Source organism: Anabrus simplex, chromosome 3 (genome assembly GCF_040414725.1).
Source record: "Anabrus simplex isolate iqAnaSimp1 chromosome 3, ASM4041472v1, whole genome shotgun sequence".
NCBI lineage: Eukaryota > Metazoa > Arthropoda > Insecta > Orthoptera > Tettigoniidae > Anabrus > Anabrus simplex.
The window spans coordinates 152,341,425-152,413,513 of record NC_090267.1 but is presented as its reverse complement, the minus strand read 5'-3'; the positions used below and the strand labels follow the sequence as shown (position 1 = coordinate 152,413,513).

General features: G+C 39.2%; 1 protein-coding gene across 1 annotated transcript; it reads right to left on the bottom strand.

The window, feature by feature from the left end:
• Positions 1-36,942: 36,942 nt before the first annotated feature.
• LOC136866706 (mucin-2-like) lies at positions 36,943-71,187 on the bottom strand (the record flags this gene model as incomplete). Its single annotated transcript, XM_067143818.2, has 11 exons — positions 36,943-39,902; positions 46,914-47,090; positions 56,393-56,645; positions 62,272-62,519; positions 62,817-63,584; positions 63,642-64,195; positions 66,919-66,929; positions 70,078-70,560; positions 70,783-70,918; positions 71,017-71,027; positions 71,131-71,187. Coding segments are annotated over 11 exons (2,859 nt in total), but the record flags the coding sequence as incomplete, so codon positions are not given.
• Between the last annotated feature and the right edge of the window lie 902 nt (positions 71,188-72,089).

Sequence of the window (72,089 nt, the reverse complement as noted above, 5' to 3'; positions counted from 1 at the left end):
CCTAAATAAGGGGTAAATTCGAGAATCGATCTTGGGCCTGGCCTGTTTAGCCTGAGAACATACACGCTCCACTATTTCAGTAGTGGTTCGCAGTCTGCGGATACGTTTGAAATTGCAGTTCTGTTACAAAAGATCTTTAGCCAAGTTACAGGCAGGTGCTGAACTAGATTCTGTCGTTAATTGGAAGAACAGAGAAATGAAGGGGAAGGAGGATGAAGGATTCAAATCGTAGAGACCGGCGTTCTGCTAGGCTGGTCGAGCTTGGCGGTTAGCCCCGGTAGCGCACGCCATCACATAGTTCACAGTACAGTACCGCCGGAAGTTCACCGGGCCGTGACTTCAACCGACAACCGGCGCATCTCCAACCGAAGTTCCCAAGAGCGCATCCCTTGTAACGCACTCTCCGTAACGAAGAGGCCAGCCATACAAGTATAAATTACATTAACAATCGAAAAATTGATAATGGAGAATTATTTAGCTTGGTTCTCAGGCATTTAACCGTCTTGTCTCTCTTTCTGATCGTCTAAAATTGTTGGCCTTCTTTCTCTCATTGATATCTCCTCATAGTTATTCGGAAATCAAACCGATCTCAAATCTTACTACACACATTCTTATTAACACAGCAATGACATCTTCACTTTAAGATAATTGGCATGAGTTTCAAAGGAATCTGTCGTTTGAGAAGCCTAATATGCCATAAGAAAAATTGATTTAATAGTGGGTTTACGTCATACTAACGGATAGAACAGGGCTATTCACTTCGAGCAACTTGCAACGGCTGAGAACAAAGACATTGATTACATGCAGTAGACCTTGGTTATTACGATATCCAAGGGATACGATAAACTGTGTCGTTATATAATCGAGGTTTACGCTATCAGTCGAGTGATGTGGAAAATAGTAGGGGACACATTTAATTGCACTTACTTTAGATATTCCGGCCCCGTGGTGTAGGGGTAGCATGCCTGCCTCTTACCCCGAGGGCGCGCGTTCGATTCCCGGCCAGGACAGGGATTTTTGCCTGGATCAGAAGGCTGGTTCAAGGTCCACTCAGCCTACGTGATTAGAATTGAGGAGCTATCTGACGGTGAGATAGAGGCCACGGTCTAGAAAACCAAGAATATCGGCCGAGAGGATTCGTCGTGCTGACCACATGACAACTTGTAATCTGCAGGCAGTCGGGCTGTCAGCGGTCGCTTGGTAGTCCAAGGCCCTTCAGGGCTATAGTGCCATGGGGTTAGTTATTTTAGATGTATAGTTGCTCAAAAATATAATGAGCACATGCTATTGTATGTTCATCGCATTTAATATTATATAAAATCGAGGTCGATAGCTGCAGTCGCTTAAGTGCGGCCAGTATCCAGTATTCGGGAGATAGTGGGTTCGAACCCCACTGTCGGCAGCCCTGAAGATGGTTTTCCTTGGTTTCCCATTTTCACACCAGGAAAATGTTGGGGCTATCCCATCGTTGTGTCAGCGCGACGTAAAGCAACTTGTAAAATAATATAAAAATAACTTATAATTCGCCTCCTGCTTAGACACAAACCATTTCGATGTCCGCAAAGAACATTGTTGCTGAGAAAAGTGCACCTGCGGAGAACTTATGCAGTACCATGCACTCATTTTATTTTGAATGTCTCTAAATATATATTCTCAAATCTGACATTAAAGTGCAAGAGTTTTTTTTTGCTAGTTGATTTACGTCGCCCCGACACAGATAGGTCTTATGGCGACGATGGGACAGGAAAGGTCTAGGAGTGGGAAGGAAGCGGCCGTGGCCTTAATTAAGGTACAGCCCCAGCATTTGCCTGGTGTGAAAATGGGAAACCACGGAAAACCATTTTCAGGGCTGCTGACAGTGGGGTTCGAACCTACTATCTCCCGAATACTGGATACTGGCCACACTTAAGCGACTGCAGCTATCGAGCTCGGTAAAGTGCAAGCGTGAAGTATGTTCAACATAATATAGACTCAGACGGTAGAACGCTGGCCTTCTGACCCCAACTTGGCAGATTCGATCCTAGTTCAGTCCAGTGGTATTTGATGGTGCTCAACTACGTCAGCCTCGTGTCAGTAGATTCACTGGCACGCAAAATAACTCTTGCTGGACTAAATTCCGGCACCGCAGCGTCTTCAAAAACCGTAAGAGTAGTTAAGGGAGACGTAAAGCCAATGGCATTATTATTAGACTTATTATTTCTTCAACATAAAATACACTCACGTGAACTGGACTGCGTGGCAACAACCAATTTCACTTTAGTGTTTAGTTTATGTTCTTATTCCGACTTTGACTTCCTGCCAGTATTTTCTGAGCTCATCAAAAAGCATCTTTTTGCGCTCTTTTAGGCATTTTCAGGAGTTTGATGCCATCTTAAAACCGTGGTAGCTTTTAACATGTCATCTAAATCTGTCCCCGTCATACGTCTTCTACCACTTTTATCACAACCTGGTGGAGTAGAAGGTAGCGAACTGTGGCCCTGTTTTACGGGGATGCCCTTCTTGACACAAACCCTATGAGGAGGGGTGTAATCACTATTGCGTGTTGGTACTGTGATGTGCTGTCGTATGAAGTGAGGAATGTTGGACATACACAAACACCAAGTTCCCGAGCCAGAAGAATTCATCATTGCAATTAGAATTCCAGACCCTACCGGGAATCGAAACCTGCGACCTTCTGAACTGAGGTCTTCATCGCTGACAATTCAGACGAGGAGGTGGAAATCTGCCTCTGCCGTTAAAATCATAAAAGATTTTCAGTTCGTACAGTCAAACGTACAACTAAAGCAAAGTGTGTACAGTAGTAAGCAAGCTTCCCATATAATGAGTCGTGTTTGTCTGCCTTCTCCTACTTGCCGAATACACACTTTTCTGAATTACGTTCTGTATTCATAATTTGGGTCACAATTTCACTGCACCCTCCCTTAGCTTTTCGCTTCTCATCATCACTCACTGTTGGAATAGACTTTTCTTCTTTCTCTTCTTCCCCCCGTTCACGGTCGCTGTTGCCCTTTTTTCTACCCTTCACTTATAATACAAACTTCCATTCTCTTCCTCGTGAACAGTCGAGATTTTCTTCTGAAGACGAGGAGCAAATTTCTCCGCTAAACGTAAATAATTTCACCTTATTTTCTTGACACGGCATAAGCCCAAAAATTCTATATCATGTCCGTAGTTATGGGCCGTGAAAGCATCAATAGTAACATAAAATAGAGTTGTCCGTTTGTGCCTCCGTTTAAACCAGGCCATCGTCTATTGTTTAATATGTTTCAAAGACACATTGATTCATAATATCACACTCTATTTTGAGCATTAATGAACGAAATGAAAATCCACAGCCGTTTCCAGTCATTTGACCGGGTCAGGAATGGAATGAATGAAGCCCCCATCTAGCGACGAGGATAGGAAATGTGCCGCTTGCCGAAGCCTGTCGCACTCCTCTGGGGCAATGATAAATGACTGACAGATGAAATGCAATGTTAATGGAGAGTGTTGCTGGAATGAAAGATGACAGGGAAAACCGGAGTACCCGGAGAAAAACCTGTCCCGCCTCCGCTTTGTCCAGCACAAGTCTCACATGGAGTGACCGGGATTTGAACCACGGCGTCCAGCGGCGAGAGGCCGACGCACTACTGCCTGAGCCACGGAGGATACAGCATTAATGAATGAATCTGTAAATTATCATCACTGTCATCATCATATTCAGCGGCATTTATTTATTTATTTATTTATTTATTTATTTATTTATTTAGTTGATAAATTCATCCCACGGTGGGAATTCAAGCTGAGTTTAAAATAACGTTATATGCGAGATACGTGTTTGTTGCAATTAAGCAAAGCTAAACAAATACTTTTCATATAAGGAATATGTTGGTAGTACAGGAACCCTGACTCTATTGACGAGGTGTTGCTGAAATGACGTCGGTATAACGAAGTTCTAACAGACCTCTTTTTTTTTACGTTATGTCTAAAGGATGTCTAAAGGATCTCGCGGGCTATTTGTGACCCGACGGCTCTCAATTGAACAGGCATAACACAGAAGGTCTCCAACGACGCACAATGGGGTAGGCTATATAATTCCAAAAACTGGTCAGAATTACTTTTTTGCATTTATTGAACGTGTAATATGGTAATACGCAAATTATATCCGCAAATAGATATATAGGAAGAGTTTTTCGCCGGTATCAGAACGTTATCACCTTTCATACACTAATTCACGCAATGAGTTAGCATCCCGTACATCCCACAGTAGATTTTCTATGACAACTAAGAAAATTCATGTCTGAAGTCTGGTAAATACAACTCATGACTCATGAGGTGTTTTCACATAATAAGTACAATTTAAAAAATAAAAATAAAACTTTTTTTCTCGCTGGCATGATCTTCATAAGAAGAGCTTCCCAATTTACGAATAATTTATTCTCCCCCCCCCCCAACACTGGAGAAAGGTTGAGCTTGGTAGTAACATTTCGATAGTTTCCTTCAGAAAGGGATTTGTGGTTTTTCTAGGCACATGTCTCGTCTCGGTTCCAAGTTTACCTGGAATTTCACCTTGTATACATTTGGATATAAACGCTAAGTACCTGTTTCTGGCTTCAGCTGCCTCTTCTGATGATTGTCCTATCGGAAGATGAGAACCCGCTGTTATTCTGGGACCATTAAATAGAATTTTATGCCTAGTAGGTGTCATTGGCTACCACGGATATAGACAGTTCGGTGCACAGTTTCCCGTATCGAAGACACTTCTGTATTCATTTTATGGCCACTTCTTGTCCTTGACTACCATGATTTCAGTGTCAGTTAATAGGACAGACGATCAGTCTCTCGTTATTCGTATTCTGGCGTGCAATGGTAGGCCAGATTTTAATGTACCCTTGTTACTTTCCTTCAACTTTGACGTGTGATCAAAGTTCTTTGGACAGAAATATCTTCTTTTCCTACCGCTTTTCCCACACCTGTGGGATCGCGGGTGCGAACTGCGTCGCACATGTGGATTTGGCCCTTTTAATGGCCGGATGCCCTTCCTGACACCAACCCTATATGGAGGGATGTAATCACTATTGCGTGTTTCTGTGGTGGATGGTAGTGTAGTGTGTTGTCTGAATATGATGAGGAGAGTGTTGGGATGAACACATACACCCAGTCCCCGAGCCAGAAGAATTAATCAAAGACGATTAAAATCCCCGACCTGGCGGGGAATCGAACCCGGGACTGTCTGAATCGAAGGTCAGTACGCTGACCATTCAGCCAACGAGTCGGACTCCTTTGGACGCAAATATACCACTTTATTTTTGAAGCTGTGTGAGTGATGGTGTTACACATCTATGGATCCACCATTGTAAAAATCATCACGTGTTTTACATTGAGCACCGGGCGAGTTGGCCGTGCGCGTAGAGGCGCGCGGCTGTGAGCTTGCATCCGGGAGATAGTAGGTTCGAATCCCACTATCGGCAGCCCTGAAGATGGTTTTCCGTGGTTTCCCATTTTCACACCAGGCAAATGCTGGGGCTGTACCTTAATTAAGGCCACGGCCGCTTCCTTCCATTTCCTAGGCCTTTCCCATCCCATCGTCGCCATAAGACCTATCTGTGTCCGTGCGACGTAAAGCCCCTAGCAAAAAAAAAAAAAATTACATTGAGCTGCTCTCCGTCTTCGTTCCTTGTAAGCAATATATTGTACTTTGTATGTGATTAACCTTTTCGGTGTTGATGGTTGAACTTTCCTGTGAATCTTATTCTTATCAGGCGGCATTTCCTATTGCTGTCTGTTTCACGTCGCATCGGCGTAGACAGGTGGTATGGCGACGATGGTATAGGACAGGTCTCGGGATGGGAAGGAAGTGACCGTAGCTTTAATTAAGGTACAGCCTGGTGTGGAAATGGGAAGTAACGGTAAACCATTTTCAGGGCTGACCACAGTGGGATTCAAACCCACTATCTCCCGAATGTAAGCTCACAGCCGTGTGACCCAAACCGTGTAGCTAACTCTCTCGGTCAGGCGACAGAAAATTGCCAATGAAGGTGTAGGCTTTGATGACGATACTTCAGTTGCTATTGCCATCATCGTAATTAACGAAGACAGCTTTAGCGAGATCAACATTTGAAAGATAAATGCATCAGAATCAGCGTCAATTTTGAATTTTTGTTTAATCTGTGCTTGTTGGGCGACCAATTGCAAACAATTTCCTAGCCAGTGTCAGTGTCTTCTTCATCTACAGTCTTTGTCATTTCATTTAAATAGGTCAATGGTATCGAGGCAGTGATCTGACAGATGTTGCAGATTCATTTCAGAATAGGTAGGCCTCACTCAGTATGCATCTGGAGTTGGAAAACATTCCTGTTTTTGGACTGTTGTAAAATTGAGCAGCATGGATATGGTTTCGCATCCGTATCCCCAGCTGTTGTATTATGCTTCTACAAACGGACAATGGTGTAAGATGTGATCTCTTAATGTCAAGTGTTTTGAAGGCATTCTTGTATATAGTGGAACTATGATATGTTTTATTATCTTGGATGGATCTGTTTTACCTTCGGCTTTCAGCATTATTTGAGTAACAAATGGTAATTTTTGTGCATCATCACTACTTGGGAAATCCTCTGTTTTTCTCCTTTCACTTCGATCGCTTAATTCACGAAACATTTTTCTTGGCTATTCCGACCACGATCGAGCTGTTGTTAACGGTATTTGGAACGCACACTGAAATCAACTTTCGTTGATTTTAAGAAATACATCCTTTCTCTTGTGTGCAGCTGCCAATCTGAATCTAAAGCCGTATTTAATCCAAGAAGTATTGTATTTGAACTCCTCTTCTTCATCCTTTGAGTAATGTTATTGGCAATGAGACATAGAGACATGAGACATAGCTCTCATAGTGCATTGGCACTGCTGGTGGCTTCAAATAGCCTATGCAGTGGCCTCCACGGTATGCACTAGCCTTGCGTCTTGGGTGGTGTGCTAAGTTCCAACTGACGAGCCTAACTTAGCACACGAAGGCGAAACGCAGGCAACCAAGAATGAGTTAGCTGGAAAATATATAATGACCAATAACGGACCATTATATTGGTATTATAAAGTTACTCATTCAGGACAAATATTTTAGGTTCCCTGTGGGAATCAACATCTACATCATAATGTTATTGGCTTAACAAAAAATCTAAATAATCCACCTATTCATTTATTTCGTCATGTGTACGTCACTGCATGATATCATACAGCTGTTTCCTTGTCATTAATTGGACTCGCGATGGAAGGCAGAAATTAATAAAATTTAACAAATGCTTAAAACGGAAATTAGTCAGTAATACAACTTTCTTTTGATTTTGAAGAGTATCTGCGTTATTCCACGGAAAATGTCTCTTGTGATCAGAAGTTAATAATCCATTCTTTGTTTGAATGTGGAAAGATGTTCCCGGACGCACCCTGGAGAAGTAGCAAAATTCTCCGAGAGTCATAAAAATACTGATTTCGAAACCGGAGATATTCACGCTTAATTTCAACATGATATATGCAAATAACAACCATTTTAATAAGTGTACAATTCGTTGCAAGTAACAGGGACACCATAAATATAGGTAACGAAAACGAAGGCGCTGAGAACTGTCATGGACTATGCTGTGGAGACGATTAAACGGGGTTTACAATAGTTCCTTATCTATTCAATTGTCGCAAGCAAAACTTCGTTTTACGGCTAGGGGAACTTTTGAGAAATCAACTTTTGTAAAAAAATAAATAAAAAATATATATAAAAAAGCAAATACCCCACAATGCAACGCAGGGATGGAAATAGGTCAGAAGTGAGAAGGTAGCAACCATGGCCTTAATTAAGGTACAGAACCAGAATTTGTATGGTGCAAAAGTGGGAAAAATGAGCGAGTTTGCTACGCTGTTTCAGTCACGTAGCTGTGGCTTTCCAGTCACGAGAAAGTGGGTTCGAACCTCTCTGTCGGCAGCCCCGAAGATGGTTGATGGTTTTTCGTTGTTTTTCATTTTTGCACCAGGCGTTTCCTTCCTATTTATAACGCTGTCATTTTCCATCGCCGCAATAAGCCCTCTTTATGTCGGTGCGACGTAAGACACATAAGAAATGTTTCCTTGCTAATCCTAGCTCTGTCCCACCATCGCCACAAAAGCGGTATGTTAAGGTACGACAGCGGAAGACCATTTTCCGGGCTACCGACGATGGGATTCGAACCCACCATCTCCCGAATGAAAATTACATGCGACCCACGCAACCAACTCAAGCGGTGTTCTAAGAAGTAATTTCTGAGAAAACTCTGAGAATGCAATACTACCTACTCACCATAAGATAAGAAAGTGAATTAAACCAATATGTATAATCTATAGTCAGCGATGTACGTATATAAGACATTTCTTTGCATTCTGGTCAGTCTTACCTCATGTTATACATTTATTCAATTATCACCAAAACCCAAATGACCTATTCAAAGGACGGTTAGTGTTTGACGTGTGACACTAGTTATCAATACTGTTAATTCTATCATCAGTCAAAGCGAAGACAACGCATTCCTGGATAAGCCATCGTGCTACTTGGAAAAGCGGAATGTAATATCCTCCAGTCTTCATAACCACAGTTCTAAGCAGACAGAGTAGTCACATTTTCTGTCAGGAATTAAATCAAAGTAAAGCAGGCTGAGTAGCTCAGATAGTAGAGCGCTGACATTCTAAGATCAAGTTGGCGGGTTCAATCCCGACTAACTCCAATGGTATTTGAAGGAGTTAAAATACACCGATCTCGTGTTGGTAGATTTACTGACAATTAAAGGAAACCCTGAGGGACAATATTCCGACACCTTGGCGTCTCCGAAAACCGTGAAAGTAGTCAGGTGGTTGTGAAACGCTATTTTGCACGAAACGATGAGTAGTAAGATATACTGCACCCTTGCAGAGCTCCTTCGGTGTTGATTGGATGACAATGTTGCCTCGGCTGCCCTAAAAAAAATACTTACCGAAGGTGGTGAGATCCTCTTCTCAGGCGCGATCAGTCCCTGTCGTCGAGTCAGGATGCATAGGGATAGTGCATTCGGTAAACTATTCACTACAATGATTTATGACTCAGACTGATTTGAGTTTAAATATGTATATACAATTTTATTGATAAAATCAAAAAAAGAAAAAGTAAATAAATATTATAAAATGTAAAATAAGATTTGTTAATGTTACATTATTACCTTATGAGACTGTACAACTAGAATTCTCATAATGACACACATGACCACCTCGTTAATCCATAAAGAAAAATATTTATAATTTATCATAAAATTTTGTATCAAATGATATTTTCCATATTTGTTCATCCAATTATATAATGTCTGTGTAACTGTACACATTTACTAGGATAATGTTGCTTATAGACCAGGTGGATCAATTGAATAACAATATAATCACGAGAACATTTAGTGATAATAATAATAATAATAATAATAATAATAATAATAATAATAATATTGATGTGAATAAATTTTTATATGGCCAATTCAAGTTATTCATCGAAATACTACTTGCCATCAGTCAAATAATTATAATAGATAATTTTTCTTTTTAGATATTAAAAATAAATAAAATATCGATATTAATTAATTAATAAAATTATTTTTGATATCACTGAATTGCATTGTAAACTAATTAAAAGAATACAGGAAAGTCTCCACAATGTATCCCAAATGCGTATATGAAGTTTGGAAAACCAACCTGAAAATGTAATACAATAATAGTAATAATAATAATAATAATAATAATAATAATAATAATAATAATTGAAATAATACGACGATTTTGCGCAGATCAAAATCTAGAAATGTCATTAATAATCTCTCAAATATGTGAAACAAGTTTACAAATAAACATACCAGAAGTTACCATAATATAATAATTAATTAATTTTACCAATTTAATTTGCACTCAAATTTATTAATTACATAATTAATTGCCTAACTGACCACTGGAAACCATTATCTTGTGACTCAAATCCTCCAATATAGTGATATCATTGAATTTGCAATGCATCGAGATGATAATAATAATATTGTAATAATAATAATAATAATAATAATAATAATAATAATAATAATAATAATAATAATAATAATTGAAACGATAATAATAATATCACTTAATGAATATTATTTCTATGTTGGATATCATAAAAAAAATCCTGAAGAATTAACATTCGCCTACCAAAATCCAATACTGTTGTTAACCAAATCGTAGACAAATTGAATTTAAAAAAAATATAAAATGTTAATATTTAATTAATTAATAAATCCACAATTGACTGACACAAGTGATCAATATTGTATTCATCAGGACTCCCTAATTGTCTGTGAATTGCATTGGTAAAATGTTAAATAATAAGATCCAATATTAATAATAATAATAATAATTATGAATAATAATAATAATAATAATATCTTAACCTGACCTGTAATTACGGTACTCTTGATCCACCATCCTGATAAACTATAATGTGTTTATATCAGTTATCTTAGAACATTCATTTACCATGAATAACACCATTGGAATAGAATCTTTCTTAACAGTGCTTATCGGGTTTTCTTTATCTATAGAACCATATTTGCCATAATTTGATGAAATACCTGATCCACTGTGTAAAAGCGTAACCATGAAATTCACATAATAGAGTTCACCCATATTAATAATAATAATAATATTTCTCTGATCAAAACTGTTACTGAGTTCCCATAATTTCAACATTCTCCTTCCAGGTGCAATAAACAATAATTTCTTTTAACCTGGGAATTCAGTAACTTTAACTCACATAATGAACCTTGGTTGTTGTTGCACACAAATCTAAAGCTTTGCTTTCATGTATATATATATATACGAGTGACCCTTACTTAGATATCGTAAATTAATCTGGAAAAGACAACTCTCCTACTTTATATAAAACATACAATAACTTATGCTAATATGTACATCAAGCGAGATAACGCAGCCAGAAATCCTAACCTTATACCTAAATTTTCACTAATATATATACATAGATGAACCTTGTCATATGCTCATACCACACTTTTGGCTTATATCAGCGTCTCAACATATTATAATTCGCTGAAACATAGCCATGAACCATTGCAAATGTTACTGTGGTTTCCTCACAATAAAATACATAGACAATGCACAGACAATAAAAGAATGTACCTAAATGATGCCTAATACGAGGCAAATAAAAATAACAAATATACATAATATTAATAATAATAATAATCATCTGTTAAAACCAATAAAAGTAGTTCCTACTGGCAAGCATCCACACCAGCCCAGTTGGGTGATCCATGTTACCAACCTAACTTTAAAATATCATTCAAATATCATTCTCTGAATAAAACGATATTGAGTCACGGCTAAACCATTTATACGTATCATTTGGTCCTTCTAACTCGTATACCCTCTTTAACTGGCTTATTTATTTCCTTACATTTATTTATTTACGACGTCATTATCATTTCTTATTCTGCACGAATTCTATTACATCTCAGCTATCACGCTGATACTTACATTTCCAGTCTTTATTGAGAATATGTTCACCATACTCTTTGTTCTACATACTTATCTTCAGGTAAATAACCTCATGTATTACCATATACTCTCAACTATGGACCTTCAAACATCTCAAATAAATTACCGTTGCTCAATATCGCTCTTATTGTTCGACAACACTTTGATTTATCTGAGCAAAAAAAATAAATCCTTTTATTTAGCATTGTTCACCCAACTGTCTAACCGCGTTACTTGCCATAGCAACCAATATATGGATGTATCAGTGTTACTGTCGTCCAAACAGAATTCTCGACAGTAACTATTGAATGTATATATGTTTATTATCATTAATTGACTTCATCACTCCTCCACACGGTGTATATACTTACGTGAAACAAATAAAATTCCGCCTAAATACAATACTGACAATGCTACTAATAATAATAATAATAGTGCGGGTATCTGCGAACTGCTCATTATAATTGCCTCAAAATATAACTTGTTCAATACTAACAGATCAAATTAGTACACACACGACTAATAATAATAATAATAATAATAATAATAATAATATTTACACTACTCATAAACAGAATTATCCTAATTTTCTGGCTGTGTACTCGGGTTTAATAGTTACATCATCGTCACTCGCACACCTATTTACATAAAGATACCATTATCAAAGGAAAGCTTTAGATTCTAATTCAAACATGAGGTTGTGTACTCACATTGATCGCATTTCGGGATCACCAGGACTAAAGGCAGCCATGTTGTCTTACAGATTCATGACCAACATGTTAATATCATTGACCATTCTTGCTGTATCCGGCATTGGCTTATATTATTACTTTCCACTCTTGCTTGACACTTTGCACACGTTTATTTCCTGCTCATAATATTAAACATGACAATTTGTTTTAACACTTAACATTACACTGTAATACATATATATACACATACGCAGTACTCAGATACTTTGGAACTTAGGCCGGATTTTACGTACTATGCTCTAACACACTGCTGCTTCTAACGTAGCGAAGTCTTTCGTGGGCTCAACGGTTCGCTTTGTGTAGACCCAGCTGCGGGAGAAAGTGTCTACCCTCACTTGACATAAATATTTATAGAGAGTAAGAGTATTTTCTCCGCTCAACGTTTCAAACATACTAACAGCTCCGCTGTAGCAGGCTAATATTCTCCACTATTTGCGGCTTACACATACATTTTAAACTGTCTGGGTTGCTCTGCGGGCTACATACTCAAACTGCGTCACCTAAGATGCAACTACTGCATAATTCAAAGTTTCGTCTTCACCCTGCATAGACTGGACACTTGTAAAATCTGTCGATCTATTAATCCACTCACTTGGGTGGTTTCAAACACCTTAACAACTCAACTTCTATTTATAAAACGTATTTCCATCTCCACTGTAGTAATAAATACACACAATTCTGTACATTTGTACTTGAATACGGAGCAAAGTTAAGACACGTCTGACCGCCACAAGACTCTTGATGATGACTGACTCGTGAGAAGCCACTGCTCGGGGATGTTGGCGCACTAATCGGCGTAGGAACACTAATTCTTGCCACCAAAAATCCCAATTAAAGGAATGCTGGGTAGCTCCAAAATAAAATTACTAAAAATATGAAATGCCTTGTACACACAGACTGCATAAATTCTTGTTACTGCCATGATGCACCGTGACTCTTAAATTGCTCGTAATTACTTTTACAATACAGTAGGCGTTAGTTGGACTATATCTTCTGCCGCGCTGGTGAACCACTCTCCGAGCTGGCAAGGGGTTCCCACTGCCGTTGATAACAAACACCTGGATACACAATACCCCAATCCATTTGCCACAAACCAGTAAGTTAGTTCAGAATTATTACAATAATTACTGACATCTCTTCTTGATATAATCTTCCTTAAATGTTGACAGGGATTAATTACAAGCCACATATCATTTGGTCGCGCTAATTTTGAAATTATTTAAATGCAGCAATCTGATTGGAGCGCATACTCCGATGTTCATCTATATGGACGGGTCCATTTCAAATATAAGGGGATTCGGGTAACTAAGACCACGATTCTCCATCTCAGTCACTCCTGCCAGTACTTTTCCACTCCTATTACACAGTTCCAAAAGATGATGCAATAACAGGTGTCCCAGTAATTTATTTTTAGCAGAGAAAGAAACGTGGCTTCCTATCAAGGCTTCGTTCACACGCACTGGCTACCGGAGATTTCTAATGCTGCCCCTTTGTTTAAAAACGCTGGCTATTACTATTAATTATCAAATACAATTATTAAAATTTTGCCAATCAGACTCATCCGATGGGTGCAACACGTTTTATACAATCCCGTACTTACCACTATACTCTGATTTTATTTTAATAACAATAATAATAATAAAAAATAATTGTTAAAGTCCCTTCAGAAAGTCCCTTTTAAGAGACGAGGCGAGTCTGAAAATTTTCCCAAACCTCTTCTGGATGCTATCGACACGAAATGACCAACTTTGAACATCTTTAAATGTCACTAACCTCAGTTGGAAACGGACACACTATTTCAGGAACGGGAGGATAAAATTAACGCACTGTGCTGCTGAGGTAGACGAACTTGCATTTTCATACCGTACCATGCAAACTGGTTGCTCCCTTTGATGAAATCCTCTAGAAATTGTACAGAGCTATAACGTCCATAATATTCCTTAAAATGCTGTGGTTAGCAAACTGTACAGTGCATCTCTGCATTTGCGTACGCCATATACAGTATTATATATACTGTTCCAGACTGTCTTTCCTTGCGTTAGACGAGAGCGCCGTGAAGTACAGCAAGCTGCTTCACACTACTGTTTAATTGATTGCCAACTACGTAAGGAGTTTCTGCGCTCTTCTGTAGCAACAAGGCAGGAGAAGTGAATAATTTTCACGAACAATTTCTTGCCATTGTTAATGAACTATAGGATCTGAATTGTGATAAAATCCTGATCGATTTCAGATCTGTCTTCTATTCCAAATGTCTCGAATGCAAGACAGCATTGATGTATAATGTGAAACTCAATAAGACGTACCTGCAATAAGGGCTCTTAATTTTCTAATAGAAGAAAGCAAACAAGCAAGCTTGTCGTTTTATGACTTCAAATCACATGACATCCAGTTTCAAGAACTGCTTGAACCACTGGGACATATTTTTCCTTTTAAAAAGTCCACACACACTGGCCGGAACTCGTACCGCGGTCGCCTTTGCGAAAAGCCTATGATGATGTCTGCCAGCTAAAACGGTTCTATTTAATAATTTCTGTCAGTCTAATAATTTTGACAATTCTGGACCTGTATTTATTCCATAAGTGGAAGAATACACATGAAACGATGGATATAAATCTGTGCCATTCACTTCCATCACATTAAGGAACTCCAACGGAAGATGATTTGTATACAATCGGACGAGTTGGCTGTGCGATTAGGGACGTGCAGCTGTAAGCTTGCATCCGGTAGATAGTGGGTTCGAACCCCACTGTCGGCAGACCTGACGATGGTTTTCCGTGGTTTCCCATTTTCACAGCAAGCAAAGACCTACCGTATCTGTGTCGGTGCGACTAAAGAATATTGTAAATAAAAATAAATACAATTTTTTGTTTTCTCTACTAGTTTAAAGTCGCACTAATGCATGAAAGGTTTTCGGCGACGTCTTAATGGGAAAGGGCTAGGATTGGGAAGATAGTTGCCGTGGCCTTAATTAAGGTACATACCCCGCATTTCCCTGGTGAGAAAATTAGAAACAACGGAAAACCATCTTCAGGTAGCTGGTGGTGGGAATCGAACCCACCTTCTCCCGAATGCAAGTTCACTAAGAAATTATTATTATTATTATTATTATTATTATTATTATTATTATTATTATTATTATTATTATTATTATTATTATTATTATTATTATTACTTCTTCGTTATGCCCATTCAAAGAGCGCGTTTGAACTTGTTCGTTTGCCTGATGGTTTTCGCCTTCTTATCCTCCCAAAATCTCTTCATAAGTGCACTGTGTTGCATCCTGCGTTCTGTGGACCACTTCCACTTACACAAATTTGTGCTTGTCTGCTATTGTACTCAAGACTCCACGAACTTCTAAGATGTCATCCGTGACACTCAATTCTTTGCGGTCCGCCTTACTTTCTACTAGCCACTTTATTTTGACCTTCTTTGAGTTGATTACTTTAATACTCTTTTGATAAGTCTGCCGCTGTCAATTCTGTAGTTGTGACCATATACTTTCAGACGTCTCCTGCGTACGGCATCAGTGAACCTGTCAGTTAATGAGTAGAGGTCTATTTTCTCTCATGGGATGATACATTTTCCGGAGAATTTTCCTTTCTTGCTTTTCAATTTATACAATTTTAGAGTGACCTCCAGGGGATATGGTTTCTGAGGCCTATAAAACTTTCGACAAAACAATCGTCTTGTAGTGCCGTAATATTTCATTACGCGATATGACTCCTTTGTTGTAGTAATTCCACTTTAGTCTATATGTTTTATGGAGTTTCATGGCTCTTTCTACGTTCGCCTACTGTCTAGTCCCGATGGTAGTACGATTTCTCCAAGGTATTTGAAGAAGGACGCCTGTGAAATTATGCCGTTTTCCAGCTCCAGCGAAGTTTTTTGCCATGCTGATGTAGATTTTCCATGTATTGTTTTTTTGTACGATATTTGGGGCGCCTGCCTTTGATGCTATGTTGTAGAATCTCTGTACGACGTATCTGGTTTCATCTCTGGTCTTAGTAATGATTGCTAGATCATTATCAATAAAGAATAAACTTTACCACTTCACTTGGCTTCCCAAATTTCCTATGCTCATATCATTGACGTCCCTATCCCATTCTGTGATAACTTTGTCTAGAATTAAGTTAAACAGAATAGGGGAGATAACGACATTTTGACAATCACCCGTACGTGTTTCAAAAGGTTCACTAATTTCCACAAGGAATTTCACTTTAGAAGTTGCACTGGTGAGAGTTTGCCGGATTAGCTCTCTGGTCATCTTGTCCAGTCTGAGTTCTTCTAGAGTATAAAAATCGATCTGTCTGCCCACATAATTATTATTATTATTATTATTATTATTATTATTATTATTATTATTATTATTATTATTATTATTATTATTATTATTATTATTATTATTATTGCCAACGGCCGTAGCCGTGTTGAAACACCGGATCCCGTGAGATCTCCGAAGTTAAGCAACATTGGGCGTGGTCAGGAGTTGGATGGGTTGCCACGCGCTGTTGGTGGGAGGTAAGGGAATGGAGGATCGGAAAGGAACTGGCCACCCTATCATACGTAAACTCCGGCTCAGGAGCACCTCTGCGGAGGTTCGGACCTGCCTTCGGGCAGAATAACCCTTACTTTACCATTATTATTATTATTATTATTATTATTATTATAATACAGAGCTAGTGGCTGCCCGGTTTGATCACTTAGCTATCAGCTTGTTTTCAGCAAATAGTGGTTTCTAACCAAACGGTTGGCAGCCTTGAAGATGGCTTTCCGTGGTTTCCCATTTTGAAACCAGGCAAATGCTGGGGCTGTACCTTAAATTAAGGCCATGGTCTTTTCCTTCCCACTCCTAGTACTTCCCTATCACATCGTCGCCGTAAAACCTATCTGTGTCGGTACGACGTAAATGTATAAACAATATTATTATTATTATTATTATTATTATTATTATTATTATTATTATTATTATTATTATTCCTGCGTTCCGGCCTTCTAAGGACAACGTTACAATTTCAATTGTTCCTCTTTAGTTGTTCTTTCCTTTTCTTCCAGTATTCTTTCATTGTTTCACTGTGTTTTTTTTCCTGTCTTCAGTCCACTTTGTGCCTGTTTTCTTTTCCATCCTCCCTTGGAATCCTTCCATTTGTAAGACTTTCTTCCTAAAAATCTTTCTTTCCAATAATTCTTCTTCTCGTATGTTGTTCCTTTCCAGGTCTTTCTTGACTTCTTGAATCCAGGTGGTAGTTGCTTTTCCCAAAGGTACTTGAAGATTCGTTTAGTTAGTCTATTGTCATCCATTCGGTAATTGTGTCCAAGAAATAGCAATCTCCTTTTTATTGTTTCTGATATGTTTTCTACGTTCTGGTAAATTTCATTGTTACTTCTTAATTTCCAAAACTATGCAATTCTTGGAGGACCTAATATTTTCCTTATAATTCTTCTTTCTAATATTTCTAATTTATCAAGCTTGTAGTTCAGTGCTAGACATTCGCTGGCATAAAGGCATTCTGGTTTCACTACTGTGTTGTAGTGCTTTATTTTAAGTTTTCTTGATAAGCAATTTTTGTTGTAAGTATTCTTCTTCTTCTTCTTCTTATTTCATTATGCACCACTAAGGAGTGCGTTTTAAATTTTAGCTGATGGCATTGCCTTTTTCTTTTCCCAAATTCTATTAATCTTCTTGCTGTGGCTTTTCTTGCGATCTTCTGACCAGGTTTTGCTGGTGGTAGTTCTTGGATGGTGTGCAAAGCGGTGATTGTCGAGTAATATTCTGAACTTGCAGTTAGATCTGTCTAATGCAATGTCATCTGTGATGCCTATTTCCTGAAGATATTTTCCTACTTCGAGCAGCCAGTGTTTCTTACTTTCATTGATAGCGCAGGGGTCGGAATACTTTTGGTCAATCTCTGGTTACTCGTTCTCAAAATGTGACCGTGAAATTTCAAACGTCTTTTTCTATAATGTGTCTGAGATTTTCTCTGAGTGTTGGTATAAGTCATGACCATGAGATATCGTTATCATCCAAATTCTCCCTGTACAGACTGGTCCAACAAATTTCCTTTCTTCCTTTCTTGCTTTCTGATTATTATTATTATTATTATTATTATTATTATTATTATTATTATTATTAAAGTTCCTTCCTATAGATACGAAGGTCGGGAGTTAGAACCTAGGAAAGTTTGAAGGGATTTTGAGGGCAGAAAGAAGTCTGTTCGACATCCGGAATCGTTCCAGTCGTCCAAAAACAATCTAGCGACGGAGCTGATTTTCATCCAAACGATATTGATTAAAAATGAGCAATAGGTTGCTACACGGTGCTTTTAATTCTCTATCATTTTGTAGACTAAATCAGAGCGTCAAAATTTACACAGAGGCCAGTGCCTGCGCATGGTAGCTGAGGTCACACGATTATTACCTTTGACGTGACAACATAGGCCTATGTAGAATCAGGGCTGTCTATATAAACCCGACCCTTAGTGTAACGAAATCAAGTGCCCACGTTCGGGCGTATATCTCCGGAACCAAAGATACGATCTGAATGACATCGTTACTGTTTAAGTGGAACTGTGAGGCGTATGGGAAAATATACTGTAACACTCGGCGCGCTTCTGTTAAATACGCGATGGTGGGGGAAGTTGTATTAAAAAGTGACGATTTTGAGGTACTGTACATGATATGGTTTGTGATCAAGAAATCTGAAGACAATAGATATACATAGGCTGTTATTGTGTGTAAAGATAGAGCAATCGAAGGCTAATTCCAAATAACAACATGATCTGATTTAAAAAGTTGAAGATTCAGAGAACCGGCGATATAACCATATAAATACAACATTTTACCCCTTATGAGGGATGCTATTACACAGTTCTCTTGGAGGCCAAGGGTTACAATAAGCACAACAGTTACCATACGACCACTAGGAACAAATTTAAGAAGACTAGAAAATTTGCATCATTCGACCCATAACATGTGTACCACTGAACAGAGAATTTTACACTCGACATAACGCTTCCTAGGACAGTTAGGAAAGAAAGAATGTAGTTTCCAAATGTATGAAATATTTCAATATTTGGTGTCATTGGAAAGAGGAATTCAAGTAACATTGAAATGTGCTTTACTCTTAAGCGTTATAATGCTCTTAATGAAAAAGTTCCATCTTTACAATACAAACGCTATTTTATTCATTTCAAAATAATATATACTTGTTTCTTGCAAATATAATTATTTTCGGACTACTTTTTCTTCTACCGTTTTACGCACACCTGTGGAGTCGAGGGTGTGGACTGTCACTCATGTAGATTTGGCCCTGTTTTATTGCCGGATGCCCTTCCTGGTGCTAATCCTATGTGGAGGGATGCAATCACTATTGAGTGTTTCTGTGTTGGTTTGTAGTGAAATGTGTTGTGTGAATAGGAAGAGGAGAGTGTTGGGACAAATACAAACAGCCAGTCCTCGAGCCAGAAGAATTCATCAGAGGCGATTAAAATCCCCATCCTGACCGGGAGTCGAGACCGGGGCCCTCTGAACCGAAGACCTCAATACTGACCATTCATACAAGGACTAGGACTCTTTACAGACTTCAGCGTCACAATATATAACCACACGGCATTATACGAGTTACATAAATGCACACCCAGCTGCAAACGATATCTTATGAAGAATACTTTTCTAAACCTTACCATGTTTAAGAGGTCCGACGAGATAAATGGTCTTAATACCTTATTGCTTTTATAATAATAATAATAATAATAATAATAATAATAATAATAATAATAATGGATTTACGTCACACTAACTACTTTTTGCGACTTCCGGAGACACCGAAGTGCCCAAATTTAGTCCCGCAGGAGTTCTTTTACGTGCCAGTAAATCTACCGACACGAGGCTGGCGTATCTGAGTACCTGCAAATACCGCATGACTGAGCCAAGATTACACCTGCCAAGCTGGGGTCAGAGTGCCAGCGCCTCAACCATCTGAGCCACTCAGGCCGGCTTATTGATGTTTTTTAAATGTGTGAATCTAACTGTAACATAATCATGCGCCGAACGCTCCTTTCTTTGGTATATATTTTAAATACGCCGGAATGCCGGCATTTTATCTTGGGAAGGGATTATTATTATTTTTTTTTTGCTAGGGGCTTTACGTCGCACCGACACAGATAGGTCTTACGGCGACGAAGGGATTATTTTAATGTTCTGCTAAACGTATTGGCTCTTGCATGTAAACGCTTAAAATGACAGCTGACTGCGGCGGAATTTGAACCGCAGTCTGAGGCATAGAAGACAGTTGCCTAACTGATAAACAGCAGAAGACGCTAATTTTATTATCCTTGTTACTCATGATAGCTTAAGGTATATTCGAGTTTGAGGCAAAAAATAATCTAACTGACTAGAAAAAATTCACAAAAATAATTATTGGATATCTAACTTACCTATCAAAGAACATAGCATGTTTGTGGAATTCTGTTCGGTACGCCACCAAAGTCGTATATTAAAATGTACACTCAGCCTTTGAGTGAGGAGCCATGACGTTATGTATCCACGAACTTTGTGGGTACGCCGTGAACGTTCTGCAACCTGCATTATACACTTGTTATGTTGGTCATCTAAACGCAAAGGCGTCCTATGTTTTGAAATTTCTCTTCCAGACTTACAAAACAATAACTTGGTCAACATTTTTAATAGAATATTGAACGGACCGAACGCTGCTGTAATCTATTTTTGCCGATCGGCTTACTGGAGTATAGGCTGTAATAGGTGTAGACAATAAAAATATTTGAATACTGTTGGCATGAATGAACTATACCAAATGAATGGAGAGTTGCTATAGTAGCCCCTGCGTATAAAGGAAAGGGTGATAGACATAAAGCTGAAAATTACATGCCATTCAATTTGACATAGGCTATATTACATGCAATATTTGGGAAAACATTCTTCTGATTATATTATACATATTTGCGGAATTAATAACTGGTTCGATAGAATTCAGTTTAGGTTTAGGAAAGGTTATTGCACTGAAGCTCAACTTGTAGGATTCCAGCAAAATTTAGCAGATATTCTAGATTCGGGAGGTCAAATAGACTATGTCGCGATTGACTTATCGAAGGCATCTGACAAGGTAGATCATGGGAGACTACTGGCAAAAATGAGTGCAGTTGGGTTATACAAAATAGTGACTGAGTGGGTGGCTATATTTCTAGATGATAGAACTCAGAGAATTAGGGAAGATAAAGCGTTATCTGATCCTGTAATCAGTAAGAGGGGAATTTCTCAAGGCAGTATTATTGGACCTTTATATTTTCTTAAATATATAAATGATATTAACAAAGAACTGGAATGAGTGGTAAGGCTCTTTGCGGGTGATGTTATACTGTATAGAGAAATGAATAAGATTGTGAGCAACTACAAAAAAGACATAGACAATGTTGTGAGATGGATAGCAGGTGATAAACGGAGTTAAAGGTCAGGTTGTGAGTTTCACCAATATGAAAAGTCCTATAAAGTTTTTATTACTGTGTTGATGGGGTAATAATTCCTTAATGGGATCACTGTAAGTACCAAGGTGTTAGTACAAGGAAATATCTTCATTGGGGTATTCACATAAACGGGATTGTAAATAAGGGGTACAGATCTCTGCACATGGTTATGAGGGTATTTAGAGGTTGTAGTAAGGATCTAAAGGAGAGGGCATATAAGTATTTGGTAAGACCCCAACTAGACCTGGTTACAGTGTATGGGACCCTCACCAGGATTACTTGATTCGAGAATTGGAAAAAATCCTAAGGAAAGCAGCTCGATTTGTTCTGGGTGATTTCCGACAAAAGAGTAGTGTTGAAATTCTTTTGCGAAGTTTGGACGGATTGACTTGGGGGGAAAGGAGACAAGCTGCTTAACTGAATGGTATGTTCCAAGCTGTCAGTGGAGAGATGAGGTAGAATAACATTAGTAGACGAATATGTTTGTATAGTGCTTTTAAAAGTCGGCAAGATCACACTATGAAGATAAAGCTGGAATTGAAGAGGACATATTGGGGCAAACATTTATTTATAGGAAGAGATGTTAGAGATTGGAATAATTTACCAAGGGACATGTTCAATACATTTCCAAATTCTTTGCATTTAATAAGAAAAAGACTAGGTAAACAACAGTTAGGTAATCTGCCACCTGGGCGACTGTCCTAAATACATATCAGTGGTGATTTATTGATAAAATTGTACAAAATAGATCCAATGTTTAACGAGTCTGCCTGAATTATCATTTTTGGTTGAAATGTCATAAAAATGTCAAAAATTCAAACCTAATCCACCATATGATTCACCAACATATGCCACACTACCAACTCCCTAAAGTATATGCAATTGTTAATACATCTTCCCAGGGAGAGCGTCCGGCTGTAAAACTTCAAATTTACACAACCATTTTTACCCAGAAATTTCACTAACCTGTTATCAAGATCTTCCTGCATCTATCCACTATCACTGTTTCTTTCATTATTGCCAGCCACACTGTCGGAGTTAGTTGCTGCTGGTGAAATTTTTATTACTACGTTAGACACGCAGGTCGCCCATAAGGAGTCAACTCGAAAGACCTGCACGAGGCCTTTCCCAACGCCACACGCTATCTGCCCGCTTCCGTAACGTAACGGTTAGCACTGTTACCTGCCGTCTTCGGAGGCCTGGGTTCTTTTCCCGATACTGCGAGAAATTTAGGAATGGCAGGAGGGCTCGTATGTGGCTGAAATGGTACATGCAGCTCACCTGAAAAAAAGCTGCACTTCTTCGGGGTGAGGAAACCGGTTTTCTTTTACTACGTTTATCATTGAACGTCGAATTCCTATATATCACATAGACATCATCAGGATCCCTACATGCAGTTCTTTCAAAATTTCACTGGATTCAAGTGGATCGTTTTCCCAGATATTTAACGACGCGTAGCACAAACACAAATAGTAATGTATCGTTGTAGATTGAGGTACATGCTCATAAGGAATTTTCGCCTTTAATTTGCTTTATAACGCAAGTCTCTTTTCCTGGTGCGGGGTCGGGGATGAGGCATTATTGTTTAGAGCCGGATAACCTTTCTGACCCCAACCACCGTTTAGGTGCTAATAAAGGTGAATTGAATTATGACCTAGCGAATGCTGCGCGGTTTGAGTCACATAGCTATGAGCTTGCATTCGGGACAATGTGGGTTCGAACCCCACTGTCGGAAGTTCAGACTATGGTTTTCCGTAGTTTCCCAATTTTACACCAGGCGAATGCTGTAGCTGTACCTTAATCAAGACCACAGTCGATTCCTTCCCCATCGTCGCCATAAGACCTCTCTGTGTCAGTGCGACGTAAAGCAAATATTGTACATTAAAATGAATGACTGTAAGTGAAATTGGGTAAGTAGGTGGAAGGAATCAGCTGTGGCCTATGAATAGCAACTGTCCCGGCATTTGTCGAAGTGGAAATGGGAAACCACAGAAAATCACTCTCAGGAATGGCTTGGAACCTACCCGTCTCCCGAATGCAGAGCTCAGCTCCATAGTCGTAGCGCATTAACACCCGAGGCCACTCCGCTCACTCAAAGATATAATCACACTAAATTCAACATATTTTTTGCACAATTATTTGTCTATGCTTCGTTAAAAGCAAGTGAGGTCCTTCTTTATGTAATTGTATCGTTGTAAAATTTTATTGTTAATAATAACTTTACATGTAATCAGAATTTATTTGAAAACATTAACATACTTCATAGAATAACATATTATATTAGAATTCGTTACTGATTGCAGTCATGCATCACTCCATACCACCTTCTCCCTTCGCGTACGTGCCCCGAACCAGCTCTTGTGTACACTGGCGTCTAGCCGGTGTATGTACTCTTAATATTCGAAGTCCAACTGAGACAGTCGTTAGCATTCATCAGCTATCGAAGGGTATATTCTGTACTGACGTGGCGCTACCTGTCATGGTCGTACTACTTTCACGTGATTTTTGTCCCCACCGAGCTCGATAGCTGCAGTCGCTTAAGTGCGGCCAGTATTCAATATTCGGGAGATAGTAGGTTCGAACCCCACGGTCGGCAGTCCTGAAAATGGTTTTCCGTTGTTTCCCATTTTCATACCACGCAAATGCTGGGGCTGTACCGTAATTAAGGCCACGGCTGCTTCCTTCCCACTCCTAGCCCTTCCCTGTCCCACCGTCGCCATAAGACCTATCTGTGTCGGTGTGACGAAGAGCAACTAGCAAAAAAAAAAAAAAAAAAGTTTGTCCTTTGAGTGTATGTAAAACTGTATGAGGATCGGATGCAAATTCATTGCAGAAGAACTCTATCATTATTGTCCCTATATGCTATCAAGGAGTACGGTTTTTCGAGGACATGTTCGCCTCGCCTGGTGCAGGTCTTTTCATTTGAGGCCCACGGCAACTTGTACGTCTGGGGTGGGATGATGATTTTGATGATAATGAGACAGGGAGAGGGGCAAAAACTGTTATGGCATATAGCCTACTATTTTCGAATAACACCAAGGGGTTTGTTCAAAGGCTTAACGTCTCCATCTGATGGACTATTCACTATCAAAACGTCATTTTTTCCTGACTCCATATGGACACTGCGGAATGGTTTGGAAATTAATCCAAGCTTTCGGAGAAAATCTAGTGGTTAATAAATTGTTTAGCGCCACCTTTCCTACCCTGGCGGCTGACATTCTGATGATATTGAAAATTTTCTCCACCACGGGACTCGAACCAGCTAACCACAGTGTCAGACTATATAGATTTGACGCTTTAACGATCATGCCCACCATACATGCATCATCCTCAATAATAATAATAATAATAATAATAATAATAATAATAATAATAATAATAATAATAATAATAATAATAATACAGTGCAAGCTGCCTAAGCGGCCACCTTCATTTAATATTCGCCTTTATAAACGACCATTATATTCTCTGGAACCAGTTAATTCGTCCATGACAATAATAATAATAATAATAATAATAATATTAATAATATTAATAATAATAATACAGTGCAAGCTGCCTAAGCGGCCACCTTCATTTAATATTCGCCCTTAATAAACGACCATTTTTACTCTGGAACCAATTAATTCGTCCATGATAATAATAATAATAATAATAATAATAATAATAATACAGTGCAAGCTGCCTAAGCGGCCACCTTCATTTAATATTCGCCTTTATAAACGACCATTATTTTCTCTGGAACCAGTTAATTCGTCCATGACAATAATAATACTAATAATAATAATAATAATAATAATAATAATAATAATAATAATAATAATAATAATAATAATAATAATAATAATAATAATAATAATACAGTGCAAGCTGCCTAAGCGGCCACCTTCATTTAATATTCGCCTTTATAAACGACCATTATATTCTCTGGAACCAGTTAATTCGTCCATGACAATAATAATAATAATAATAATAATAATAATAATAATAATAATAATAATAATAATAATAATAATAATAATAATAATAATAATAATACAGTGCAAGCTGCCTAAGCGGCCACCTTCATTTCATATTCGCCTTTATAAACGACTATTATTTTCTCTGGAACCAGTTAATTCGTCCATGACAATAATAATAATAATAATAATAATAATAATAATAATAATAATAATAATAATAATAATAATAATACAGTGCAAGCTGCCTAAGCGGCCACCTTCATTTAATATTCGCCTTTATAAACGACTATTATTTTCTCTGGAACCAGTTAATTCGTCCATGACAATAATAATAATAATAATAATAATAATAATAATAATAATAATAATAATAATAATAATAATACAGTGCAAGCTGCCTAAGCGGCCACCTTCATTTAATATTCGCCTTTATAAACGACTATTATTTTCTCTGGAACCAATTAATTCGTCTATGAAACCTGTATTAATATCCCCTTCTTTAAGCTGTCAACTGACACTGCGGTCAGCGGTGTCCTATCCATCACAGTAATATTATGTTCCACAAAAAACAAAAACAAAAACCCTAATACGAAAGTAACTGTCTCTGTGAAACAGACACATTTCACAGGCTGAAACAGCAGATCATAACCTCTCCGAATACTTTGTTCATCCCTGAGACAGACACAACGTAATGAAACCAACTTTTTCCACATCTGACCATGGGAATAGTTGATTTCTCGATTGTCATAGCCGCGAGGCCCAGTAGGGCATATTCTGAAGGACTGTCCTCTGCGAGATTTTGCTGGTTCCATCGAGGACATACATCGCGTGACCCCTGAGGCACTCTCTTGGTTGGAACAGCTGGACATACGTCTATAAGAGACTGAAAGCCCTCCACATAAAACGTTTTTAATGTGGACTTTGTGTGTATAATATGTATATTTAAGGTGTATATAGAGTCAATTGTATACCATTTTTGGTGCGTGTCAAGAACTTGTACATAAGACTCGATTGTCAACTGAAGCATCACACGCTAAATAATAATAATAATAATAATAATAATAATAATAATAATAATAATAATAATAATAATAGTAATAATAATAATAATAATTGTTACCGGTTTTTTTGGATCGCAGAGAGGTGAAAGAAGGTGCGGGCTGAATGGGTCTATCTACTTGAAATTTTAACTCAAGGTTATATTTATTTTCAAATCACAAACTTAACAAACTTTTCACTGAGTGAAATAAAATGGTTGTCCGCCTCTGTGGTGTAGTGGTTAGCGTGATTAGCTGCCACCCCCGGAGGTACGGGTTCGATTCCCGGATCTGCCATGAAATTTGAAAAGTGGTACGGGGGCTGGAACGGGGTCCACTCACCCTCGGGAGGTCAACTGAGTAGAGGTGGGTTCGATTCCCACCTTATCCATCCTGGAAGTGGTTTTCCGTGGTTTCCAACTTCTCCTCCAGGCAAATGCCGGGATGGTACCTAACTTAAGGCCACGGTCGCTTCCTTCCCTCTTCCTTGTCTATCCCTTCCAATCTTCCCCATTCCCCGCAAGGCCCCTGTTCAGCATAGCAGGTGAGGCCGCCTGGGCGAGGTACTGGTCATTCTCCCCAGTTGTATCCCCCGACTAAGAGTCTGAAGCTCCAGGACACTGCCCTTGAGGCGGTAGAGGTGGTATCCCTCGCTGAGTCCGAGGGAAAAACCGAACCTGGAGGGTAAACAGATGATGATGATGATGAAATAAAATGGTTACAGGTACAAATAAAAGTCTGGAAATTACAAGTGCTGAGCTTCCAACTCCAACTTTATAAGTTTACCACATCGCAAATGTTGCGTTTAGTTAGATGAGGAGAGAAATCTCCCAATTCCAAAGGTTACAAATACGGCCTTCCAAAGGCCCCATTCAATATTACACAAAACCAGAAAGAGTTTACAATCTCTCCGAATTCCACAAAGGAGACTGGCTCCCCGTTTCTTGCAGCCTACTCAAGGCAACATTACACAAAATCTTACAATTTCCGGCCTCTCCAGGCCAAACCTACAATTTACCAATTTTTACACAGGGTTATCCATTACTCAAACTACTGTGCCTTCGTAGAAAGAAGAACAGGTTAAATTACTGGCCCGAACACAAAATGAATGGAGGCGTACACTTGCGCTCCTAGAAAATTCGGTTTTAAAAACCCTGCTTGTTCTTGTGGTCCGACGATACGGAGGCTAATTCCACACAATTGAGGTGACTAGAAGAACAAGTTACTTGGTAATTTACAGGAGAAAAACGGTTACAAAATCGTAGTCACCTCAAAATAATTTTGAAGGTGAACTCGAGAGGGTAACGCACTCTCTATCCCCGATTTACAGAAAAAGATTTTATGAGGTCTTACATTAGAAAAGAATTATATTACATTTCAGAAATCAGGTGGTTACATAGTTAAAGTTTACAACCTTCCCCTCGGATAAGTTGGCAAAGATAGCTACAGAGATAGAAAACTGGTGACCATTACCTGGGCTGATGTACTGCCTGCCGAAGAATGAGGCACTCCGTCTCCTGTCTTAACACACACACTCTCAGAAATACGGCAATCTATAAGAGAAGCCTCAGCTTATATACCCGAGGGGATGGTTCGGGAGGGTTCTGGACTAAATCCGGACACACCCTCTCATTTTATCGGATAGTTTTAAAAGTTACAAGAAGCCAGTGATTGGCTGAAAATTAATTACAGAAAATTGTTATTGGCCAGATTGAAAAGCTGGCGGGATAAGAAGGAAGTGTTGCAAACCATGAAATATCAAAATAAATGGAAGTTGATTTAGTTATGAAAACCTATAAACACAAAACTTTAAAGCACTAATTCTTCCGTCTTACACCAGAGTGCACGACCTCAATTTTTTTGTAAGGACATCTGTGGAGGAAAGTTCAAACTTCTTGACGTAAAACAAAACAAAACAAGTAAATACAGACAGTTTAGGCAACTTCAAAATAACATATTACTCAATAATTCAATGGTGATATCTTCTGGTCAATGTTCCAACTTCATGCCCTAGCTGTTTCACGTTTTGTTTGATAGATAGAGTTCCTTACGAAATTGTAAATTACCCACGAATTTGAATGGGGTGGGCGTAATTGATCAAGCTCATACTATACGAATTCATTTTAAAGTATATTTGATTGGAATAATGTTTGAATTGTGTGTATTACTGTTACCCCTATTGGCACTTTGCCGATTAAGGGATTCATAATACTTATTTAATTGTAGTCATACTATCTTCAGTCAATGAATGGTGTAATTCACAATGTGTGATATGTAAAGGGTTGTTTTAACATTGGAGGAGACGTCAAAAGTAATTCTCGGAGGGGAGAAGGCTATTTCTGCAAGGAAACTTGACCAGAGTTTCAATTGTGGTAGGACACAGACACTTTGTCACGTTTTAGAAGAACAGTATGCCGAGAGTACAGCCTCGAATATGAATACAGTTTTAGAATATTTTGAAACATGTACCGTTAAAAGGAGAACGATTTTTATTGTAAATCAAGTGAAGTAAGATAATCTCATTCTATAGCAACTTATATATTTTAATATAACCAAGTCTCTGATTCGGCGTTCTCGTTACGTTAGTGTCTTCTTGTTTTTTCCTTTTCTAGCACATTTCCAACACCCTGATGAGGTTAAGGGTGTGAACTTTGTCGTACATATGGACATGGCCTAGATTTACGACTAGATGCCCTTCTTGACGCTAACCTTTGAGGAGGGATGTATTCACACTAGAATATTTCTCTATGGTCATCTATTGTATGTAAGATAAACCTATATGAAGAAAAGTAGCTCAGTTATACTTTGCACGTAATTTGATTTCATGCCATTTAGGTTACCTTTGTATCAATATCGACTTTCCGTGTCACTCAACCGTATGGAAAGTAGGATGACGTAACGTCTGATCGGCTAATGTGGTAACTTCCATGAGGGACTACGACATTTTGAACAACAGCGACGAAAGCAGTAGTTCGATAGAAGAGGTGTTTTTTATATTTTATTTTTACAACAGGCTTTACATCGCACCGAGACAGATAGGTCATATGGCGACGATGGGGTAGGAAGTGGCTAGGAGTGGGAAGGAAGCGGCCATGGCCTTAATTGAGGTACAGCCTCAGCATTAACCTGGTGTTAAACCACTAAAAACCATATTCAGGGCTGTCGAAAGTGGGGTTCAAACCCGCTATCTCCTGTATGCAAGCTTAAAGCTGGGCGCCCCTAACCGAGCGGCGAACTCACCCGGTAGAAGAGAGGAGTGATCGTAGGAAAGACAGAGAAATTCAGAGAAGAAATGACCACCGGCTTCTACAAGGAACTTCGGTAGTCGAGGTGTGTCAGCATTGCGACAGAGCTTGTGGATGTCGCTCATCTCGTTCAGAAGTCGACCGGCTTGCACCGACCCTACTTTCAGGGCGTTAATCCAATAGTCCAACTTATCTCAGGAACGTGATGTTAGGTGTAACCGATAGTCCAACTTGTGCCAGGTATGTAATGTTAGGTGTAACCAATAGTTCATCTCTTCCCTGGCATGTAATGTTAGGTGTAAACGATAGTCCAACTTGTCCCAGGAACGTGATGTTAGGTGTAACCGATAGTTCATCTCTTCCCGGGCATGTAATGTTAGGTGTAACCAATAGTTCATATCGTCTCGGGTATGTAATGTTAGCTGTAACCGACAGTCCAACTTGTTCCGGGTATGTAATGTTAGGTATAGCCGATAGTCCAACTCGTAACGGGTATGTAATGTTAGGTGTAACCGATAGTCCAACTTATCCGGGGTGTGTAATGTTAGGTGTAACCGATAGTCCAACTTGTTCCGGGTATGTAATGTTAGATGTAACCGATAGTCCAACTTGTTCCGGGTATGTAATGTTAGGTATAGCCGATAGTCCAACTCGTAACGGGTATGTAATGTTAGGTGTAACCGATAGTTCAACTTGTTCCGGGTATGTAATGTTAGATGTAACCGATAGTCCAACTTGTTCCGGGTATGTAATGTTAGGTATAGCCGATAGTCCAACTCGTAACGGGTATGTAATGTTAGGTGTAACCGATAGTCCAACTTATCCGGGATGTGTAATGTTAGGTGTAACCGATAGTCCAACTTGTTCCGGGTATGTAATGTTAGATGTAACCGACAGTCCAACTCGTAACGGGTATGTAATGTTAGGTGTAACCGGTAGTCCAAATTTTCTCGGGTGTGTAATGTTAGGTGTAACAGATAGTCGAACTCGCCCCGGGTATTTAATGTTAAGTGTAACCGATAGTCCAACTTGTCCCGGGTATTTAATGTTAAGTGTAACCGATAGTCCAACTTGTCCTGGGTATGTAATGTTAAGTGTAACCGATAGTCCAACTTGTCCTGGGTATGTAATGTTAAGTGTAACCGATAGTCGAACTCGCCCCGGGTATTTAATGTTAAGTGTAACCGATAGTTCAACTTGTCCTGGGTATTTAATGTTAAGTGTAACCGATAGTCGAACTCGCCCCGGGTATTTAATGTTAAGTGTAACCGATAGTCCAACTTGTCCTGGGTATTTAATGTTAAGTGTAACCGATAGTCCAACTTGTCCTGGGTATGTAATGTTAAGTGTAACCGATAGTCCAACTTGTCCTGGGTATGTAATGTTAAGTGTAACCGATAGTCCAACTTGTCTCGGGTAAGTATATTAAGTGTAACCGACAGTCGAACTTGTCCCGGGTATGTAATGTTAGGTGTAACCGATAGTCCAACTCGCCCCGGGTATTTAATGTTAAGTGTAACCGATAGTCCAACTTGTCCCGGGTAAGTATATTAAGTGTAACCGACAGTCGAACTTGTCCCGGGTATGTAATGTTAGGTGTAACCGATAGTCCAACTTGTCCTGGGTATGTAAAGTAGAGTGTAACCGTTAATCATTTGTAACATTAAGAGTTACGACAAAACATTCCCTCCAATTCTGTGCCGACTTGAGACTGTTCAAATACTCAGCACTGTCTATCTACACACCGTCCGTGGAAACCAACATTCAGTGCTTAAATTTGAGGAGTGTCTGTTCAAAAGGAACTATTTCCACCATAAGAAAGTTGAGGGAAAACGCAAGAAATGTATAACAAAAAGGCATATGTAGAATGCGCCGGAAGACATCACTGAACTCGCTAGTGATTAAATACATATCGATATAATATGATGAAAAGACCACATGGAAGAAAAATTAAAACTCTTTTGTGTAACCTACTGTTAAGTTTAATTTTTTCAGGTAAACGCCAAATGTGTGTAAAGAATTATTATTATTATTATTATTATTATTATTATTATTATTATTATTATTATACCGAGAGATACACTTCATCCCCGTGCATTTAAATGAAGCGCCTTGAAGAACGCTATCTATCATATACAAATTGAAGCATCCAGTTCAAGAAGTTGGGAGGTTGATCAAAAGATGTCACTACTAAAATGATAGAGTAATATGTTATTTTGAAGTTTCCTAAACTGATTGGATTTCTTCAGTTTTTTCTTGAATCTACAACAGCTATTTCAACAAGTATGGACTTTTCTCCATAGATGTCTCTATTAAAGAACTTATGTCGTGCACTCTGGTGCAAAGTGGAATAACTAGAAATTGAAAGAAGTTCTGTGTTTATAGGTTTTCTGAACTGAATTGACTTTTCTTATTTTTGATACTTCAAGGTTTTCAACACTTCCTTCCCATCTCGCCAGCTTTGGAGTCTGGCCAATCACAAATTTTCTGTATTTATTTTTTAGCCAATCATAGGCTTCTTGTAACTTTTGTCTATCCAATAAAATGAGAGGATGTGTCCTGATTTAGTCCAGAGCCTTCTCGAACCTTCCTCTCGGGTATAAAAGCTGACGCCTTTTCGAGCTAACTGGTCGTATTGATCGTCGCGTTACTGATTGTGTTGTGTTAAGAGAAGAGGTGGGGGCCTCACCCATCGGCAGGCAGAACATCAGCTAAGGTAATGGCCACCATTTTCTAACTCTGTATTTATCTCCACAATCTGACTCGAGGGGAAGGTTCAAAACTTTAATTATGTTACCACCTATTTTCTAAAATGTAAACTTTCTTTCTCATGTAAAAGTTCAAATAAGTTAAAAATACTTAACTGAAAACTGGGATAGAGAGTGCGTTACCCTCTTGAACTCCCCTTCAATTAATCTTGAGGTGACAACGACTTTGTAATTGTTTCTACTTGTAAATGATAAATTAACTCGTCCATCTAGTCACCTCAGTAGTTTGGGATTAGCCCCTGCATCGTCGGACCGCAAGCCCAAGTTGTGTTTAAACCTTCTTTTCAGGGAGCGCAAGTGTACGCCTCCATACATTTTTGAGTTTTTGCCAGAAATTGAACCTGTTCTTTTCACGAAGGCCCGGTAGTATGGGTACTCGATACCATTGTATTGCTTCTTAAATACAACTGCCACTCTCTTGCCAAATGTAGGTTGTGCCTAGAGAGGCCAGAAATTGTAAAGTACTGTGCAAATGTCAAAGTTAAAAGTGTCCTTGAGTAGGCCGTAAGGGTTTGGGAGCGCAGTCTCCTGGGTAGAATTTGTAGAGCAGGTAAGCTCTTTTCTGGTAATGTAATAGATATTTGTGTAATATTGTGTGGTGCATTTGGAAGGCCGTAAATTGTAACTGCTGGAGCAAAGTGCTCTTGAAAATTGTGTTTTAAGAGACATCTCTCCTTGTCTATCTAACTAAACGCAACATTAGCGATGTTGGACCTTTGTAAATTATGAGCTTGAGCTCAAAATTGTAAATTACCAATTCTTGGTTTTTCTGTTTTGTACCAAAATTGTTCTGTACCTGAAATCTTGTTCTTTCACCAAGTGAAGAGTTTTGTTAAAATTTAAGATCTGAAAAGAAATATAACCTTTTACATATTTAAATTAATCTATGTCTACCTTAGATAGACCCATTCCAGCCCGCACCTTGTTTCACCTCTACGTTCCACAGATAACCCCGGAACAATTATTATTAACAACAATAAAACAAAATAGTAATAGTAAAAAATAAAAACCCGATGAAAGATGAAAAGGAGGGATACTAGGTTTACATCCCAAAACAGCATAGTTTGGTATAAAGTATATTTTAAAATAATTGAACTGTATACAAAATTAATTTTCTCAGTTTTCTCTGTATTAATATATTATTATTGCTTAAATAAATACTTTTCAATGCATTTGAATGGTTTTACGCTTAAAGAGAACCAATTGATATTAACATGTTTTCGAGAAAAACTGACAAAGCCTTGACACATTCTTAAAACTTACAATATGAACTCATTGCATGGATGTAGTTGTTGAAATATGTACTCACCTTTTCAACACAACAGAACTTGCGGGAGTACTTCACTACTATTGAAAATGACATTTCATTTTAATTACATTTTCATTAATGTATTGACCTTTTTTATTTAGCATTCGTATCTAATCATGCAATATGGTACATAAATTGTACAGCACTTGTGAGTAGGTAATGTGCATTAAAATACCCATGTTTACCGTTATTGTAAGAGATACTTACTGATACTGTATTTCTACTAGTGCATAATGCAATGCAAATGATTACTAATCAACAAACCACATGAATTTATTCTTAGCGGTACTAAATTATGTTTTCTAATTTCACTGAACCTTAGGTTACCTACATCGTCTGTAATTCACTACCTTTATGTAGAGTACAAATACCACATGGCTCTATCTGGCACAAAAAGTAACGTACCTTAACCTTTCGTTCGGTGTCATTAACTCTTTAAAATAAATGATATTTGCTTCAGTTAAGCATAAGATCATCCATTTAATGTTGTTATGAACAGCAACAGCTAACGAGTATCAGCTGTCTAGACACTGAATGATAATATTTGCAACGGGAATGGACACTTTTCAAACCATGACTAGGGAATACAAAATAAACTGGAAGTTTAGAGACTTTTCGGTAGCTGTGTGATCCAGTCCTTAGTGTCAGTCTTCTGAAGCACTTCACTGATTTTAATTCTCTTGTCTAGACGAACTAACTGTAGAACTACTGTAAATTATACAGTACAAGAATATTTACAGCAACAGGGATTGTTGGCTGAAGTATATTGACGGTTTCAGCCGATTCTATCTGTCTCTGTTTGTTTATTAGGCAGTCAGTCTGGAAGTTGGCTGGATCCTCAGATGGTACCACCAAAGGTTATATGGTCACAAGGAAACCACAAAAACCGTTGGCGGAGTCAAAATGAGGCATGTTACACACGAAAAGAGTGAGGTAGTTCGCCATTGCTTTCCTCACTGGGCCAGAAATTGCTGCTACTGCAGCACGACCAGCCCTATGTGTAGAACTTTCATAATACTAACACACTAGTTGTGTTAGTTTAGCCGGTTCTCATGTTTATTTCTATCGCGATATGATGCATGACTGTGTTTCTTTGTGGTCTTGTCGGATGATGATCACTTTCAGGACAGAGACAGGTCAATGGAGGTAACAAATTTATTCTAGCCCATACCAGAAGACGTAGTGCACTCTAAACACTACATGTCGCCAGCAAAGGCATAGCATATTTGAGTTTATTAAATATAACTTTCATCCTATAGATTCAAACAATAACGAATGTTTCCAGCTATCTCAACAAATACTCCCCATGTCGATAACAGCAGGACGCGTCCTATAAAATACAATGTACGATGTGTTCTACGAAGTCCCATCACAGTGATACCAATAAGATTGTACATCCGTGTGCTGCGTGGTCTTTTGATTAACAGACGAAGTGGTTACTTTGCAGTTTTCATAAAAGCTCTCTTGACCTTTCGTTTACCCATAGAGAAATACAAAATGGCTTGCCAGTAACATGTGATACTAAGTAACAATATTCTTCATATTTACGTTCTCCCATAACAATTATATCAAGATATTACATGGTAATGTACTGTACTTGTGTCGTCTGAGAGACCAAGTCTCGAGCTTTAGCATTGTAAGAGGGAAGGAAATTAGATAGGCCATAGCCTACAAACAGATCTGGAGATGTTCATATCACTTTCAAAATTTGAGATTAATCTTTCCTGACTTTATTATTTGCATTTTGACATCAATTACGATCTACCGGATCATAATGAAATTAACAACAACATATCCTGGGCTGTAATTTGTTTATTGAAGCAGATTACAGGATATCGTTGACTGTTATTTATTTATTCAACCAGATTTTGGCCATTTAACTCATAAAACAACCTGGTATATTTCACCGAGGAAAATTTCATGCCCTTAAGAAGGAAGTTCGCAGTTAGTGTTACTTAAAAAGAGATTCTTTAACAAATTTTTAGTATATATTTTTGAAAACAACACGTTTGCTAGTAAACTTCGCAAATATGAAGATTAAATGTTCCAATATTTATTTTAGTGAGATATTTCCTTCCCCCTCTCTCTCTCGCTCTCCGATATTGGTTTCCCAGTAACATCAAATATTAATCACGAGAACAAATGACCAGTTCACCAGCTCCTCTCTCTCTTAAATATTTTTTCATGCAATCGAAACTACAGAGAGTAATATAATAGTAAATTTATTGTATTAAATCCTTCCTGACTCCTATTATTTACATTTATACCGTATTATTTTATGTTTAGGCAAGCAGAACTGTATGCGTGGGTTACAATGTTGTTTCGGCTCAGTACAACACCCGATGGTGTATAACAGCAATAGATCAGAGAGTTTAAAAATACAAACAGTTAACAATCATTACCGATGGTGTTATAAGTTTTGATATTACGCGGTGCATATCAATTGAATATTGACGTTTTAACATTTCTCCTGTATGTATTACCGAGATCACATATTATCTATAATTAACACATAAAACAAAATAGCCTACTATGTACAATAACATAAGTCCTTTGCTCTAGTTTTCTCCAAATGTTTCATCTGAATTACAAATCGTCGCAGTTCGAGCAGAAGGTCATATCTCACAATGCTCCTCCTAGCCATTATTTTCCTTAAGACTGGTCACGCCTCCCAGCCACATATGAATATGCAGTCCATCAGAACAATATTCGTTGCGTTCATTTTCATATGCTAACGTGTAAAGGAAAATGAACCTTAAGTACATTATACTGTAGGAGAGCGTAAATAAGTGATACAAACATACATTCGTAGAGCACGGCACGGCAAGATTCATTTTCTTTTACACGTAAGCATAGGAAAATTAACACAACGAATATTGTTCTGATGGACTAAATGTGGCTGGGAGACGTGACGACACTTAAAGAATGGATAGGAAGAGAATTGGGAGATACGACCTTTTGCCCGAAATAGATAGGGACGAAATAGATTCACTGTGCCGAAATAAAGGATGACAATCGATATTTGATATAACACGTTACATGCTACATACAAATATATTTGTGTAGCTCATTAGAAAATAAAAAGAAATATATTTGATATAGAATACTTCACACTAAATCAAAACATATTAGGTGTAGCATTTTACCGACTAAATTAAACTACATTTCGTGAATCTCGTTGCAAATAAAAATTAACACATTTGATGTAGCACGTTCCAGACTAAATCAAAATATATTTGGTGAGCATATTACGGATTAGTATCAAACACCATTGGTGAAACACTTTCCAGACTAAATCCAAATATATTTGACGTAGTACGTGCTAACCTATATTCAAACATGTTTGATGTAGCACGTTACGGACTAAAAATAATCCATACTTAGTATAACATGTTAGAAAATAAAATAGTACGTAACAAACTGAATCAAAGGATATTTGATGTGATACTTTGCAAATTAAAACCAAATGTATTTGGGTTATAACATTATACATATGTTGTAGAACGTAACAAACGGAAATCAATGTACATTTGGTGTTGAATTATATATATAAATAACGAACACATTTGGTGGAGCACTTTATTGACTAAAACTAAATTTCTTTGCTGTTGCAAGTTATAAACCACCCATGTTACAGGTTAAGGCCAGTTACATCCGCTGCACATTGTTTCCAGGTTAGTTACAAAAAACTTCAATCAAACGTAACAAATATACAGTACATAGTTTTGTTTCAGTATTGACTATTGAAATGAATTGTTTCCCGCGGCTTTATTATTTACGTTTCGGCAACGATTGCGATCTACCGGATGATAACGAAAATTACAACATGATATTGTTGGCTGCCATTTGTTTATTCAAATAGGTTTTGCCCATTTATCTTATAGAACAACCTGTTATATTTCACTGAGGCATAATTTCATGCTTTTAAGAAGGAAGTTCGCAGTTAGCGTTACTTAAAAATGAATCTTTAACAAATTTTAATACAATGTTTTTGGAAAGAGCACGTTTACTAGTACATTTCAGAAATATCAAGATTTAATGCTCTAACATCCTTTATTTCAGTGAGATATTTTGTTCGAACAGCATGATATTAATTTTCAAATTTCTCGTTAGTTGTGTTGATTTTCACCATCAGTCATTGTACCTCATTGATCTGTGACATTTGATTGACGACCTACAAGCTACTAACGTTTTTATTCAGTGTGCTGTATTCAAAATAAACACGACAGTTTATTTAGGTACCTGGTGGATCTAACAAACAACACTGCTATACATAATAAATATTCTAAAGCTTTCACATTATTTTGTACTCATTATAGAAAATAACCGAGGTTATCCGAGTTCGAACTCGTTCAAGCCGAAAATAATTACATCATTTTATGTGGTGTACGTTGACCAAATTACAGCATAACACGTACAATACAAGATACATTTTAGCACTCACTGTCTTAAGAGTTCATAATACTAACCTACACCTACACCGACCATCTAGATCATATACTTCGCTACAAATCTGTCTCAGTCTGCTAGTATCCGCTATTTCCATACACTTGGAGCTATTCGCAATTCATCCAGATCTTTTACAATTCCGTCAAGAATCTTGCCCTCGTAGGGTTACTCCCACTTTGAAAATCCCCTTTCTGTGACGTTTCTGCCGTTCTTACGAGGCGAAAGGTCCAGTGAATATCTGATGCAAATTAGATGCCCGATATTCACTCATTTCACGTCTCTGTTTCTTCCATTGGTCCCACATTATTCGTCTGTGATTTCTCCCATTTCCAATTTCTTCGACTGGTCCCTTTCTCTTCCACATATTCATTTAGAGGTATCCAAAGTTCTTCGCTCTATCTTCTTGATTGACCACGGTTTGCAACCGTACAGAAGAATGGATCATATAATGGCATTGTATAACTTTATTTTGGTTTACTTGGATAAATATTTTGGCTCAACCATCAATTCGTGAGTTAGACCAACGGTGAAAAATTAACAAAATTTAAAACTTCTGGTAGGTTTGGGAAATACTAACTTCATTCTGTCACAAATGGGAATTGTTGCTTCCTGAAAACATTATTGTTCGCCTTTAGGAAGTCCGACCCAGGAAACGTTTTAGTATACTGCCATACAGTGTTTTTCCATTCCTTCCGTGTATTGATGTATCTTCGCGCGCTTCCTACTCCAAATTATTCTCATACACAAGTAAAAGGAAAAGGTAAGTAATGCAAAGACGATTAGAAAATAACTATTTTGCAGATAATATCGTGAATAAATTAAAAATTCCCCTTGCTTACTCTGGGAAATTCTAAAATTTGGGTTACTTTGTCTTTTAAATTTTCAGCACTTTAGTACACTAGTTGAGCATGCCTGCTATTACCTTTTGGTAATCCTTTTTATTCCCTCTTCTTCTGTTTTATTCCACAACGAAAAGGACTACAGGACCTAGTTAACCTCATGTAAACGCGAACACTTTCTCAATTCAGTCAGTACATGTTGATCATCCTAATAAATACATAAAATAAATAAATAAATATATAAATAAATACATAAATAAAAGGACGGCTTGTTCTAATACTGAAAGTATTCAGTCCACGATTAACGGCACAACAACGAAGGCTGTTTTCCGCTTATCTCCTCAATAGTTTTGAAGGGACGGAGCATTATTCTCAGACACCCTCATTGTTTAGTACGTACAGAGGACGCCGTGACACTCGCACTTTATAGACAATGAAGGCGATGAGGCCGGAGATGAAGGCGACAGCTACAATCACTCCGATAGCAATCTCGAGGGAGTAGTCAGGTTCCGATGGTCCCGGACACACTACAGCTGTAGAAACAGAAGAAGCACATACGTGAACAGTTCAGCAGTAACTTGCATTTTGCCAAAGTTTTCGGACCACAAATAATTGAAAAATGCAACAAGAGGAATAGACAGTAGATCTAGAGAAGGCATAATGATGGAATAGTGATATTGGCGATAGGGTCAAAACGACGGCGTTACGAGGGATAGGAGTGACAGTATGGATAAGGTGGAAAATGAGAAGTTCAAACATATAGTAAAAGAAGGGACACTACAGAACAAGATAAGAGGTATCTAGACCTAGATGGTGTGGATACATGAAGAGAATGGCAGAGGAAAGGATACCCAGGAGGGAGCACGAAATGGAGATAACTCGAAAAAGACGTATAGGAAGACAAAAAGACATGCGGATAAAATGAGTGGACGAGCGTGTACAGAGAAGAGGACAGGACTGTGCAAGAGTGAAGAGGGAGAAGTGGTGGGAAGACAAGAGGAGATAGAGAGCCTTATGTTCCAAGCAGATCTGGCCAACAGCTGGAAACTGCATATCATGATGATGATGATGATTCAAAGATTATGTTATCAGAGGTTACTCTTATGGGGAATCAGATGTACGTCTTGTCGGGATTCGGTGTGAGTTGACAGCAGATTGAGTTCTTTGTTCACAATGGACACTGGGTTACATGAAAGAGTTATACTTTGACCTTTAGATCGCTCGTTTAGTTAAAGGTGTAAAACGACAGGAATGGATTCTGTCGAGTGACGTTTATGCTGATGATTTGGTCTTAACCCATTAATATCCAATCTTAATTCGAAGGCATTGCTTTAATCCTATCAAACGTAATTTTTAAGGGGAGTAAGGACCCTACGGACAGAAAATAGGTATATTTTACATTTTAGACCAACAAAATAGACTAATTTAAAATTTCATTATGGCCCTGTCGTACTTGACCTATAAGATCATTTTTAAAGCAGTCTGGTTCTCTAGTTCTAATGTGTCAGTTTTGCCTCGTCAACCAGTACTGCAGTCATTGTGTAGATCTGGCAGAGCGTGTTTCAATTGATTCGGTTCTTTTGGTTGGTCGGCGGGTGCCGGAGATTTGGTGCAAAAGGAGCAATATCGCTGTGTAAAGTGTGATGTCTACCTGTGCTTCTCACAGGAAAACGGCGGGGATTGTTTCCTTTATTTTTGCTAGCTGTTTAACGTCGCACTAATACATCGAAGTTTTTTGTCGACAGAAGGATGGGACAGGACTAAGATTGCGAAGGTAGTGACCGTGGATTTATTTAAGGTACAGGCCCAGCATTTGCCTTGTGTGGAAACGAGAAGCAACAGAAAACATTATTCAGGGTTGGAATCGGTTAGATTCGAGCCCTCCATCTCCCGAATGCAACCTCACAGCTACGCGACCAGAGCTCTTTCCCATCCTTCCGTAGCCTAGATCCTTCGATGAGCTAGTGGGAGAAAAAAATTATTTGGTGTTCTCTCTCCTAAACATTAGTTAAGAGCCATTTAACATATTTTACTTGTATCATTGTTTTGTATCGATTGATGGGCAAACGTGTTCAACAACCGGCTAATAAGAAAACCAGCAAGATTTTCAAAATATTTTCTCTCTCTTTAAACCTTGTATTGTACCCATCCTAAAAATATACTTTAAAAGAAAAATCACCAAGAAATTATCAAGTGGTGGGAAAGGGATACGGGTGACGCATTATTTATTATGAAACTCTTTATAGAAAACAGTTTCGGGCATTTATGAAGTTATAGTTGAAATAATTTCAATATGACACGACATATCGTACAGCGATTAGACATAATTGCCTTCGACGAAAAAACAAAGAGCGGATTCCGACAGTCAGATACGAGAGTTATTCAACACAGGCAGTAGGAGTTGACAAACACAAAGGACATAGATGCAAACTGCGTATACCCTACTACACTGACTGACAGAGCAAATGCAACACCAAGAAGGAGTGGTCAGAACTTTATGCCAATTGCAGGGTAGACTGACGTCACTGAGGTATGCTCATGATGTGAAATGCGCCGCTGTGCTGCGCACGTAGCGAACGATAAATGGGACACGGCGTTGGCGAATGGCCCACTTCGTACCGTGATTTCTCAGCCGACAGTCATTGTAGAACGTGTTGTCGTGTGCCACAGGACACGTGTATAGCTAAGAATGCCAGGCCGCCGTCAACGGAGGCATTTCCAGCAGACAGACGACTTTACGAGGGGTATGGTGATCGGGCTGAGAAGGGCAGGTTGGTCGCTTCGTCAAATCGCAGCCGATACCCATAGGGATGTGTCCACGATGCAGCGCCTGTGGCGAAGATGGTTGGCGCAGGGACATGTGGCACGTGCGAGGGGTCCAGGCGCAGCCCGAGTGACGTCAGCACGCGAGGATCGGCGCATCCGCCGCCAAGCGGTGGCAGCCCCGCACGCCATGTCAACCGCCATTCTTCAGCATGTGCAAGACACCCTGGCTGTTCCAATATCGACCAGAACAATTTCCCGTCGATTGGTTGAAGGAGGCCTGCACTCCCGGTGTCCGCTCAGAAGACTACCATTGACTCCACAACATAGACGTGCACGCCTGGCATGCTGCCGAGCTAGAGCGACTTGGATGAGGGAATGGCGGAACGTCGTGTTCTCCGATGAGTCACGCTTCTGTTCTGTCAGTGATAGTCACCGCAGACGAGTGTGGCGTCGGCGTGGAGAAAGGTCAAATCCGACAGTAACTGTGGAGCGCCCTACCGCTAGACAACGCGGCATCATGGTTTGGGGCGCTATTGCGTATGATTCCACGTCACCTCTAGTGCGTATTCAAGGCACGTTAAATGCCCACCGCTACGTGCAGCATGTGCTGCGGCCGGTGGCACTCCCATACCTTCAGGGGCTGCCCAATGCTCTGTTTCAGCAGGATAATGCCCGCCCACACACAACTCGCATCTCCCAACAGGCTCTACGAGGTGTACAGATGCTTCCGTGGCCAGCGTACTCTCCGGATCTCTCACCAATCGAACACGTGTGGGATCTCATTGGACGCCGTTTGCAAACTCTGCCCCAGCCTCGTACGGACGACCAACTGTGGCAAATGGTTGACAGAGAATGGAGAACCATCCCTCAGGACACCATCCGCACTCTTATTGACTCTGTACCTCGACGAGTTTCTGCGTGCATCGCCGCTCGCGGTGGTCCTACATCCTACTGAGTCGATGCCGTGCGCATTGTGTAACCTGCATATCGGTTTGAAATAAACATCAATTATTCATCCGTGCCGTCTCTGTTTTTTTCCCAACTTTCATCCCTTTCGAACCACTCCTCCTTGGTGTTGCATTGTCACTGTCAGTCAGTGTATATTAATACCTCCACAAGATCCTTGAAGTCATGGGACTTATTTTCGCAGTCGGAGGCGCGAATTTTTTGTCGACTTGTGCATCAGACGGAGAATCAGCAATGATGTTCACCTATGCCACTGCCCTCATAGAACTGAAGAGATCCATCAGGATATTGAGACACCATCTACATTCATACACACGTTAACGCACGTAATATGCTTCAAACCACGAAATTATCTTTTGATATATATATATTTCAATTTTTTGTTGATAACTGCTGTAGGGTATCAATTTATAAATTTGTTTTAGTATTCTGAATCTTTGCGGTCACCTGCAGTTTCAGGCAAATGAATAAGTGTCGTAATCGGGTTTCATCCTCTCCCAATATCATCGTCATCATCATTATCATCATTACACATACACAAACGCATACCGCCCATGGATGCCAGTTAAAAAGACCTTCACCAGGCCTTTCCGGAGTCCACACGACGTAACACCAATAACGAAACCTCATTACTTAAAACAACTGATAAAAATGCTTTGGTTTTCACAGAGTTGTAGAGAAATTTTCGTTTCTTACGTTGTTAATATTGTTACGTATTCGCGGACTGCCAGCCCTCTGTATCCCGCTCCGGTATTTCCTTGAAGGAGCGAGAGAGGCAGAGGACAAGTGACGGCATCATGTACTTGTATTATGCTCTTCATCTGGTATTCCCATGGACCTCCTGGAAGGCGAAACGAGAATATTCCTTCTCTGGCCGCAAGTCGAATGTTCCAGTACTTCAGTACCATGGATATGGAAGCAGGGTGGCCGCGAACGAAGAGTTCTTGTTGTGTTGGAATATCGAGGGAGAGTTGTCGTGGCGGACTGTTTGAGTAGTGTGTTAGAAAGTAATGCTGAAATGTCTTCGTTCTTGTTAATGTTGGTCGTGCTATGTTATTGTCGAGTGATTTGTGTTGAGTGGTTCAGTTTGTGAATCAGTCAATTTGATTGTGAGTTACTTGTGCGAGTTATCGGCCTTGTATGGAGTCGAGCCGAGTATATATCAGTCGTATGATTGTAAGTTACCGGCCTTGTCTGGAGTCTAGCCAAGTATACATTCGTCGTTATGCGTGATAGCTAACGGGCTTATGTTCGAGCCCAAATACAGGGAATTGCTGAGCATGTGTATTGAAGTCAAAGGAGAAGAATAATAATACTATGGCATTAACAACCGTGTGCACGCATTTAACATGACGCCATTTAGGATGGGTGAAGGTCATCGCTGGATGTTGGAGTAAGATCTCCATAGGGCGATCAATGGATTTTTTAAAATATGTTGCTTCACGTCGCACCAGCACAGATAGGTCTTATGGTGACGATGGGACAGGCCTTTAGTAAGGTACAGCCCCAGAATTTTGCTGGTGTGAAAATGGGAAACCACGGAAAACCATCTTCAGGGAGGACGGCATTGGCAATTGTACCCACTATCTTTCGAATGTGGATGTTATAATTATTTTTTCTTGTTAACACCAAACCCGCGAACTTGAGATTCGGTGTCGGACGGATCTACCCCTGATGCACTGAAATGAAAACATTCCGAATCTCCTTATTTAGTGAATTTATTAGTGACTTATATGAGAATGATCAACTAAAATAATGAATAATTTAGTGTGAATTTTATACCCTGGGGCAGCACTTCTGTGTGGGCGGCGTTTGTCGTATATGAGAAACTAAGAGCTATTGTAGTGGTGTGTAAGCTGCAGGAGTATTTATTGGGGACAGCACAAACACCCAGTCATGCTTAGAATCCCAAAATTCGATCGGAAATTGAACCGGTAACCGTGAGTTCCAACGGCCACGCCACAGAGCCGGACAACCTAAATGAGTTTAGAGTAACACACACTTCCACAGATACTGAAATAGCACAGGTTGTCAGACAACTCTAGATCCGAAGTCGTTCAAAAACAAACTAAAATAATGATGACGATTACTATAGATTTAGTGGGGCCTAACAACTAGGTCCTCGACCCCCCCCCCCAAATGAAATCTATTTTCGGGCCATTTATTTAACTGTTATTTCTTTTTACACGAAGGCCCTATAGGTTGGGTACGAGATACCCCTGTTTCAATTTGTAAGTTGGGCCATGGAAGGCCAAAAGGTGTAAGATACTTTCGGTGTTGCCTTGAGTAGGCTTGAGAACTGAGAGCACGTTAGCTCTTTTTCAAGAGTTGTATAAGTACCTCTGGGAGGCCTGAGATTGTCATTGTTCGGGCAAGTGCTCCATGTATTGGGGGATTTCTGCCCTTTGAATTAATTTGTGCTCTTTGTAAATTTGTGCTGGGAACTAAAAAATTGTAAAACTAGGGTCTTGTAGCCCAAGAGATTTAGAGTTCTGAAATATTGGATTTTCCTAAGTATTGTTTCTAAATTGCTCTATCATTGTTATCTCACAAAGTGAAAAGTGTTAAATTTGTTGTTTTTCAAAAATATAACCTTCAGTTAAGTTTTTAAATTCTTTTCTTGACATTGTAGTTAGACCCATTCACCCCGGCACCTTCTTTCACCTCTGCGTTCCGCGGGTAACCCCGGAACAATAATAATAATAATAATAATAATAATAATAATAATAATAAAAATAATAATAGTAATAATAATAAAGATAACAATGATATTATTGGCTTTACGTCCCAGTAAATACTTTACGATTTTCTGAGACGCCGAGGAGCCAGAATTTAGTAAGAAGGAATTTTTTACGTGCCAGTAAATCTACCAACACGAGGCTGACGTATTTAAGCACGTTCAAATACCACCGGACTGAGCCAGGATCGAACCTGCCAAGTTAGGTTCAGAAGGCCAGCGCCTCCAACTTGTAGGTCGCTCACCCCGGTTAGGAATTCGAAAGGAAATAGTAGGAACTAATTAAGGTGATTCATTTTAAGGACTGTAGATGTAAAAAGGACATCCTTTTAAACGAAGAGGATGAGCTGTGTGGACCATACTGAAATAAGGATATCGGGTGAGGAAGGTGAAGGACTATGAAGGCTGGGAACATAAAGATATGTTATCATTAGAGTGGGATAAATTAGTAGAAAACGAAAGGGGTATGGAAGCAAGCAAGGCAGACATATACATGCTAATATTCCAGGATGTTGAGCAGTGTCGCGGAATTCCAGGAGTTTCGTTTGTGATGTGGCATACATCTTTGTTCCTTAAATATTTCTTTAATATATAATATATATTTATTCTGTTTAATTTAATTTCAGGCAAATTTAATATTGGAAATAGGGTTAGATTTCAGATTTGAAGGGTCGGGGATAAAAAACCAGGTAAGTCACTTTTTCATCGAAATTGAGATATTATTGCAGTCCGCTTCAAAGTGATCGTGCGCATCTATTGCGAGGTCGGAAATGGAAAAAAAGCAGGCGATTCAGGAGAAATTAGCACTCAAAGTTCCGCTGTTAAGGGAAAGAACTAGGGAAGTCAAGCACAAAAGTTGCTTTTTCTCAAATTGTACAAATATTGACTCTCCTGGTTCTTTCCCCTGACCCTTCAGTTGAGATATAATTTACTAGCAAATGCTCCTAGGGTAATCAAGGTTTTTAACTGTATTGTTGGCTGGAAGTACCATGTTGCTTTATACATCTAATCAGGAACAGTATTCACCTCAGGTGTTATCCTATGGTTACTATGCATGTCAAAAATATACACTTACCTTCGCCAAAGTCATCGCCAGAAGTCTTGTATGCTTGTAGATGGACGTCTGACATCGTGATGGCGAGGTCCTCATTGAAATTGAGGTCCGTCTTCGATGAACATAGACTGGAATGGGTTACGGGGGCCTCGAACAAATTTAAGTTCTGTTTGGACGCATTCATCTGCTTGCCTTCCTCTAAAAATGGATTATTTAAGAGTTATGACATTAAAACAATACTCACATAAATATTATTCTATGAGACGATTAGTCTTCAGAACTTTGAACATGAAGAAATCAAGCTCTAGGAACCGACAACACATTACCAAAGTGTTGAATTTGGCACTAAAAATTAAAAGAATTGTAGAATAAATTGTGGTGAACATCTCACTGAACAGACTACAGTAATTTTGTAGATGGTACAGGTCTGCATAAAACAGTTAGGACTCGCTTCAACTTTGAACTTATTGCGGTGGTTGTACTTGGCCAAGCATTTCATCGTGGCTGTCTTACCCCTTGCGTAGGCAGAATATTGCCAAATGCAGCAGTTCACTATCGCTGTACTGTCATGGATAAATTCCGATAGAAATGATGTTTTTTATAACTTATAAATTAGAAGAACTATTACATTGCCGGGGACCAAATTCTACAGTTGTATATGTTTCTTTCCTTCTGGTGTAAAATTGGAGCGTTTTCGTTACGTTTTATTGGTTCTTAAGCGACAATATACTGTAGCCTATATTGTGTCCTGTAACATGTACTGTGTTACACATATCTTACATGTGATTGCGCAAGAGTTTGTTCCTTAAATATTTCTTTAATATATAATATATATTTATTCCATTTAATTTAATTTCAGGCAAATTTAATATTGGAAATAGGGTTAGATTTCTGATTTGAGATATAATTTACTACACTATAAATTGAGGATAGTTATGTCCACCTTTTCAATACAAAAACAATGTGAGGTCATTAACACATCACATATTTATTACCTTTCAAACATTGGGACCGGTTTCGGCATTATTTGTATGCCATCATCAGCCATAGGAAACTTAGTGACAAGGCCTAAGTACAATATTAACATAACTTACAACATACATATATGTATATATAAAAATGAACATATTCTTACAATGACTATTAAAAAATTTTTGGTGTACACCATAAAACCTTATATTAAAATTGGTAGCATATTTTATGCGATATATTATGACTTTATACAATTATTTGACTAAAGTTAAAGCTTATTGTCAGTTTTTCTAAATATTACCAAATGTTAAAAGAGCATCCAGATAACAATTTTCAATCTTTAAAAACTTTTATAACTCCTAGGCGTTAAAGATAATAGTACATTTGTTTGGGTGATAGTACTAAACTGACATGCATTAAAATGAAATCGCCTACTGTCAGATGGGAAACAGTGACCTATTTGTACTAGGTATGGAGATAAGTTACATTATAAGTCTGTAGTAATTCTATAACTTGCGTTAATATAGTTTGGTTATTTAATAACAAGTCGAATAAAATGATAAATTCGGCTGATATTTTAAACTTTAAAATATTAATTGTCCATTGTAGAGGTCCCTTTTCAGTGAAGATATATAGTGAGCAAAGCAGTTCCTCTTAGAATCGATTGCAGGTTCACTCTATTTTTGTATTGAAAAGGTGGACATAACTATCCTCAATTTATAGTGTAAATCTAAATTCAATACGGACCAAAATGAAGTTCTTAACTTTAAATATAATTTACTAGCAAATGTACCCGTGTTTCGCTACGGTATTCTACATTGTATACGAATATCGAAGTAAATTACTGTACATGCAATGAATAACATTTTTTAAAAATTGCATGCCTTTCAGCGTTATCCAGAAATAGCAGGGGGGAGGTTACCATACGTTGTTTCCTAAGTAAAGTGCGAGTTGCGGAGTTGTGATGTTAACGTCAGGCTGGCTTGCCTACTGCCATTCAAAATTGAGTAGGGAAATTTTCATTATAATGGCAGGCCGCTTTACCTACTGCGCGGTCACAATCGATTTGGTGAGTTTTCGTTACAATGGCAGACAGATTACAATTGCGGAGTATTTATTATAATGGCAGGCACCTTCCCTACTGCCAGTCAGAATTGAGTTCTGCTGTTATCATTATAACGACAGGCCCTTTTCTTAATGTTAGTCACACCAAGTTGGTGAGTTTCCATTATAATAATAGGCTACTGTGCCTAATGCCAGTCACTTTTTAGATGGGTAAGTTTGTTTATAATAGGGGACACACTTGTCTACTCCCAAACACAATTGGTTAAGGGGAGTTTTGAACAAAATTGCAAGCTCCCTTGACTTCTGCGAGTCAAATCGAGAAGGGAATTGTTCGTTGCAATGGTTGTCCCTCCTTGCTAATGCCAGTTACACAGGAGTTGGAGAAGGTTCCCATTCCTACTGCTAGTCAAAGTCGATGTGGAGAGTAATGATTACAATAGCAGACGTCCTCCAGCTCAGAGTCACTATCGATTTATGAAGATTAATTATAATTGCAGACACACCCTTTCTACATCGCTACAAATCGACTTCAGTGAATATATATAAATCGACACACGAATGCATGTATACAATATTACAAAGATTCATTTACAGATGAACTCCTGCTAAACGATACGTCATATTGACAAGTGAATTGTGGCAAAAGACGCCTTATTTAGCGATCTAAATGGCTTGTCTGATTATATTTTCTCGTATCGCATCTATTTATCGGTAAGATTGAGTTAGAAACGTTCAATAGGGTAAATTTGGGTAAGGTTTTCTCTCATTTCTCAAATTTGGATACTTTGTGACAACTGCAAACATGGAATTTGGCTCATAATTGGATACAGGATGGACCAATGTTTGTATAGAATTAGATGATTCTATCTTCCGTATAAGTTATACAAACTATGAATTATACGTGTACGAAGTGAAAAATCCATGAACAATCGAGAAATAGAGACAAATTCAACTTATATGGAAAACATCATAAGACCAAAGAATTGAACCGAGATTGTGCCATCTGTTTTGTGATACGACTTACCGTTTAGCCAAGAAATACATCGAAACGAAGGTCTGCACCGACATAAAATATTGCCTCAATATTTCGATATATTCGCGGATAAAATGTGAAACATTTAAAGATCTTGGAAGCTCTCAGTCGGTTACAAGCTAAAACATATAATTTTGCCAAATATTAATATTTTAGCTCGTCTGGCGGATTGTGCCGCAGTCTTGCTTTTGGACAGGTGGGGGGTAAAATAAGGACTCTCAGGACACTAAAGCTAACATATATGCAGATACTCATTATTACACCTGAAACGGATAACTGTCGATAAATTTCGCCAAAATAGTCAATGTACAGACACACGGTCGTTACGATTTTATTTATATAGAAGATTTGTTTGAATATTGTACAAGCAATAATTATGTTCTTGGTACATACTTGTACATGTGCAATCAACGTAATTTTGTACTCAGCTGTCAAAGCAGGAAGTGATGAAGGAACTTGCCGAGGTCAGCAAATCCAGTACAACGGAAAAGATTTAATGTTAAACAATGTTATTTAGTTTACGTTCCAATAACTACCTTAACGGTTTTCGGAGACGCCGGGATACCGGAATTTGGTCCCGCAGGAGTTCTTTCACGTGCCAGTAAATCTACCGACACGGGGCTGACGTATTTGATCACCTTCAAGTACCACCGGACATTTAATGTTATGAGGAAGGGGTGCTTACTGGACGGTTTAAATAATGCTAGTTTGCTATCTTGTCAGTTGAAGTACTCCAGGAAGTAACGTGGACGGAAGTGGATTTGAAATGCAGGTGCATATAAAGGCGTGTATTCAAGGAAATCAGGCATATTCTTTCTCAGATTCCTGTCCGTGTGAGCAAGGAAATGTGTCTCAGTTTGTTATGATTATCACACTGATTCTTTTCTGGTCGCGAGTGCAATCGTATACGAGTCTTGAATGTCATGTCTGGAACTTGGTCGTGACCAAAGGGTTATCGCTTTAAAGTGTCAACTTGTAATGGCTACAAGGAATTTGAACATCGAAGTCAGTACCTGGACTGGAAAATACGACTGCAAATAGTAATCGGAGCTGCATCTCGGAAGACATAGGAAGCATAGGGGACTCAATTATTTGGTTTTCTTATACAGATATTGCTGAGTAATTATGATTATATGTACAGAAATAACGTGTATTGCAATTTTTTATTTTAAAATTTTTATGTTCCAAACCTATATCAATCTTTCATTGATCTATATTGTTCTTAAATAAATTTCGGTTAACTAATCTATCAAATTAATTCTTTTATAGTAGCATGAGTGGATGTCCTTTCCAATTCCTATCGATATCCTGGGGTTTCAGGTAAGGCTTTCGTAACAGAGTACCTAATTTTCAGCTGATGTTCGCGACCTGGGATACTATTTTCACGTTTTATCATATACACCTAACTCGGCGACCTTAAATATTTTCGAAATGAAACAAAATGTGAGAAGTCAAATGGAACATGAATGTTGTTTCAGCGAAATGTACAATTACAGTGATAACTGAATACGTTTGCCTTTTCTAAATCTCGTACCTTCTGAAATACGTAGAATTTTAAATGGTGGCACCGGAGGCACTGTTTCTTGCGTTATGCAACGTGTGTAGTACAATGTTCAGAGCAAGGGTGGATTTCAATATTCATGAAACCTACAGTAAACGAACAATATCAGACATGATATAAGCTTTTTGGGCTTGTGCCAAGTAACTAAGGTGAAATTCTTTACGTTTCGCAGAGAACTTTCAACTGCGTCTTTAGAGCGACGACCAAGCAAAACTCACACAAGTGAAGGGAACTGCCTGCCTGCCTTACATTCACAGCACCACAGATCGAATTGCCAAGGTCCTCCGCAAACACAATTTAAAAGCCGTGTGTGGCACCGTCACTAAAACTGCCCACAGTCTAGGTAAAACCAAGGACACATTGTCCCACCTTTTACATCCTGGAGTATACCAAATTCCCTGTACTTGCTGCAAGGTACATATTGGCCAAACATTCCGGTCCATTGGTACTCGTATCAAGGAACATGAACGAAATATTAGTCTCCACCAGCCAGACAATTCAGCAATAACTGAGCGCACCCTACCGTCGGGTCATGATATCGTGATCTAAGATGCTCAAGCTCTTACTCACACTATACACCACAGGTCCAGGATCATACGGGAAGCTGTGGAAATACGTAGAATTCCTAACAATTTCAACAGGGCTACTGGCTATCAATTAAGTATTACGTGGTTGTCAGCCATTAAGGATTTACGTAGGTAGTTCCCTTCCCTGTCCCTTCCCAATTTTTATTTCGTTTCGTGGTTTTCCGAATTCGTACTCTCCTCATCACCAGAAGTTTCATTCTAGGCTTGTGTCAGTGTCATACATTCAGAATGCGTGTACACCTGTTACGTGACCCTCTCTCAGACTGATTCTGCTGGTGCCGTCATTTCCCACTGTACCGCGTACGGTGAGCCATCTGGTGACGAATGAACGTACCCTTACACTTCTCTTACTAACGTATAAATTCAAACTTTCGTTCTTATAGAAGTCTTCCTCGTGAGCAGTGGAGATTTCCTACTTATGACGCAGAGCAAAGTTCTCCGCGAAACGTAAAGTATTTTACCTTACTTACTTGACACGGCATAAGCCCAAAAAGCCTATACCATGTCCATAAGTACGGCCCATGAAAACACCAATGGTAACAAACAATATCAGTACAGCACTTGCTACTGCTCAGTTTACCAGTGTCTCGTGATCTGGTCTGCTGTACTGCTGTCAGTGTCAAACAGGGAAATAGTACGCACTGGTACTCATTTCACATACGTTTCGGATATTGCTTTCCGCATTGATACATTGAACCACTATGTTTGTGTTTTTCTTGCATTTTATTTCGTCTAGTAGACATACCGATCGTCAGTAATGAAGAAAAACTATACATCATTTTAATTTACAGTGAACATCACAAAAATGCACCAACAGGCACGACATTGTACACTGAGCGCTGCCAGATCAGCGATGTACTGTACTGCATTCATATCGTATCACTGCAAACAGCCACACAAGATTCATAGAAACAGTCTACGTATATCAGAAGGTATGAGGTGATCACTCATTGTACCTATAGTTTTCAGTTTGCTAGACAAAACATACATGTTCATTTAAAAATGTGTGATTTTTGTTTAATTTTCTGGATTGTGCATACCTTCATATTGTGTGAGCTCGTGACAGTGGTACTTTTCTTCGCAACTAGACTTTTTACATTTTTATATATTTTCGAAAATGTTTGAGATTGCAGAATTATGTGAGATACCCTGGTAAATTACTATTATCAAGAACATTTTGAGGATTTCTTTGGTGAACTCATGGCGCCCATTTACCAGCATTTTTCGAAAATTATTATTATTGCTTAGTATTTAGGTTGTGTGTTCTCCCAGGATGGTAATATAGTGAGACTGAATCAATTTATCGTAAAGCTAATACAATGAGCTCACAATTGCGATCAACAGTATTCTTTAAGAAGGAAGTCAGCTCCCGGAGGAAACCATATTTACATCGGTCTGTTTTTAGACCAACTTTATTTTACGAGAGCAAAAGCTGCGTGGTCTCAGCATATCTTGCTCATAATTTAGAAGTATCAGACAGGAAAGTAGCGAGAATGATTGCTGGTACAAACAGGTGGGAACATTGGCAGGCGGGTACTTGGAACGAGGAGATAAAGGCTAAGTTAGGAATGAACTCGATGAATGAAGCTGTACGCATAAACCGGCTTGGGTGGTGGGGTCATATGAGACGAATTGAGGAGTATAGTTTACCTAGGAGAATAATGAACTCTGCTATGGAGGGTAATACAAGTAGAGGGAGACCAAGACGACGATGCTTAGACTCGGTTTCTAACAATTTAAAGAGGTATAGAACTAAATGAGGCCACAGCACTAGTTGCAAAGAGAGGATTGTGTCGACGTTTAGTAAATTCACAGAGGCTTGCAGACTGAACGCTGAAAGGCAAAACGATCTACGATGATAATGTATGTATGTATGTATGTATGTATGTATGTATAATATAACAGTCATATAAATTTGTGTGAATTAAACTTCAATTAACAAGAGGCGAGTATCATTAAGGAAGTTTCAGTCCATACGAATTTCCCATTCCCAACTCTACTCCAAGGTTAGTGTAATAACCGCGGGGAAGGTTATTTTACATTATTTTTGTTTTAAACTATTTAATTAAGGCAATTCTTAATTATAAATCCGAAGATTCTCCTCTACTCTCTGTTTTGTGTCTATTTCTTTATTATCTCATATGAGCCTCCGGCATCTTCTCTGATCTTTCTAGGGTACTTTAGTCTAGATATTCCGCTTCCTCTCTTGCCTTATATTATTCTTGAAATTGAATTTGTATAAATAATGTTGTACGGAATACGATGCCTGTAATTTCGTTCGTTTGACAGTTTATCAGGTATTTATCCGTGTTAGGTCATCTCAAAACCGTATCAGTGGTTTTTAGCTTTCGTGTCTTTTTGTTTGTTTGTCTGTCTGTTCCACTATCACGGATAAACGGCTGGATAGATATCGACCAAATATAATATTTAGATTATGTCCAGAGAAGTGTTTACATATGCTTCTGGTTTAAAAATCACTGACTAGACTGAGGGTTTATAGGAAAACGAGAAGAAATTTCTAAATTTTCTTTTGTACTGTTGATTTTCTGTGAAATCCGTGGACTATATGTGAAGCGTCCCTTCACTTTAAACAACTTTTGTTATGTACATAATTTCGCATACTCTTCAAATGACGGGAGAAAATTACTATTTTCTGGGGCTGTCATGCTCTGCACTGAGTGACCCATGGACCGACAGCGCAGCTACCAATTACCATGGCAACGTCTCTGGATGCTTGCCAGCCGGTAAGTGAGTGACGTTATGCAATTTTCGTCACCATTCGTGTAAGATCCTGGTTGTTCCTCGGCCAGTAGGCGAGAGAACGTCCGGAATAACGTCGAAGATTAAAATCCTCTTCGAATAGCCCTGGCGGGAGGAGGCTCTTAATATTTGAACAGTACCGCGGAGTGTAGCCCATTATTTCACACGGTAAGGTGTATTCGGGCAAATGCTATAATTTTTCCTGTATTCTCTTCTACTTCTGTTTTTTGCTTTATTTCCTTGCTTCTGCATTGCCTCTTTAGGCTTAAGTAATAACAAAGTAAGTTATTATCTGTTTATCTAAGAATCCCTGCGCCTGAATTTCTCCTCTGCTAACCGCTTTCTTAAATCCGTAACTCATACGATCACAATTTAGTGAGGGAAATTTCATATTCCAATACACACTCTTGGTACTTACATATTTGTCCTATCCGGCTATCCTCAGTTATTATCCTATTTTCGTATTAACTTCTCCGTATGTATAGCAGTGTTAATCCCGAAACCTGGACACTCTTTCCTTTGAGGAAATATTTCAAGCTTTTCAATTGTATAACTTATTGGCCTCGAAAAACATCGAAATATAGAGGCAATTTTAATGAAGGTCCATACCTTAGTTTCGGGTTAATTGGTGACAAAACAGTAAGTCAGCACACTCGCCATTCAATTTGTAAAGATCTACAAAATTGGTCCTATGACTTTTTGTCGAATCTCGGTTCCTTATACGTTAAATAGAGCTGCATTTAACTTAATTTTGTACTTTTTACATGTTTATTTTATGGTTTGACGCACTTATAGGAAATTCGGCACGTACACCGTCACGACCACTGGACATATGTTGGCCAAATTTTATGATTCAAGATGCCACATAAGTAACCGAAAAATAAAGTAATATGTGAAAAGCTTGCTCAAATTTCACCCTATTCAGTGTTTCTAACTCAATATAACACATAAATACTGTATATCAGATACAAGAAATATCATAGGTCCAGCCATGTAGAATACTAAAAGTGGAATCTGATAGCGGAATTCATTTGTCGATATATCGATCCGTATACGAGCAGTAAATCTCGAAATGAATGTCTGCCCTTATAAAAGTGCCTGTGCATAACTGTATAAATAAAGTTGTACGGGGTCCGCTGTCTGTAATTTCGTTTGTTTTTCCAATTTTTCAGATATTTATCCTCTTTAGGTCAACTCAAGACCGTATCAGTGGTTTTTAGCTTTCGTGTCTCTTTGTTTCTTTGTCCGCCTGTTCCACCATCACGGCTGGCCAATCTTCATATTTAGAGTATATTCATCCAGGGGAAGGTTTAGATATGCATGTGATTCAAAAATTACTGAATAGACTGGGGGTATATAGGAAAACCAGAACAATTTTCTTTAATTTTCTATTATACTGTTGATTTTCTCTTGGACTACATATAAAATCAGGATGATTTTCGAATTTATGTGTGTCCAGTTGATAATAGTTCAAGGTGTCTTTGAGAAAAGGACTTTCCATGGATTATCACTATCCACTTACCGCTGTCTGCAAGGTCCGGTATTTGAGATTTGGTCTTTATTATAGACATTTCCATCTCGTCCATAGCATATACATCGCCTGTATTCTTCATGTACATGGTAATGGTATTTTTATTTGCTCTGATTGCCCTCTTGGATCGGACCGAAGATTTCTCCCATTCCCACTCCATATGGAGAGACTGGCGTTCTCCGCTGCATGTGCCACTTATCTGATCTGAAGCCAATTTTGGTAGATGTAGGATTGCTGTCTTTGTCTGCAAAAAAGAGGAAGAAAATGTCGGTTCTGTCTAATATTTGGTAAGAGAATCAAGATTGTAATGATCTGTAGGTGAATAAAATTGAGTTAAAATACAAATTATTTTTATTTTCATCCATGCTACCTGCCCCGTAATATTTTTTAGATTTGTCATTTTTATTATCATTTTATCCAAGTCTGATGGATACTAGAGAAGTTTCAAGGGATGAAGTATACGGTTATGATTGAATAAATAAGGAACAATACACAATAGACATTTGCCCGGAACCAATGTGTGCCATGGAATGTCACTAAATAAAGAAGGCTTGGTTGAAAATCTAGAGGTCAGAAAGAGAGAGGGGGACAGAGGGAGAGAAGAATTGGACCTATATTTTAACAAGAAAATTACACGAAATGATGAAATTTCTCCTCAAGGGTTGTAAATGCTGTCAAGGAAAATCATGAATGGCTATGGTCTGAAACTGCACTAGTCTTCGTCAACTTCTTCCCCAGCATTGATCGCACCATCGTATCCAACCAGTCTGCCTATGAGAAGCTTGTCTCGTAAGATTATCAACGAAGTATATTGGTAGGTGCTACAATACTTGTGTTCCCTTGCTTACAGTAACGAGCAATTTAAGGCCTTCGTCCCATCAGAAGATACGTTACTCACATTTCATTCTAATCTTGTTTCCCTACCCTACCACCCCAAATTTTACCATTTCTCATCTAGTTTCATGAATTCCTTCTGATTTATGACATTGTACGTAGTTTGTTTGCCATCTTGTCTACTTTCATCTCAGCACAATTCCTTATTTGCATATCAGTTCTTGTTAGGATCCATTTTTAAGACACATTTATTATACGTTTACAAGCTGCCTGACTTCATCATTCAGTCAAGACGTGGCTGTTACATCTTAAGACACGGCAGTTCCTAGGCAACCTTCTGGCGTTTCTGTAGCAGCGTACCTGTACGCCACCCACTCTACAGCCTGCGTCCGTATTCTATTCCTTCAAACATTTCTAATATTTTTCATGTATTTCATATTCTACCTTATTTCATCATCCCTGCGATTTTCTACCCTACGATGTACTTCACTTTCTTAATCTTATGCCTAGAGATACTTTCTTCACTGCAGAAGAGATATGACCCTGTAACATAGAAATTTTTCATAAATATCTGTGCATTCCTGATAGAATTACTCAGATCGAAGTCAAGAGCTGTAGAGTATGACTGTGAGTCGCCTGGTGTCCATAATATTTAGCCGGTTCGTGTCCGGTTGATGGAAATAAATACATCAGAATGTTAGCCGATACGGGTAGGAGGAGTTCTCGTTGTTGTTGTTGTTGTTTGAGACATCACTACAAATAGTGCTTTGATGCGGCTCTCCATTCCGCCTTGTCCTGTACTAAATTTCTCATATCTACATAACTGCTGCATTTTACATCTGCTCTAATCTGCTTGTCATATTCATACCTTGGTTTACCCCTTACCGTTCTTACTGACTACACTTCCATCAAAAGCCAACTGAAGAAGTCGTGGGTATCATAAGATGTATCCTATCATTCTATCTATACTTCTCGTCAAATTTAGCCAAATAGATCTTCTCTCACTAATTCGATTCAGTATCTCTTCATTCGTGATTCAATCTATCCAGCTCACCTTTAGCATTTTTCTGTAACACCACATTTCAAAAGCTTCTATTCTTTTTCTTTCTGAGCTATTTATCGTCCATCTTTCACTTCCATACAATGCCATGCTCCAGACCAAAGTCTTCAAAAACATCTTTCTAATTCCTACATCAATGTTCGAAGTGAGCAAAGCTTTTTCTTAAGAAAGGCCTGTCTTGCTTGTGCTAGTCCGCATTTTATGTCCTCCTTACTTCTGCCATCGTTAGTTATTTTACTGCTTCCTTTGAGACTTCATTTCGTAATCAAATATTTCCTACATCACCTGACTTCGTTCAACTGCACTCCATTACTTTTGTTTTGGACATAATTATTTTCATCTTGTGTATACAATTCCTAATCACTAGATTGCCTCCCAAAAGCCTGGATTTATTTCCAAAACTCTCCACAGTGTTCATGTGGAGTGGGGCCATATTACGCCAGTGATTGTGAGTTGAACGTCGGATGGGAACGATTAGCCTTTAATAGATAACTTTTTGCAGGCAATGTGCTGGTAAGAGGTTTCACCCTCTCCCTAATTCAACATCAAGATTATCGCACAACTAGGCGCGCAGGTTGCCCATGGGTGAGAAATTGAAAAACATACACCATGAAAGACTAACATGTCCTTGAACACACCTGGCACACTAAATAAATATACCATTTTCACGCATACGGCTGGTAAATGCATTCTGTTCCCTTTAGGTCTGTATCTCTCCCACTACTACCAGTTTCATTCTCACCACCTGCAGATTTAGTAAAATTCTTTGCATTTTAATAGGCCCTTATCACAAACCCGCCCTTGCCGTTGACCTTGATTACTTTACCCAGAGCTTCAGAGAATTTGCCTGCTCCATATTGACCTGTTCCCTCACATGGTGAAAACACTTCTCCTAATTTCAGTAAGCGCTGAGTCCCTGCGAATCATTCGTTTATATCTGTGATTAGCAGAAACTCTGATGCTCGCTGTTGTTTTTCCAAAAAATATTCCCACCCCGAACATTGCCTAACCCCATATACACTGACTGACAGAGCAAATGCAACACCAAGAAGGAGTGGTCAGAACTTTATGCCAATTGCAGGGTAGACTGACGTCACTGAGGTATGCTCATGATGTGAAATGCGCCGCTGTGCTGCGCACGTAGCGAACGATAAATGGGACACGGCATTGGCGAATGGCCCACTTCGTACCGTGATTTCTCAGCCGACAGTCATTGTAGAACGTGTTGTCGTGTGCCACAGGACACGTGTATAGCTAAGAATGCCAGCCGCCGTCAACGGAGGCATTTCCAGCAGACAGACGACTTTACGAGTGGTATGGTGATCGGGCTGAGAAGGGCAGGTTGGTCGCTTCGTCAAATCGCAGCCGATACCCATAGGGATGTGTCCACGGTGCAGCGCCTGTGACGAAGATGGTTGGCGCAGCGACATGTGGCACGTGCGAGGGGTCCAGGCGCAGCCCGAGTGACGTCAGCACGCGAGGATCGGCGCATCCGCCGCCAAGCGGTGGCAGCCCCGCACGCCACGTCAACCGCCATTCTTCACCATGTGCAAGACACCCTGGCTGTTCCAATATCGACCAGAACAATTTCCCGTCGATTGGTTGAAGGAGGCCTGCACTCTCGGCGTCCGCTCAGAAGACTACCATTGACTCCACAGCATAGACGAGCACGCCTGGCATGGTGCCGGGTTAGAGCGACTTGGATGAGGGAATGGCGGAACGTCGTGTTCTCCGATGAGTCACGCTTCTGTTCTGTCAGTGATAGTCACCGCAGACGCGTGTGGCGTCGGCGTGGAGAAAGGTCAAATCCGGCAGTAACTGTGGAGCGCCCTACCGCTAGACAACGCGGCATCATGGTTTGGGGCGCTATTGCGTATGATTCCACGTCACCTCTAGTGCGTATTCAAGGCACGTTAAATGCGCACCGCTACGTGCAGCATGTGCTGCGGCCGGTGGCACTCCCGTACCTTCAGGGGCTGCCCAATGCTCTGTTTCAGCAGGATAATGCCCGCCCACACACTGCTCGCATCTCCCAACAGGCTCTACGAGGTGTACAGATGCTTCCGTGGCCGGCGTACTCTCCGGATCTCTCACCAATCGAACACGTGTGGGATCTCATTGGACGCCGTTTGCAAACTCTGCCCCAGCCTCGTACGAACGACCAACTGTGGCAAATGGTTGACAGAGAATTGAGAACCATCCCTCAGGACACCATCCGCACTCTTATTGACTCTGTACCTCGACGTGTTTCTGCGTGCATCGCCGCTCGCGGTGGTCCTACATCCTACTGAGTCGATGCCGTGCGCATTGTGTAACCTGCATATCGGTTTGAAATAAACATCAATTATTCGTCCGTGCCGTCTCTGTTTTTTCCCCAACTTTCATCCCTTTCGAACCACTCCTCCTTGGTGTTGCATTTGCTCTGTCAGTCAGTGTAAAATCTGTTAAATTTGTCAAAACACATACGAAATTTCCGATCACTTCCTCGTTATTCCACCCTGTACGAACATCATTAAGCCTTCTTACACGTGCTTTTTGCTGAATCAACCGGTTACATTTTCTTTCTTTCATAGCCACCATTAATAACGATAGCAAATTATCGAACTGTCTCTTAACCCTTAACTACTGACGTGTGGTTGCTGGGACCGTTCAGCCCCACATTATCCGCCCTTCACTTGCATCAGTGGACTTAAAAACCTCTTTCTCGGTCTAGATTCCTAATTTCCAGTCTTCTTTGCAATCAAAGCTGCAAGTGTTTTCTGGAAGTGACTCTTGTTGCAGCTTGGTCCCTGGGACATCACTGGGTGCGATCCTTTATATTCCTCATTTGTGGGATGTCAACATCCATAGTGTAATAGTCAACACTATTATCTGCTGTCCTCAAAGACATGGGTACAATTCCCAGTACAGCCATATATTAAAAAATGGAAGGAGGGCTGGCGTATGGTAAAAATGGTACATGCAGCTCAGGTCTACTGGGTGTGTGCCATAACGGACCTCGAAACGAGCATATGAGTTCATTTTTACTTCTATTTGTGAAGTACAGACATTCGCATTGAAATTACACATGGATGATAATCAAGTACAGTCAAGATTGAGACAGATGGTCCCATGTTTTCTAAACAAATGTACTATCATTTTACAGAAAACATCCAGAAGAAGAGTTTGATTTATTAGGTGAAAGTAAATTTTGCAATTTTTAAGATTGCATGTGATAATAATTAATTTATGCGCCTTGCAATATGCTCCGTTGTGTGAAAACTATATTCAGGATGCAATTGCGTGAATGTGTATCACAGACTGCGAATACTCAGACATTCCGGAATTCTCTAGTTTTGTACCATAGAAAATGCAACCATACAAGAAATATTAGCTTTGATGTTTTAATATTGCTATTAACTATTCATGATACATATATTTCAGTTCAGCAATATCTGATTTAATAGGCTATTATACATAGTGAATACATCATAATGAGTTGTTCGGCACATTCCAACCCATATCTTTCAGTAGAGGTCCGTGAGTCCTCACGTCAGTAAATACGCATAGAAATGTTAACGTCAGTAGTTACGGGTTAAACGCACAGATATTTACCATTCAATCAATCTGGTATATCGATACAAGTTAGAACACAAGTCACCTCCTACCAACGACCCAAACCAAAGAAAAAGAATTTAAAAAATTGCAAATTTACAGTGAAATTTACTCTAAAAGTTCAGACAAAAATGACTTCAAACTCCAAAAGGGCAAACAAAAATTATCCGAAAAAGCAGTGCTTCTATAATAATTTCAACAATTACGTTGGACGACAAGAGACAATAGCTTCGTAACAAAAAATTGCCACAATACAACTGAAAGAAGATTATATTCCATCATAGTAACAGGAAATAATACAACTAAATATACTCCATATATAACTATTCCACCAAAAAGGACATATACACTTAAAAATCAGGAAAAAATACGAACAACTTACCACATTGGAACGGCTCAAGTACCGGACCGAAAATAGCATTCTGAATTCAGCAACAATGCAAGTGACGTTACCATCCGTAACACCAATGTCATTCTTGGGAGGAACACTTGGATTATCTGTCGTAGTTGAGACAGAAGCCGAACTCAAAGAAGTAACTGATGTAGGAGTACTGGTCACTGTAGTAGTGGCTGTAGGAGTACTAGTTACAGTGGTAGTATATGAAGGAGTACTAGTTACAGAGGTAGTACCTGCAGGAGTACTGGTCATTGTAGTAGTGTCTGTAGGAGTACTAGTTACAGAAGTAGTGTCTGTAGGAGTACTAGTTACAGTAGTAGTGTCTGTAGGAGTACTAGTTACAGTAGTAGTGTCTGTAGGAGTACTAGTTACAGTAGTAGTGTCTGTAGGAGTACTAGTTACAGTAGTAGTGTCTGTAGGAGTACTAGTTACAGTAGTAGTGTCTGTAGGAGTACTAGTTATAGTAGTAGTGTCTGTAGGAGTACTAGTTACAGTAGTAGTGTCTGTAGGAGTACTAGTTACAGTTGTACTGTCAGTAGGAGTACTAGTTACAGTAGTAGTGTTTGTAGGAGTACTAGTTACAGTAGTAGTGTCTGTAGGAGTACTAGTTACAGTAGTAGTGTCTGTAGGAGTGCTAGTTACAGAAGTAGTATCTGTAGGAGTACTAGTTACAGTAGTAGTGTCTGTAGGAGTACTGGTTACAGTACTAGTTTCAGTAGGAGTACTAGTTACAGTAGTAGTGTCTGTAGGAGTACTAGTTACAGTAGTAGTGTCTGTAGGAGTACTGGTTACAGTACTAGTTTCAGTAGGAGTACTAGTTACAGTAGTAGTGTCTGTAGGAGTACTAGTTACAGTAGTAGTGTCTGTAGGAGTACTGGTTACAGTACTAGTTTCAGTAGGAGTACTAGTTACAGTAGTAGTGTCTGTAGGAGTACTAGTTACAGTAGTAGTGTCTGTAGGAGTACTAGTTACAGTTGTACTGTCTGTGGGAGTACTAGTTACAGTAGTAGTGTCTGTAGGAGTACTAGTTACAGTAGTAGTGTCTGTAGGAGTACTGGTTACAGTACTAGTTTCAGTAGGAGTACTAGTTATAGTAGTAGTGTCTGTAGGAGTACTGGTTACAGTTGTACTGTCTGTGGGAGTACTAGTTACAGTAGTAGTGTCTGTAGGTGTACTCGTTACAGTAGTAGTGTCTGTAGGAGTACTAGTTACAGTTGTACTGTCTGTAGGAGTGCTAGTTACAGTTGTACTGTCTGTGGGAGTACTAGTTACAGTAGTAGTGTCTGTGGGAGTACTAGCTCCAGTAGTAGTGTCTGTAGGAGTACTAGTTACAGTAGTAGTGTCTGTAGGTGTACTCGTTACAGTAGTAGTGTCTGTAGGAGTACTAGTTACAGTTGTACTGTCTGTAGGAGTGCTAGTTACAGAAGTAGTATCTGTAGGAGTACTAGTTACAGTAGTAGTGTCTGTAGGAGTACTAGTTACAGTTGTACTGTCTGTGGGAGTACTAGTTACAGTAGTAGTGTCTGTAGGAGTACTAGTTACAGTTGTACTGTCTGTGGGAGTACTAGTTACAGTAGTAGTGTCTGTAGGAGTACTAGTTATAGTAGTAGTGTCTGTAGGAGTACTAGTTACAGTTGTACTGTCTGTAGGAGTACTAGTTACAGTAGTAGTGTCTGTAGGAGTACTAGTTACAGTTGTACTGTCAGTAGGAGTACTAGTTATAGTAGTAGTGTCTGTAGGAGTACTAGTTACAGTTGTACTGTCAGTAGGAGTACTGGTTACAGTACTAGTTTCAGTAGGAGTACTAGTTATAGTAGTAGTGTCTGTAGGAGTACTAGTTACAGTTGTACTGTCTGTGGGAGTACTAGTTACAGTAGTAGTGTCTGTAGGAGTACTAGTTACAGTTGTACTGTCAGTAGGAGTACTAGTTATAGTAGTAGTGTCTGTAGGAGTACTAGTTACAGTAGTAGTGTCTGTAGGAGTACTAGTTACAGTAGTAGTGTCTGTAGGAGTACTAGTTACAGTAGTAGTGTCTGTAGGAGTACTAGTTACGGTGGTTGTATCTGTAGGAGTACTAGTTACAGTAGTAGTGTCTGTAGGAGTACTAGTTACAGTAGTAGTGTCTGTAGGAGTACTAGTTATAGTAGTAGTGTCTGTAGGAGTACTAGTTACAGTAGTAGTGTCTGTAGGAGTACTAGTTATAGTAGTAGTGTCTGTAGGAGTACTAGTTACAGTAGTAGTGTCTGTAGGAGTACTAGTTATAGTAGTAGTGTCTGTACGAGTACTAGTTACAGTAGTAGTGTCTGTAGGAGTACTAGTTACAGTAGTAGTGTCTGTAGGAGTACTAGTTATAGTAGTAGTGTCTGTAGGAGTACTAGTTACAGTAGTAGTGTCTGTAGGAGTACTAGTTATAGTAGTAGTGTCTGTAGGAGTACTAGTTATAGTAGTAGTGTCTGTAGGAGTACTAGTTATAGTGGTAGTGCCTGTAGGAGTACTAGTTACAGTAGTAGTGTCTGTAGGAGTGCTAGTTACAGTGGTAGTGTCTGTAGGAGTACTAGTTACAGTAGTAGTGTCTGTAGGAGTACTAGTTACAGTAGTAGTGTCTGTAGGAGTACTAGTTACAGTGGTAGTGCCTGTAGGAGTACTAGTTACAGTAGTAGTGTCTGTAGGAGTACTAGTTACAGTAGTAGTGTCTGTAGGAGTACTAGTTACAGTGGTAGTGCCTGTAGGAGTACTAGTTACAGTGGTAGTGCCTGTAGGAGTACTAGTTACAGTAGTAGTGTCTGTAGGAGTACTAGTTACAGTAGTAGTGTCTGTAGGAGTACTAGTTACAGTAGTAGTGTCTGTAGGAGTACTAGTTACAGTAGTAGTGTCTGTAGGAGTACTAGTTACAGTGGTAGTGCCTGTAGGAGTACTAGTTACAGTAGTAGTGTCTGTAGGAGTACTAGTTACAGTAGTAGTGTCTGTAGGAGTACTAGTTACAGTGGTAGTGCCTGTAGGAGTACTAGTTACAGTAGTAGTGTCTGTAGGAGTGCTAGTTACAGAAGTAGTATCTGTAGGAGTACTAGTTACAGTAGTACTGCCTGTAGGGGTACTAGTTACAGTAGTAGTGTCTGTAGGAGTACTAGTTACAGTAGTAGTGTCTGTAGGAGTACTAGTTACAGTAGTAGTGTCTGTAGGAGTACTAGTTACAGTAGTACTGCCTGTAGGTTTACTAGTTACAGTAGTAGTGTCTGTAGGAGTGCTAGTTACAGTAGTAGTGTCTGTAGGAGTACTAGTTACAGTAGTAGTGTCTGTAGGAGTACTAGTTACAGTAGTAGTGTCTGTAGGAGTACTAGTTACAGTAGTAGTGTCTGTAGGAGTACTAGTTACAGTAGTACTGCCTGTAGGAGTACTAGTTACAGTAGTAGTGTCTGTAGGAGTACTAGTTACAGTAGTAGTGTCTGTAGGAGTACTAGTTACAGTAGTAGTGTATGTAGGAGTACTGGTTACAGTACTAGTTTCAGTAGGAGTACTAGTTACAGTAGTAGTGTCTGTAGGAGTACTAGTTACAGTAGTAGTGTCTGTAGGAGTACTACTTACAGTAGTAGTGTCTGTAGGAGTACTAGTTACAGTAGTAGTGTCTGTAGGAGTACTAGTTACAGTAGTAGTGTCTGTAGGAGTACTAGTTACAGTAGTAGTGTCTGTAGGGGTACTAGTTACAGTAGTAGTGTCTGTAGGAGTACTAGTTACAGTAGTAGTGTCTGTAGGAGTACTAGTTACAGTAGTAGTGTCTGTAGGAGTACTAGTTACAGTAGTAGTGTCTGTAGGAGTACTAGTTACAGTTGTACTGTCAGTAGGAGTACTAGTTACAGTAGTAGTGTCTGTAGGAGTACTACATACAGTAGTAGTGTCTGTAGGAGTACTAGTTACAGTAGTAGTGTCTGTAGGAGTACTAGTTATAGTAGTAGTGTCTGTAGGAGTACTAGTTATAGTAGTAGTGTCTGTAGGAGTACTAGTTATAGTAGTAGTGTCTGTAGGAGTACTGGTCACAGTGGTAGTGTCTGTAGGAGTACTAGTTACAGTAGTAGTGTCTGTAGGAGTACTAGTTACAGTAGTAGTGTCTGTAGGAGTATTAGTTATAGTAGTAGTGTCTGTAGGAGTATTAGTTATAGTAGTAGTGTCTGTAGGAGTACTAGTTATAGTAGTAGTGTCTGTAGGAGTACTGGTCACAGTGGTAGTGTCTGTAGGAGTACTAGTTACAGTAGTAGTGTCTGTAGGAGTACTAGTTACAGTAGTAGTGTCTGTAGGAGTATTAGTTATAGTAGTAGTGTCTGTAGGAGTACTAGTTATAGTAGTAGTGTCTGTAGGAGTACTAGTTATAGTAGTAGTGTCTGTAGGAGTACTAGTTATAGTAGTAGTGTCTGTAGGAGTACTGGTCACAGTGGTAGTGTCTGTAGGAGTACTAGTTACAGTAGTAGTGTCTGTAGGAGTACTAGTTACAGTAGTAGTGTCTGTAGGAGTATTAGTTACAGTAGTAGTGTCTGTAGGAGTACTAGTTACAGTGGTAGTGTCTGTAGGCGTACTAGTTACAGTGGTAGTATCTGTAGGAGTACTAGTTACAGTAGTAGTGTCTGTAGGAGTACTAGTTACAGTAGTAGTGTCTGTAGGAGTATTAGTTACAGTAGTAGTGTCTGTAGGAGTACTAGTTACAGTTGTACTGTCAGTAGGAGTACTAGTTACAGTAGTAGTGTCTGTAGGAGTACTAGTTACAGTTGTACTGTCTGTAGGAGTGCTAGTTACAGTAGTAGTGTCTGTGGGAGTGCTAGTTACAGAAGTAGTATCTGTAGGAGTACTAGTTACAGTAGTAGTGTCTGTAGGAGTACTGGTTACAGTAGTACTGTCTGTAGGAGTACTAGTTACAGTAGTAGTATCTGTAGGAGTACCAGTTACAGTAGTAGTGTCTGTAGGAGTACTGGTTACAGTACTAGTTTCAGTAGGAGTACTAGTTACAGTAGTAGTGTCTGTAGGAGTACTAGTTACAGTAGTAGTGTCTGTAGGAGTGCTAGTTACAGAAGTAGTATCTGTAGGAGTACTAGTTACAGTAGTAGTGTCTGTAGGAGTACTGGTTACAGTAGTAGTGTCTGTAGGAGTACTAGTTACAGTAGTAGTGTCTGTAGGAGTACTAGTTACAGTAGTAGTGTCTGTAGGAGTACTACTTACAGTAGTAGTGTCTGTAGGAGTACTAGTTACAGTAGTAGTGTCTGTAGGAGTACTAGTTACAGTAGTAGTGTCTGTAGGAGTACTAGTTACAGTAGTAGTGTCTGTAGGAGTACTAGTTACAGTAGTAGTGTCTGTAGGAGTACTAGTTACAGTAGTAGTGTCTGTAGGAGTACTGGTCACAGTGGTTGTATCTGTGGGAGTACTAGTTACAGTAGTAGTGTCTGTAGGAGTACTAGTTACAGTAGAAGTGTCTGTAGGAGTACTAGTTACAGTTGTACTGTCAGTAGGAGTACTAGTTACAGTAGTAGTGTCTGTAGGAGTACTAGTTACAGTAGTAGTGTCTGTAGGAGTACTAGTTACAGTAGTAGTGTCTGTGGGAGTACTAGTTACAGTAGTAGTGTCTGTGGGAGTACTAGTTACAGTAGTAGTGTCTGTAGGAGTACTAGTTACAGTAGTAGTGTCTGTAGGAGTACTAGTTACAGTAGTAGTGTCTGTAGGAGTACTAGTTACAGTAGTAGAGTCTGTAGGAGTACTAGTTATAGTAGTAGTGTCTGTAGGAGTACTAGTTACAGTAGTAGTGTCTGTAGGAGTACTAGTTACAGTAGTAGTGTCTGTAGGAGTACTAGTTACAGTAGTAGTGTCTGTAGGAGTACTATTTACAGTGGTTGTATCTGTAGGAGTACTAGTTACAGTGGTTGTATCTGTAGGAGTACTAGTTACAGTAGTAGTGTCTGTAGGAGTACTAGTTACAGTAGTAGTGTCTGTAGGAGTACTAGTTACAGTAGTACTGCCTGTAGGGGTACTAGTTACAGTGGTAGTGTCTGTAGGAGTACTAGTTACAGTAGTAGTGTCTGTAGGAGTACTAGTTACAGTAGTAGTGTTTGTAGGAGTACTAGTTACAGTAGTAGTATCTGTAGGAGTACTAGTTACAGTAGTAGTGTCTGTAGGAGTACTAGTTACAGTAGTAGTGTCTGTAGGAGTACTGGTCACAGTGGTTGTATCTGTAGGAGTACTAGTTACAGTAGTAGTGTCTGTAGGAGTACTAGTTACAGTAGTAGTGTCTGTAGGAGTTCTAGTTACAGTAGTAGTGTCTGTAGGAGTACTAGTTACAGTAGTAGTGTCTGTAGGAGTACTAGTTACAGTAGTAGTGTCTGTAGGAGTACTAGTTACAGTAGTAGTGTCTGTAGGAGTACTAGTTACAGTAGTAGTGTCTGTAGGAGTACTAGTTACAGTAGTAGTATCTGTAGGAGTACTAGTTACAGTGGTAGTATCTGTAGGAGTACTAGTTACAGTGGTAGTGTCTGTAGGAGTACTAGTTACAGTGGTAGTATCTGTAGGAGTACTAGTTACAGTAGTAGTGTCTGTAGGAGTACTAGTTACAGTGGTAGTGTCTGTAGGAGTACTAGTTACAGTAGTAGTGTCTGTAGGAGTACTAGTTACAGTAGTAGTGTCTGTAGGAGTGCTAGTTACAGAAGTAGTATCTGTAGGAGTACTAGTTACAGTGGTAGTATCTGTAGGAGTACTAGTTACAGTGGTAGTGTCTGTAGGAGTACTAGTTACAGTAGTAGTATCTGTAGGAGTACTAGTTACAGTAGTAGTGTCTGTAGGAGTACTAGTTACAGTGGTAGTGTCTGTAGGAGTACTAGTTACAGTAGTAGTGTCTGTAGGAGTACTAGTTACAGTAGTAGTGTCTGTAGGAGTACTAGTTACAGTGGTTGTGTCAGTAGGAGTACTAGTTACAGTAGTAGTGTCTGTAGGAGTACTAGTTATAGTAGTAGTGTCTGTAGGAGTACTAGTTACAGTAGTAGTGTCTGTAGGAGTACTAGTTACAGTAGTAGTATCTGTAGGAGTACTAGTTACAGTAGTAGTGTCTGTAGGAGTACTAGTTATAGTAGTAGTGTCTGTAGGAGTACTCGTTATAGTAGTAGTGTCTGTAGGAGTACTAGTTACAGTAGTAGTGTCTGTAGGAGTACTAGTTACAGTGGTAGTGTCTGTAGGAGTACTAGTTACAGTAGTAGTATCTGTAGGAGTACTAGTTACAGTAGTAGTGTCTGTAGGAGTACTAGTTATAGTAGTAGTGTCTGTAGGAGTACTAGTTATAGTAGTAGTGTCTGTAGGAGTAATCGTTATAGTAGTAGTGTCTGTAGGAGTAATCGTTATAGTAGTAGTGTCTGTAGGAGTACTAGTTATAGTAGTAGTGTCTGGAGGAGTACTAGTTACAGTAGTAGTGTCTGTAGGAGTACTAGTTACAGTAGTAGTGTCTGTAGGAGTACTAGTTACAGTAGTAGTGTCTGTAGGAGTACTAGTTACAGTAGTAGTGTCTGTAGGAGTACTAGTTACAGTAGTAGTGTCTGTAGGAGTACTGGTTATAGTAGTAGTGTCTGTAGGAGTACAAGTTACAGTAGTAGTGTCTGTAGGAGTACTGGTTACAGTAGTAGTGTCTGTAGGAGTACTAGTTACAGTAGTAGTGTCTGTAGGAGTACTAGTTACAGTAGTAGTGTCTGTAGGAGTGCTAGTTACAGTAGTAGTGTCTGTAGGAGTACTAGTTACAGTGGTTGTGTCTGTAGGAGTACTAGTTACAGTAGTAGTGTCTGTAGGAGTACTAGTTACAGTAGTAGTGTCTGTAGGAGTACTAGTTACAGTAGTAGTGTCTGTAGGAGTACTGGCTACAGTACTAGTTTCAGTAGGAGTACTAGTTACAGTAGTAGTGTCTGTAGGAGTACTAGTTACAGTAGTAGTGTCTGTAGGAGTACTAGTTACAGTAGTAGTGTCTGTAGGAGTACTAGTTACAGTAGTAGTGTCTGTAGGAGTACTAGCTACAGTAGTAGTGTCTGTAGGAGTACTAGTTACAGTAGTAGTGTCTGTAGGAGTACTAGTTACAGTAGTAGTGTCTGTAGGAGTACTAGTTACTGTAGTAGTGTCTGTAGGAGTACTAGTTACAGTAGTAGTGTCTGTAGGAGTACTAGTTACAGTAGTAGTGTCTGTAGGAGTACTAGTTACAGTAGTAGTGTCTGTAGGAGTACTAGTTTCAGTAGGAGTACTAGTTACAGTACTAGTTACAGTAGTAGTGTCTGTAGGAGTATTAGTTACAGTAGTAGTGTCTGTAGGAGTACTAGTTACAGTAGAAGTGTCTGTAGGAGTACTAGTTACAGTAGTAGTGTCTGTAGGAGTACTAGTTACAGTAGTAGTGTCTGTAGGAGTACTAGTTACAGTAGTAGTGTCTGTAGGAGTACTAGTTACAGTAGTAGTGTCTGTAGGAGTACTAGTTACAGTAGTAGTGTCTGTAGGAGTACTAGTTACAGTAGTAGTGTCTGTAGGAGTACTAGTTGCAGTAGTAGTGTCTGTAGGAGTACTAGTTTCAGTAGGAGTACTAGTTACAGTACTAGTTTCAGTAGGAGTACTAGTTACAGTAGTAGTGTCTGTAGGAGTACTAGTTACAGTAGTAGTGTCTGTAGGAGTACTAGTTACAGTAGTAGTGTCTGTAGGAGTACTAGTTACAGTAGTAGTGTCTGTATGAGTACTGGTTACAGTAGTAGTGTCTGTAGGAGTACTAGTTATAGTAGTAGTGTCTGTAGGAGTACTAGTTATAGTAGTAGTGTCTGTAGGAGTACTAGTTACAGTGGTAGTGTCTGTAGGAGTACTAGTTACAGTGGTAGTGTCTGTAGGAGTACTAGTTATAGTGGTAGTGTCTGTAGGAGTACTAGTTACAGTGGTAGTGTCTGTAGGAGTACTAGTTACGGTGGTAGTGTCTGTAGGAGTACTAGTTATAGTAGTAGTGTCTGTAGGAGTACTAGTTACAGTGGTAGTGTCTGTAGGAGTACTAGTTATAGTGGTAGTGTCTGTAGGAGTACTAGTTACAGTGGTAGTGTCTGTAGGAGTACTAGTTATAGTGGTAGTGTCTGTAGGAGTACTAGTTACAGTGGTAGTGTCTGTAGGAGTACTAGTTACAGTGGTAGTGTCTGTAGGAGTACTAGTTATAGTGGTAGTGTCTGTAGGAGTACTAGTTACAGTGGTAGTGTCTGTAGGAGTACTAGTTACAGTGGTAGTGTCTGTAGGAGTACTAGTTATAGTAGTAGTGTCTGTAGGAGTACTAGTTACAGTAGTAGTGTCTGTAGGAGTACTAGTTACAGTAGTAGTGTCTGTAGGAGTACTGGTTACAGTAGTAGTGTCTATAGGAGTACTGGTTACAGTAGTAGTGTCTCTAGGGGTACTAGTTACAGTGGTAGTGTCTGTAGGAGTACTAGTTACAGTAGTAGTGTCTGTAGGAGTGCTAGTTACAGTAGTAGTGTCTGTAGGAGTACTAGTTACAGTAGTAGTGTCTGTAGGAGTACTAGTTACAGTAGTAGTGTCTGTAGGACTACTAGTTACAGTGGTAGTGCCTGTAGGAGTACTAGTTACAGTAGTAGTGTCTGTAGGAGTACTAGTTACAGTAGTAGTGTCTGTAGGAGTACTAGCTACAGTAGTAGTGTCTGTAGGAGTACTAGTTACAGTGGTAGTGTCTGTAGGAGTACTAGTTACAGTAGTAGTGTCTGTAGGAGTACTAGTTACAGTGGTAGTGCCGGTAGGAGTACTAGTTACAGTGGTAGTGCCTGTAGGAGTAC